Genomic DNA, 72,089 nt, shown 5'->3' on the forward strand with positions numbered 1-72,089 from the left:
TCTTGTCACAAGCAGTCAAAATGAATAGTACAAATCACATACAAGCTTAAGGTTTTATTTAGTGAATTACTATTTTCAACAAGTTTTCCAGGAGATTCCTGTGAAGAGTTCGGTTGAGCAGATCAATTTATTTCGCGTAGGGCATCAGACACAATTGGTGTTGCTCAGTTCAAAGTAAGCCAGTATGGCAAAAGGAACTGGGTTCAGGAAGGGGAGCAGAAGCTTTGTATAGTTGACTTTCTCATGGGACATCCAACAAAGTAGTCAAGAGCAGATGGTTGAGGGAGGGTTTTGAAAAACAACATTGAGAAATGAAATTCTGGATATAAAGCACATAATGCAACGGGCATTGTATGTGGTTTGTACCTATGAATGTTACTTTTCTAAAGCTAGTAAATACTCCTTTTAAATTTGAGGTTATTGGTTACAGCAAACAAAATGTCCCCAAGTTAAGGGACTATGTTGCATAATTAAAGCAAAATTAAGTGGCACAGGACTCCATTGATAATAGGTGTTTTTGGTTTTTTCGTAGTTGGTTCTTGACAAAAATACTTAGCCATGAATTTTTAAAATTACTGTTTGTAATTTTTTCCAATATAAGTGCAATAATTTTTTGATGTACTAGGTAGGAAGAACATCCCAATATTTTGATAAATACATATAGTTTTCCATAAAATGGCCATCTGGAATGCATTAATCAGCTTACATGAGTGTTAAATAGAAGCAATATTTCACAGTGAGTTTACAGCAAAACAAAACCTAGATCCATCCCATCCTTTTTTTCATTTAAGCATAATAATAATATTACTGTTTTGTAGTGTTCGTAGTGCCCTCATCACTTCTCTTCTCGGGGTTCATCATCAATTACACATACAAGAGAATAAAAGTCTGATTCTCATTCCAGAAACTCAAACTTCATTCAAACTACACTTTTTGAACAAGTTTTTTGAATATTTTTGACCACTACCTCATTTTTATCCAGGTGTGTACTTTCTCATTTCCAGGAGTACCCCAAACCAGAACTGACAAGAGAATACAGGAAAAGCTTTGTGGCATTGCATCATATTTGATCAGGAAGAGAATATGGCACAGGTAGTATGTTCTCAGTCTCTGTAAATCATTCAGTGCAGAAATAGCTGCTGATTCTGTGTGTGGCACACTCAGGCTGCTTGTGAAATCTGCGGAAACAGACAGGCCAGAAAAATCTCACCTAATTATAAAGAGCCATTGCTCTGTGAAGAGGGTAGTTAGGGATGGACAAATGCTTAAATAGCTTGGAAAGGCAGAGAAAATCTGCTCAGAGTTCTTAACTATTGGGCTCTTCTCTTTTTATCATTTAAGAGCACATTAATTTTTTTTTTTTTTTTTTTAATAGGACTTTCCCCTTTGGATAATTTCCATTCTGTAAACTGAGAACAATCATATTTGTTTATTTGTGGGCAGGCATACTATAAATAATAACTGTTTAAGGTCAGTGTCCTTCCAGCAAAGTCCATACAAAAATATTGCAAAAATCTTTTACATAATATTTATTTGTTTGTTTTAAAAAGTCTCTATGATCTATTTCCTCCCTTTCTGCTGAATACACATTTCATTAAATCTACTCTTACTGTTTTCTTCAGCAGTTTTTATACAATGAACTGGAATGTCATCTATATATTTTAACTAATAAACCTGGTTTTCTAACACTTGTTGAAGCTTCAATATTCTACTAATGCTTAAGGGCCCATATCTGAAATTATTTCTATAGTGAAGACTGATAAGGAGTGTTTAGAACTCTAATGGAATAGCCTATTGTTCTTATCAGAAAAAAATAAGCCAGTATTTTAGATGAGATAAATGAATGTAGTTCTACCAAAGTCAGTTAAAGTACATGAATTTTGTAGCTATGACCGAGGGTAAGATCCAAGTACCAGAGTACAAAACCAAACACAGCTATCAATCAAGAGTGTGACTGAAAGATAATTCTGCTTTGAGGTATAAACAATCTCTATTGCTCTATCAGATCTCACTTACCCTTCAGATTGCTATACGTCATCTGAAAAGAGAAATAAATATTTAACTCTGACAAATTTTATCAGAGATATGGATCTCATGTAAGGCAAAAAAAACCAAACTCACACAAGCAAAATCAAAAAAACCAAAACCAGTTGCAAATGAAATTGTTCCAAGACTGGAGACATTTATTTTCATTTGCTTTATCTGTATATATATACACATATGTACCAGAGAATTTGAAATTTCTGTCATGGGAATGTTTTGAAGACTGACAAAACTATATTTTGGACTGTAAAATGTTATTAAATTAATTTTTCATCAACATTTTTCTTGCTAGTTGTCACTCTATGTTATTAGTCATCATCATGATCTGAACAATTTTTTTTGCCTTTAGCAGTTAAGCTTTAAATTAGCTGTCAGGACACACCACCATGATGCCATATGGTTATCACTGGTGGCTGGGGTCCTTGGTGGTTCTTTACAAAGTTTGAGTTTGTTTGAGAGCTCATTGGTGGCAGAAGTTAAAACTGAGGTGGCATTGTCTTCCCTGAGTTTCCTTCCTGATATCTAGAGTTTGACACTATCAAAAAGAAATGCCATCTGCTCCCTGAATCTTCCATTCTTTTTTGATGCCAGTCATCCTCTGCTTCCAGCAGCATTTCCTGCCCATTTGCCCTTCATCCTTATCTTCTCTATCTTGCAGCTTTTGATTCCTTGGACACCTCATTTGTGCCACAACACCCATCCTTGTTTGCTCCTTCAGGGATCACACTGCTTATGTGCTTATGTGGCACATTTATAAATGATGCTGCCATCACAGAGGTACAAAGTGCACAGTGTGGTTTGTTCCATTTCCACAGTAGGTTTTGTCGCCATCATATTTTCTGAAAAATCCTTTGCCCAGGATTCTTTGCCCAGGATTTCTTCTCCTGGGAAGCTGAGAAACCTCAGAGGAAAAAAAGAAAACAATTATTATCTGATTTGCTTCTCCCGTGTTTTGCTTCTTTGGAATGTGGTTTGGACATTGCTTACCAACAGGTCATTGTTTTATTGGAATCATGTGAATTGTTTTAATGAGCAATCACTGTCAAGCTGTGTTGGACTCTGAGGAGAGAGTCATGAGTTTCCATTATTTAGCCTTCTGTCTGCATCCTTTCTCTATTCTTTAGTATAATTTTAGTATAATATTCTTTAATATAATATGATATCATAAAATAATAAATTAGCCTTCTAAGAACATGGAGTCAGATTCATAATTTCTTCCCTATGATGGGGGACCCAGAAAATACCACAACATTAATATTCAGACTCAGAGCAAGCTGTCCTGATGAGTATATTTATAATTTACTGCTGTTTCTTTTGGATATATATATAATGGAAAGAGGTACAATACATTAAGACACCATACTGAAGAATTTTTGGAATTCTTTTAGGTTTATTTGAAATTATTTTCTGCAGCTTTGTCCAATGATAACAGTAATGTGAAAGAAGTTCTAGAAGCATGCTTCATTTTTTCTCTCTTTTGAACTCACCAATAAAAAGTTTTCAAGCACTTGTACACATTGATGAACTCCCAGTTTCAAAATTCAGAGCACATCCAGTTATAAGGTGCTTTATATTCAGCCAGTGCTATTCAAGAAGTGTATTTTAAATCAGTCGTATCTTATCAAGGCAATTTATATTGCCCTCCTACAAGTGTGGAAATGATTTACAGAAAGTGTCTTTACCTCATAAAATAGCTAAATGAGTTTTCTGCTTCAGAAGTGCTTAAATCATGCTACTTCCTCCATTTATGAAACAATTTATGTTTTCAGACACACAAACATAATGGCATCAAAATCTGTTAATTGTGGTATCTCTTTTTGCATGCTCTTTATTTATATCCCTGTTTGGTTTAATCTTTTTTATTGTCTTTCAAAACTCTTTTTCACATTATAGCTGTATTTATTGTAGGGAGTCCTATCTACATCACTCTTACTGTTAATTACTTGTGAATTGCATGGTTTGCTATGCCTTTCAAGACTTTCCTTCCTAATGAGTGACCTTTCAGACAGAAACATTAGTGCAAATTGTAGCATATTTTTAAGCAATGTTTGCGGCAGCAGTTTTAAATTGTTATTTTGAAAAATAACTGGCTCGATACTTTTTTTTCCTTGAGTAGTAATTAGAAGATTGTAGCCTTGATGGGATACAGCCAAGAACAAAATCTGGTGGTTTCTTTTCTTGCAAATATTAATCAAATACATTATTTAACCCAGAATAAAGACAAGGATGGAAGAAATAAAGTAAATTTCCTCCCTTCCTTTCCTCTGAAGGTGGAAAACTAGAGCAGAATTTCCTAAGTTACTTTTCTAAGGCCATGTGTCCCTCCTGAGACCCACTTTGACTTTAAATGCTTTACCTATAATATAAGCTTGCAGACTTTACCGGGAAAAACTTGTGGCCTCACCAAAAAGAGGAAACTCTTTGCAGCTCTAGAATACAACTCTCAAGCACAGTGCTGTTTAACTCTCCTGTTCACTTTTCTGCGCATTGATGCTCAGAATGCCCATGTAAAAGCAAGAATCAAATAAAATATTTTAAGCCATCTGTCTTTATCTATGTCATTTATTGAACAATGTTTAGAAAAGCAGTGACTTATAAGATTTCTTAAACTTACTAGATAAACTCTGTGCATGTAGGCAGCACAAGCATCTGCATGAACTCCATTATCTCAGTGGTAAGGAAAAAGCAAAATGTTCCCTGCAAGGCGTCTGTATTAAATGATCCTAGGGCTTAAAAATATTATTTGGCAATGTTTAAATACTGTAATCATAATGCAGTAAAGGAGGGACATAAATGTTTTTGTGGCTTACAGATTAAAATTTGCTACTTCTGACTGAAGTCTTGCTTGTCAGTACTCTTCCATGTATTTTTAAAACTATGACAAATATCACTATAATTTTATCACTATTGGTCTTATTTTCCTGCTGGTTTAGGACATACAAGGTAAGGGGAAAAGTAACTTTTACTAACTCATAGAGTATGATATTGTATTTTAAGCAAGTAAAATTATGCACCCTTACATTAACACAGAAAATATAAGTTCGATAACAACCAGCAGAGAGAATTGAGGAGCATTGGATGAAATCACCTCAACCAACAATAAGTATGATACACAACAGTCAAAACAACCCAAGAGTGCAATTTAAAGAATGCTTAAAAGCATATTCTTGTGCTACCCAGTCTAAAACATAAAACATAGGTTACTAAGCTGTCTTTGTAGCATTAATTTTAATAAGCAAATCCAGGTTTCACAGAAACTGCTTTATTTAACCTTTGAGACTGAAGCAGGATAGGTTCAGAACATCCATGCCAGAAATGCAAGAGTTTGACAGGTTCAGGAATATTCTTTCAAAACCCTTGGGAGTTCTAGTGAACTGAATGCTACATGAAACTTGCTTGGTGTCCATGATATGAGACCAGCTCTTGATTTATGTTGCAACTAGGAGAAAGAACTCTTGGGACAATGCATGGTAAAGGGAGAGAGGATGTTTTTGTAGGGAAATATTTGTGGTTTTCCTTGAATGCTAGTTTACAACATATACATTTGCAGATACCTAACAAAACATGTCCTGTCCAGGCTGTCCTGTTTGGAGGACAACTGTTGTTTAGATAGTCCAAAATGAGGGAAAGACTATCTTTTTTTAACTGATGTTGTCAACTTTGGGAGTCTATGGAAAAAAATTAAGGACATGCTAGTAGATATCAAAATGTTCTGCACTTCCAAAATATGTGCACAATTGTGGATTACCAGCGATTTAAAAAGTAACTGGACCCTTCCACAAAATGTACTAAAAAAATATTGGGAATCCCTGCAAATGCACGTGTAAGCTAAGGCATTGCACTTTTCAAGGCTGCTGAATGTGTGATGCTCCTCCAACTTTGTCACTTGTTTCATACAAACCAGACCTGACTGGGAGTTTTGACAATTAATATTTTGCACCAGTCCTAGATTATGAAATTTTCAAAAGAGCCGTCATTCCAGGAGTCACACAAGGAGACTTCAATCCCTTGCATTAGGGACTTTCATGTCTGAAAGGAAGACTGGGACTTCACTCTTTGCATTTGTAGCAGACATTAAATGGTTAAGTTGAGCAAATCGTAGCTAAACTTTTCAAAACGATTTGATGTTTTGTCAATATTGATTCAGTCTTCTCAGTGTCAGTGAAGTAAAAAATAATAAAGTTCTCTTGCTGCAGGGACGTGAAAAAAAGATGTTTGATTGATTCTTCCATTATCCAAAGACAGTTATTATGGAGCAGGGAATAAAAATGGCAATTATATTCTTACTTTATAGAGGAAAAAGAAGGGAAAAGAAACTGTTCTAAGATTTACAGAGTTGACATATGAGAGTTGAAATATGCCAGAAACAGGAACTGCAATGATTGGTCTCACAGCCTTGTTTATAGAAGCACAGGCATTCAGCCATAATATTTGTATTCACCAATTGAAACTAATATGAAGTGATGTTCAGCTATATTGAAAAAACAAGCGTATCCAAAACCAGAATGAACATTAGGAAATGGTATAGTAGTGTGCCTATTAGTGTGCAAAGTAGATTTAAAGAGATAAAAAAGCCTGCAGACACTTTTTAATGTTTTCTTTTTGCTTAGATTAAATTTAATCACAATAAAATGTTTCCCAAACACTCAAACATATTATAAGGCACTTCTTATTTTTATACCTGCAGATGATAGTTGCTCAGAGAGTGCTTTTTCTTCTTCAACATTTTCCCTTCTTTTCACATACTTATCATTCAGAGGTAGAAAGCATGCTTGTGCAAAACTTATTTTTAAGTCTGTGAGAAAAAAAGCTGCTCTGAATGTTCTTAAACTCTGATATTATACTTAAGAAAAATAACTTTCATTGCATCAAATGGAATTTTATTTTGAGGAAAAATATTATGTTTTTCACTCTAGACATAAATGCCACAATAATATATATATAACTTTAATTTAGAAAACCCCTCCCTTTCCAACTCTACAAAAAAAACCCAAAAACAATTAAAAGTGCTAATTTTTTTCTCTCTCTTCTTTTAAAGACAGCCTCTAGATATGCAGTGGAAAATGAAAATAAGAATGTGTTATCTGTTCTTTTTTCTTGAGACAAAGCAAAATAATTTTGTCAAATTGTCCTTTGATTCTATTAAAACATCACCTACGGCTGCAATTTTACCAAGAAGGTTGTCTATTTTGTCATTTCAATGACAGAATTAATTAATTTTTATTTGCTTATCCTTCTTTTTGTTGGTCTAATTGTATTTGTGTATAAATACAATGTTGAAAATGACTTCTTAATATAGGTCTGCTGATTACCCAATCTATGTCAATAAAGGATGAATTACATAAATTGCTCTTTATTTCTCAAGTGATATAGTTGAAAACAATACAATCTTAGGTATTTCTCAAGCTGAAGGGCAAGTTAGAGAAGAAAAACTGCTTCTTATTAATGATTTTTTAGTTGGCATCTGCTTTCACAAATGGCATCTGCCTTTGTTCTACAGTGCAATTGCTACTCTTGTGGGGAGCTCTTTGCTAGTTTTGGTAATTTATAATGTCTGCTGTTATAATTTGCAGTAAATATATTTTTTCCCTGGCAGGTAGGAGAATCTCTGTCCTCTGGTAAAACCTCTCCTTTCCTCCATGCTCAAAAAAGAAAATTGCTGCAAGCCTCTGAATGAGTTTTTGGCCAGCAGGCCAAGAATATGTGTCCGTGCTTTAGTGTCAGCAAATGCTGCCCTTGCCAGGCAAACAATGCACCCTGGCCTTTGGCTCCACTTCCCTCTGCAGGCTGGAGAGGTCACAGACGTGTGGACAATGTCAGCTGGCCCAAAGCCATAGAGCACACACCTCAGACTGGAAATGCATAGCCAAATGTTATCCCAAAGTGTCTCTCCTTGACCTTGCACACAGCACTTCCAAAAGAAAAATTAACTTCATAGCACTACCTGAGCCTTTGCCATGATTGCAGAAAGTAAATTCCTCTTTAAATGGTGGCTGTCTTTGTCTTTTTCCTCACAGAAATACACTTCCCTGAGGAGGTCTTCACTTCCTTTGGGTGGTTGAGCTGTTTGCTGACCTTCTTTAGAAGAGGCTGTGACCAATCCTTTCTGACTGGTGCTGCTGCAGTGGCAGATAGACACTTAACCTCTTTTTCTGGTGAAACACTTAATAGGACACTGCACAATTTTACAAGAGCATTGCAACTACACTGGGAAGAATGAGGAGAAATGGGGAGCAGCTTAAAAAGTCAAAAGGTTTTTGTTTCAGACAGCTCATGACAGCAGTTGTCATGTGTGCTACACCTTTCACCAGGGCCTTATCAAGAGTCTAATACTATAAATATTTCTGCATTGTGGCCATTCATTCATTACATTTTATCAAGTTGAAAGTGTCATGTCCTTTTACATCACAGAAGGAAACTAAAAGCGAAGATAGACATCAGCCAATAATATACCAATAGAAAGGGATAAACAACTAGTCCCACAAATTATTCTTTCAAGGAAATGCAGTGTGATTGTCATTTTTCAATAGACAACATAGTCTAATGTCTTCTTCAGAAGGAACTCCTGGGTCAGGTTGCCCTGCTGTGTCTGCTTCCCTCTTCTCTTCTTATCTCTTGTCTTTTGGCTGAAGCAGTCTTTCTAAGCATAGGCCCTTCAAGAGAGCATGCAGTCAGACTAAATAGCAAGCTACAGACTTAACTCTAAGATGTTCATCCTACCTAAATCAAAATGGATTTCTACTTAGGAAAGCTTCTACTCTGCTTCAATTCCCTGGAGTTCTGCCATTAGTCACAAGAATGAAGAGATCATGAAGAGGAGTGCCTACCCCTCCTCTTCCCCTCACAAGGAATTTGTAACTGCAGTGAGGTCTCCCTTCAGTCTCCTCTTGTCCAGGCTGAACAGACCAAGGGACCTCAACTGCTCCTCATATGGCTTCCCCTCCTGAACCTTCACCATCCTTTGACTCTATTTTGAATGCTCTCTAATATCTTTATACCTTTTTTCTATGTTGTGGCACCCAGAACTGCCCCCAGCGCTCGAGGTGAGGCTGCCCCAGTGCAGAGCAGAGCAGGACAATCCCCTCCCTTGCCCAGCTGGTGATGCTGCGCCTGATGCCCCCAGGACAAGGATGTCCCTCCTGGCTGCAGGGCACTGCTGACTCATATTCATGTTGGCAAGTAAAGGCCCTATTTCAGATGTAGGAAGGAGATTAGTGGCTATTAAAGTCTTCCCTGTAACAGAGGAGAGTGATATGACAAAATGTGGGCAGCAAAATCCCTCCAAGTCTTTCAGCAACATGTGCATAAAGGGCTCTATCCCTCTTTCATCCATGCAGCTGGAGCAAGTTGTCCTCTTTTATTAACAAGCAGAAACTACCAATGAAGAGCAAGAGATTATTACATCCTGTTGTGGTTTTTTGGGGTTTTTTTTAGGTAGCTACCTCATATACTTTATATACGCCCGCTGAAAACTTTCCCATGTATCTCCTAGTCACTGTTACATCTAAAGTAAATCTAAGTGCAAATTAGTATTTCAAAAGTGTTCTTCATTAATTTTAAAAAACAAAATTTTGCTTTTAAAAAAATCATCAATATAGTCAAGGACTTGAACTTTTTTTAAAGTAAACAATCCTTTAAATTAAATCATGTAAATGAATTTTTCAGAATTTTTAATGTTTAAATGCAAATAGGATTTCCTGAGAAACTCTGATAGTAGTTCTACTATTTTTTTCCTAACTAGTTTGATGGAGAATTTATCTTCTTATGCTATTTGCAGCAGTGCAAATTTTCTATGAATTCTGCGAGAAAATGTGAGGTCTTCCTTATTTTCATGCCTGGAATAGCATCTAAGGTGAACATATTCCTGAATGTTTTCTCTCTTCTGTGCATTAGCATACTCAATTCTCATGGTCTGAGCATAACTCTCAGTGATCTCACCTGCCAGAATGTGACACAAGGAATCAGGATGAGTGACAGATGACCAAAATGCTGAACAGCTGCTGTTGATGTCAGTTTTTGCTCTCTTATGTGTTTTAATGATATATAACTAGAAAATAAAATTTCTCACTGTATACGTTTAGTGAAATCTAAATTAAAAAAATGTCCCAGAATAACAAGCAAATAGAATCACAATTCACAGAGACTTTTTACATAGATTTCATCAGAGTCTGATCCTGAATCTATGCCATTAATGTGCAGGTTTTTTGTGACTAGTACTGCAGAAGGTGTTATTTATTTTTGTGGAATTTTTATTAGAAGGGGGTGGTGTGTGGAGAATGGGCCAAGGTGCTTGACAGAGAGCAATACAGGTTTCAAATAGGAAGGCACAGCTCTGTAGGAGGACATTTGGAAGCTTTGTGTTTGTGAAATTCAGAGCAACTGCAGGGGGAGGAGTTCAGATCACAGAACATAAAGCAAGACAAGAAGAAAATGAGCTTTTTGTGGTTTATGACTGTCACCATTGCTGAATGCCTGCTTAATTTTAGGCACTTCTAAATAAAAAAAAAAGGGTAATAAAAATCATCATGTTTCTAGTATTAGCAAGTGAAAAAAAAATGAGCCTGTGGCTTGTGCTGGGATGTTTTCACCTAAAATCACTTGTCACTAAGCAAAAACATATTTTGATAGGTAATGGGGAAAGCAGCAGTATATATTTTATATTTGTCTTTTCAGTAAGCAATTTCTAAACAGGTTGCTGAAGTAAGATGCCATGACAGTTTCTCTTCAAGTGGAAATTTCTGCACTGTAACTAAATGCTAGCAATAACAAAATACAAAACTTGGGCCAAAAAATTTAATAAATACATTTACAATTAATTATGATAAAATATTAGATTGCAAACCCAGGAAGGTTGGTATTTCTTTCTTCTGGTACTTTATAAGATTGTGATATTCTATGCACTGTTACTTTACTAGTTCCATAGCAAAGTTTAGAGGTTTACATTTTAGAGTTCAGCAAAACTCTTTTAAGGAGAGAAAAATTACCTTGACATTTTCATAGGATGTTGTAAAACAGCAAAGCAGCAACCTTTATCTCTTATATATTTTTTTTTCAAAAGCTGTCTATTGGCAATACTGAAGAAAAACACAGAGGCGTGATACTAAGAAAAAAAGCCAAACCTGCATTAACAGGAAACAGTGCCTGATGAGATGCATATATTTGTCTACTAAGAGCTATGCCAGTTGTCCTCTGACCTCTGAGTCTTTAGACAGTTGGACAATTCATCACAGAGATTTCTGCTTTTCTTACTTTTTATTCTTATTTTCTTAACGTTCCACTTATGTCTTCCCAACCACAGTCACTAAGGGTGATATATAACTGTTTCATATATCCCAGGGGAATTTTTTCATATCCCCTCCATAAGAGGAAGAGGAGGTGCAGACACTGTAGTGCAGACACTTCCCTCTGGTGATCAGTGACAGGACCTGAGAGAATGGCCCAAAGCTGTGTCAGGGGAGGCTTGGGTTGGATATCAGGAAAAGATTCTTCACCCAGAGGGTGGCTGGGCACTGGAACAGGTTCCCCAGGGCAGTGGTCACAGCATCAAACCTGACAGAGTTCACAAAGCATTTGGACAATGATCTCAGGCACATGGTGGAATTGTTGGCATGTCCTGTGCAGGGCCAGGAGCTGGATTCTGGTGGGTCCCTTCCAGCTCAGGATGTTTTATAATTCAATGTTTACAATTATGATTTTGTTGTCACAGAATCACAGAATTAACTAGGTTGGAAAAGAGCTTTGAGATGATCAGTGACAGCATGTTTCCCATTACCCTGAGAGATTAGTCACTGTAGAATGCTAAAACCTTAAAACTTAGGAAAAAAATACATGGTTCATTCTTCTATTGTTTGCTATATAGTGTCCCTTAGGAAGTTCAGTGTTGTTAAAAAGTGCTAAGAGAAAGAAACAGGAAAATTCTGTTTCATGTCTATGGCACTACATATATAGTCATGTCAAATTTAGAAACACAAGTGTGTTTGTGGCTTTGTGACAACTCTTTTCTATGTATTTCAGAAAGACAAAAATGTCTCAGGCTATGGAAAAACATGGGGCCCTTGTGGGGTTCATTTTGATATTTTTGTAGGTTGCTTTGTGAGGCAGATGGAGCTGGTGCAAGGAATTAAAGGAGTCAAGGGGACATCTGCCTGTCATTAGAGCAGCAGAGAGTCATGGAACTGATTGAATGCTACATTGTCACCAGGACATAGCCATGAGAAGTGCTGAGAGCTGCAGCAATGAATCCAGCACAAACATTCATTTCCAGAACAGAGCTGTAGGTCACACAAGAAAATAAGGATGAGAAATTTGCATAGCCTTGTCTCTAATTAAAGCTTCACTGAGCTAGTAGGTTAAGAATTGCAGATTGAAGACACACACTACCTTTGTCCTTTCTGTCTCAAATTAGGTAATGGCCACTGACCTTAGCAAATCATCTAATGTAGACACAGACACAGGTGCCATTTTTCATTATTCCTGTGCATTAAATGACAGACACAAATCAGCCATAATCACTGCTGAAGGCACAGCTATCTTTAAGTTTAGCCTTGGATTAAGCAATATTCTACCTTGCTCAATGTGAGCTGGAGCAGACCCAAGTCAGACTCATTGACATTAATCAAGAGCTCTACGGGGTATGCACACACAACACTGTCCTGCTTGTGCCTTTCTCAAATGCATCTTTCTTACCAATTTTGTTGCCCTGGGAGAGTCCTAAAACCTATGCAAATGATCAGCAGAGCTTTTCTTGAGCTTGGAGTTCTTGTGAGATCCAATAGTGAAGTTAAGGGTATCCACATGCCATCTGCCTGGCTCTGAAAGGGCAGCAGCTGATGTCAGCCAGTGCTGCTGCCAGGTCTCCCGTGCCAAAAGGAAGGAAACTTCTTCCAAAGTTCCCTTCCACCTCTGCCATGCAAGGATTGCTGAGGCCAGAGCCAGCAGTGTGCAGACAACTGTGTGTGGACTTGGAAGCAATCCTGCAGTGCCAGTCCTCCCTCCTGGTTCAAACAAACTGTGGTGGGACAGCTGGTGTTAAAGAGAACTTGGACCTTCAGTGGTTGATAAAACTTACTGTATGCCTGGGTAGCCAGGGCCAAAGCTCTGCCTTGAGATTTATTGGGCATTCCTGTGCCCATTTCTTGTCAAGGTGATGAAGGGCTGTGATGAAGTCCTGTCATACTCACAGAGTGGACACAGCCACACTTCCAGCCAGAGCAAACCTCAGGACTGATGATATTTGCATAGGGGGACAGGATGCAATCTGGATGGGAAATAAAAAAAATAATGTATCATGTTATTCCACTTGCACATGTGGAATATATATATTCTCTTATATATGTAAGAGATATATTCTCTTCTCATGAATATATTGTACCTGGAAAAGAACACTTCTACTCTTTACTTAGGGTAAGTCTCCCCAGTGGATACAATTTTTTGCTTCTTGAGCTTTGGGGTTATTTTAAAAAAATCATGAATTGAAAAATATGAACATGTTTTAAATATTTATGGTGTATAAATATACTTTCCAGGTGGGAAAAGAGAAAACTTTGGGAAATTAAGTGGTACCTGCAGCTTAAATAGTCTCCCTGGCTTTCTTTTATACCTTACAGAAAGAGATGGACCCTCTGGGGAGAATATAAAATCCTGTTCCTATGGTGAAATGCTGCTTGAGGTGCCTATCTCCCCTCAGGGATCCTAGTGAGGGCTGGTTTCTTCAAAGCACATCTCTTTCTGTGATGACCTGAAAGCATTAATTTCCAGGTGAAATGCAGTGATGTGTGGAAGCCATGCTGGCAAATTCCCCTGCACCATTAGATTTCACAGCTGTGTCAGGGCAGGAGCAGCAGACAGAAAACCTAAAGCGCCCACACATCTCAAACTGTGCATCTGTCAAGGCCTTCTGAGATGGGATGCACCAGGGTGAGGGTTGACTTGTATTGATCTCTCTCTCTCTATCCTGTTCCTTGTCACAACAGAATATTTTGGAGTGGGAGAGTAGCTGGTTATTAATATGAAATGATTTCTTTAACTTGTCAGTACAATCATTTACAACCCACAAAAAAATATTTCATGCCAAAGAAAATGATCTGTTTCATCCTCTTTCTTTTTTGCTACTATGATTTCTTTTGTTTAAGAAGTCAGCATAATCTGAAGCAGAATATTTCAGCATGAAAGTTCTGAAACTTGCCTTGATGTTCTCCTCACCTTTCTACAGCTACCTGAAAGGTGGGGGTCAGCCTCTTGTGCCAGGCAACAGTGACAGGACAAGGGGACACAGCCTCAAGCTGCACAAGGGGATGTTCAGGTTGGACACCAGGAAGAATTTCTTCACAGAAAATGTGGTTAGGATCTGGATGGGCTGCCAAGGGATGTGGTGGAGTCCCCATCCCTGGAGGTGATCAAGAAACAACTGGATGTGGCAGTTACTGCCATGGTATAGGTGACAATGCTGATCTAATGTTGGACTTGATGAACTTGGAGGTCTTTTCCAACCTTAATGATTCTGTGATTCATGTAAATTACTCAATGAATTTGACAAAAAAATTTTAAGCTGCTGAAGCTACCTTGTCAGTCAGGAAAAAGAATAGATGAAGAATTATGTGTCTAGCTAGCATTTTTCAGTCCTTATTTAGAGACATTTGTCATACCATTCATGTTTGTAAAGCAGCACTTCCCTCCATGCCAGGAGAAAGCAATATTGCTGCATTTATCTGTCTAATACAGAGATAAACAAGAAACGTCACTTTGTTTTTGGAAGATACTACCAAAAGCAATGAAAAATGACAAGCTATAAATTGCCTTATTAGCTTCCTGTGCTGAGCCAGGCTGGGATCTCACTGCTTGCCAGGAAAAAAGGCACCAAGCTCACCTGGTCCCCATGTCCCCAGCTGCCTGGGAGAGAGAATGAACCAGAGGGGCTTCTGGTTCCCTTTCAGAGGGATGCAGCCCTGCCTGCCTGTCCCAGACACTGCCAGCCAGCCTGCAGGACCCACAGCTTTTCAGGCAGGGGCTCAGAGGTTGTTTTCAATTGAAAGTGCTTTCATTTCTATTTTGGTTCATCGTTGTGGGAATGGGAAAAATTCATGGGTGCAAAAGACCAGTTCGTGCCATATTTACTGCTTTTACAATGACAAAAAGTACTGAGAAACCACAAAGCTATTATTTGTTCTGATCTAATATCCTGAGAACTACAATAAATGGATTTTTTTTTTCCTACTCAGTGAGGATGACATTTTGAGCTTTAAACATTTTTTTATGTCAGAAAGACTTGAGATCAGACCTTAAGATAATTGTATTATGATTGCTTTCTGGTTTTGTTACCCTTTCTCTTCTTTTTCTGGCATGATTTGGGAATAAGTTGGTTTAAAACCAACAGTAGAAACTGACTATACTTAGAAAAGCATCACAGCCTGAAGATGCATTATTTCCTGAACTGTTAGAACTAGAAAAGTCCATTTTAATTCCACAAGTAAGCTTGTAATTTCAGTTTCCAGGTAACATAAAACATTAACCATTCACTCCAGTGTTTGTGAGGTATCAGCTATTACAATACACATAAGAAAATCTTGTAAGGTAGGGGGGTTTGTAGGACAGTACAAATGATTTCAGGATCACTGTGGTTTTGCAAACAATTCTCCCAGACTACTGATCGGACAGAGGGAAAGCATGTTCTTGTGTAATTAACCACTCCAGAGCCCCACAGATATGTGAACACAGACACAGACACTCTCACTCTCTCCTGGGATGGACCCTGACTCCTTCCACTGCTCTGTAGCTCTCCAAGGACCCACAGCAAAGTGCTGACTGACTGTGTACACAATCCAGCTACATGCTGGCTTTTCCTGATGCCTGCCCTTAATTCCCTTTTCAGACAAGGTAACCATGCTAATTCTGCACACGCTTTTTCCCCAGAGACACACAGGAGCTCAGCTATCTCATGATGCCTCTTGCTGTGTCTACAGCAAGAATAGCAGAGGAGAGTCAAGCAGATGTTTTTCAGTCCTTGAAAATCTCTATGTAGTATAAAAGTGATTTTTCAACATAAGAGTGAAGTGTCTTTGTAAATTTTTTTTTTTACATATGAATTTTAGGCATCTTTTAAGTTTGCGAGTGGTTGTGTGTGATTTTGTTTTTGTGGGTTTTTTTGTTGGCTTGGTTGGTTTTTTGTTGTTTTGTTTTGTTTTAATAAAGGAGAGTTTTTATTTTTCTGACTATGAAATAGTTTCGAAACCAAAATCTTTCATTTTAAATTGTACACTTCACAGCCTTTGGGGTGATCTCTTTGCGCCCTTCAGGAACCTGGAGGCAGCCTGCAAGAAAAGTGGAGAGGAACTATTTACAAGGGCCTGGAGTGACAGGATGAGGGGGAGCAGCTTCAAACTGACAGAGAGTAGATTTAAATTAGATTCTAGAAAAACATTCTTTACTGTGAGGATGGTGAGACCCTGGCAGAGGTTGTCCAAAGAAGCTGTGGTTGCCCCATCATCCTTGGAAATGTTCAAGACTAGGTTGGATGGGGCTCTGAGCAACCTGGTCTAGTGGTAAGTGCTGCCCACAGGAGGGGCATTGGGGCAAAATAATCTTCAAGATTCCTTCCAACTCAGGTCATAAAAAAATCCCAACCAATCAGAAAAAAATTCCAGAAAAAACCTTGTATAGATACATGATTTTGTATTTTCATGTCTATGCAGTAAAGAAAATTTTTTATGATGCCACTTTGTGAAAGATAGTTTGAAATGTTTAATCTGCTTAATATCTATTCCCTGGGTTATGTCCATGGCACCAGCTAAGGTGGACAAATTCATAATCTAATACAGTTGTCTCCATGCCCATAAAAATAGGAAAAAAATATGATTAAAAATAGGCAAAATGGTGCAGCTACTTCTGAGATATCTTAACTTTTCCATAAATTTAATTCCTAAAACACAACAAAAGGAATTAACCAGAAATTTACGATGTTCAAAAGTCACCTATCAGAATTGTTTATTGTTATATCTGTCGTTGGTTTACCTCCTATCTGGCTGATATAAGTAAAATGAAAAACAGTTTTTAATCTAATATTCAAGGAAAGTAGCATGGAATTCTCTAGTCTGTACCTGCAGAACTTAAGTGATGGTTTTGATTGCACTTGTGATTAGTACAGCAAATGCAATCTCTGATTTTGAAGTAGCTATGCACTTCTTTTTGACCTTACCTGAAATAACAGCAAGGCAGACCTTGAAATATTTCAGAAGTGAAAGAAAAGAGCAGTAAAGGAAAAAGAAAACTGAACTAATTTTGTGTCTAGCTATAAAACTATCAGAAATAAACTGGTGGTTTAGCTCATGGATGGCTTTGGACACAATTGACTAAATGAGACTGATTTGGTGGGAAATTTATTAAAAGTCTTTAAATATCAAGCAATGCATTACAAGATGCAGGCTTGGTCTGGAACTTTAGTTTCTTTAATAATATTGCAAACTTCCTGCAAAAGGTGTCTATGATGAACACCTGCTTAAAATAGGAGAATATCAGAAGCCTGTGTTTCTCTAAACCTGCTTTGTGGAGAACAGCCTAACAGTGCTAAAGAAGGAAAGAGTCAACTGGTTTTTAGGAAGGAAAAAGTCAGCTGTGCTGTTTCATGTTATGGCTGAATACAACTTTAAAAAAGATAGGAATCTGCTACTGTGGGGAAAAGGAAAGACTCATCTCATTTCTCCTCTTTCTCTGTTTCTCAAGCCATGCGACGCCTTCCATGTTCACGTTCCATGTTTGGTGACTATTTGTCTAGGGAGACATAAACAGGGCTGGGGGAGAAGAATGTATCCACAAGGAAAGCCAAACCCAGCAGCTCTGCTGAAAACCAGCTCTGTCTGGGTTTGGGGGCAGGCCAAAGCCTCCAGACTCATTTGCTGAGGCCAGGATTGCACAGTCTCTCCTCAGCTGAGGGGGGGAGGGTTTTGGCTCTGTGATGCAAAACCTCTGGTACAGAGTGGGTGAACACCCATCACCAGGGGCTAAAAGCCAAATAAAGGAGTAGACCCTGCAGAGTCCTCTCTTACACAAAGTCCTGCCAGGTCCCATTCACCCTGAACATGCACATGAGAGGCAGCTGTCATGTCTTACAAGGTGTCATAAACCACCAAAGACTCCAAAGAACCACCCCGTACTCATTCCTAAGGCCTTTCACCAGAGGACTGCATGTGATCCACAGGTATTGCAACAGATCCAGAGTCTGTTGCAGAAAACACTGTAAAACTTGCCTGCCGCCCATGGGAGGTACCTGGGCATTCCCACAGATACCTGGATGTACTATCCCACTGAGCTCTGGGTTACACAGGACCCTCCAAGAATGCCAGAAGAAAGGGACCAGCCAGAGGCTGTCAGGACCCAGAGAGCCTCTCTGCCACTCCCTTTTTCTCCCTGCCCCCTTCTCGTTCTCCTATTTCTTTCTCTCTCTCTCTCTCTCTCTCTCTCTCTCCCCCTCACACCTCCTGTTAAATAAAATCCATACTATTGACTTCGGTATATGGCCTTGTTTGCACCTTAATTCAGGCACAGGCACCTCTCTGTGGATCACAACATGGTGGCATCCTGGGACAGTACTCCCAGCGGAGGACATCACTATGGGACAGTACCAGAAGAGGTCCTAGAATGACCTCTTGACAGCCAGTTGGAAGCATATTATCAATTATTTTTGATTATCAGTTATTTTTGATGCAGTTACATGAACACAAATGGGTGGAGGGCAGCACCTTGTAAGAGATTGAGACCAGCCCTCCACTTCAGGCACCTCTTTGGCTGCAGCACAGACACATTTCTTGTTCTATCATCTTTTAAGCCGTTCCCTTCTGAACAGCTAGATAAGGACAAAAGGAGAGACAGTTTCTTGGCTCTTAAGTTCTGTATTTCAGGGATTCACCTGAGCAAGAGAAGGCTGGAGTACAGCTCTCCACTGTCAGTAAATACAGACAAACATCATCCAGACAAGAGACTGGAAGAGACCTGTCTCAGAAGAACCACAGGCTGGGAAGTCACCAGTCATGAGCATCAGTGAGGGATCAAGTGCACAGCTGAAAGAGGAAGAGAAATGGGCTTTTGCACAGGGGTTCTGCTTTTCAGGTGTCTGCCTTGACCACAATGTCACTTGCAAGACTTTGCAAGTGTCCACCTTTCTTACACATCTTCATCCTTCAAAAACCAGAGGGCACGAGTACAATGTCCAGCTCTGGACTCAAAATCACCAAGCACTTGAGTTTTTTGCTGAGATTCTGCAATGCCTCATTTACTGTCATTTAAATATATGCAGGAATTGGTTTCTTTGTAACATTCTAAACAGATAAAAAATTCTTTATCTTTACCTTAGAAACAGAATTACTGAGATTTATATAAAAACATAATAAACATAACAAAGCTATCTGTCTGAAGGGGTAATTTAAACTCCACTTAGTCTTCAATAAAAACAAAATAGCACACTATAACCATTTACTGCATGTACTTTAAGCACAATTAACAGTTTGAGTGTTCTGAAGAGCTTCTAAAATTTCATTTTACAGAGGAACAGTGATCTTTTCAATATTTTTGGGCCACTGCAAGAGATTAAATGATACTTTTATGAGCATTTATGAAAGCAGTTTCAGTTATTAAGAGCAAAACCACAAACTGTTGCTTCTTTTTTTCAGCTAAATATGCTGATCTAAGTACAGAAACCTTTTAGCTAAGCTATATATATATTTAAGTATATATAAAAATATACATCCAATTAAAATGTGCTTTGTGTTGATTATGGAGACCAAAATTTGAACTATGTAAAAATCGAACAATGACAGTGGGTTTACAATAAAGCAGAATATATTCAGAGTTTATAAACTTAGACTTTTGGGTGTTCTGTTGAGATGTTTTTAATACCTTTTCCCTTAACAGAAAATATTTAATGGGTCAGCAATAGAACAAGTTAGAAAACTGGAAGGGATTCATTCCTATTTTCTGAAATTAGACCATAAACCCCCTGTTCAAGCACATATGGGTAATATCAGAGAAAAAAAAAGTGAAACTACAGTAACAAGGCAGACAAATAGCAGCTAAATGCCTTCTATACCTCTTGCCTCAGTAGGCTCATAAAATCACCTTTATAAAAATATGTCATTTCAAAGAAAATAAAAAGACAAGCATCTTTTGTAACATCAGCAATAACATTGGTTCTGTTTCTGTAACTTTCAAAAGAGGAATTTAGTTATCTCTTTCCAAGGATGAAAAAGGCAAAGTTAAAAGCAGTTAACAGCTTTCCTGGTTTTCCTTTAATTTTGGAATTTTTGGACTTTAAAAAAATTATTCTAAGAAGCAATAGCATAGCTATGTACAGATCTCTGTTGTTTTAGGGTTTTTTAAAATAATAAATCCATTTCTTTTCTGAACCAAGTGGTCCTACAGACAGTTTTATATCCTAAGAATTAAATCTGTGATGGCCACAAGGAAGATGTTGTGCCAGACTGGGAAAGCTCCTGTTTACATGAGGCTGGGAAAAACAATCTGTTGGATTCCAGAAGGGACAGGAAAGTCCTGGAAGCCTTGGAAAATGCTGTGTGGGTGAGTGGAACTAGAAACTGTGATTCTCCTAGGTGTTCTTCTGAAAGAACTGAGTAGCACAAAGGCTCAGCTTCTTGCTCTCTATTCTCCATGCCCAAAGGTCCAGAAGCTGAACAACCTCTGTTTCTAATACAGTTCCATCCTTCATACTGAAATAAATAGGCATTTCAATCACAAGCTATTCCATGTTAATTGGAGAAGAGTCTACTAAAATAACACAGTATTCACATACAGTTTTAAAAAAATTTAAAAGTTGTAACCATGGATAATAATGACTCTTCTACTACATGGCAGATGTTTGTGTAAACAGCATTCTTTGGCAATAAATTGCATATTTAAGAGTTCCATTTCCTGTGGTCTCTGTGAGGCAGTATATTGGCTTCAAACACACCAATAAAACTGACCAATACCCAAGGAAAAAACCTGAAACCACTGGTTTCTTCCAGCTCTTGCCAGTGATCCATAAATAACAATACAAGCTCCGATCTGACATCTGCAAGATTACTGTATTATCTTCTGAGTAGTCTTTGTATCAGTGAATCATTCACTAGTTTAAATTCTCCTTATTTCCTAATTTTTAGGCAGTGTAGAGGCAAAAACAAATTTAAAGGCAAAATGTGATGTAACTGAAATGTTTGTGCTCTGATGCCACGTAGATTGTGCCTTTCCAAGTATGTTTTACCTTTCCAATTTTTTTTTTAATTAATATTACCATTATAGGAATGTGTGCATATTTCTCTAACCAAAAGGTATTTGCTGCAGCTCTGTGATGGTAGATGTTAGATTTCTTTGATGGTCTCTGTTAGTAAAGGTAATACCAAGCTCTGACCATGATTTCCTTCTTCCCTGTGGTTCTCACTTAGCACAATTTCCTCCTCACTCAGCACAGCAGTCAGGGCAACACCTTCAAGAAGGAAAACTAAAAAAAATAAAACCCACAGTAAAGCACTGCCATCACATTAATATTTCTTGCATAACACTGTCTTCTGAGGAACTTGGAAAGAAATCTTCATTAATTTAATGGAGAGGGGTAATGTATTTTAATTATTTTGGAGCAATGGCAGGCAAATCTCCCCTAGATCCTCCAAAGTGGAGTCAAACTTTGAGCTTTAGATGAGAGAATCTCTGCAGGCTGTACTTTAGGGTCACAAAACCCACAAAACCAGACATATGCGCAGGTTTGGCTGAGATGGAGTTAATTTTCCCACCTCAGCCCTCACGGTGCTGAGCAGAGAGAAAGGTGTTGAGAGCCCAGCAATGTTTGGGGACTGCTGGGCAGGGGTCCCACAGCACCAAGGCTGTCCCAACCAGCACCCACCAGCCCCACAAGGCCACTAGGGTGGGTCTGGGCGGGAGCCTGGGAGGGGACACAGCCAGGACAGCTGACCCAGGCAGACAAAAGGGGAATTCCATTCCGTACAGCATCTTCTCAGCAATAAAAGCGAAGGCAGAGGTCAGAGGCACTCTGGTTTTTTTGACATTTGTCTTCTGGAGCAACCTCTGCTGTACTGAAGCCCTGGTTCCTGGGGCATGGCAGACACTGGCTGTTGATGGGAAGTTGAGAAATAAGAACTTTTTTTCTTTTGCTTCAGCGCCCATAATCTGTGCTTTTGCTTTTGCTTTATTAAACTGCCTTTATCTTGACCCATGAGATTTTTTTATATTTACTTTCTCCACAGGCCCTGTCCTGCTGAGGAAAGGGATATTATATAGATGCCCCTAGAGCAGGAGATCTAGGGATAGAGCACCTTGCATGCACCTCAGGTCAATCCACCATAATGCAAAAAAAGGGTTTTGAACAAACCCTGAGCCCTGAGATGCTGAAACCCACCGAACACGAACTGCAACACTGAGAAGGTAAAGCTACAAAGCAACTGTTAAAGAAATAATTGTTGTCAGAAGCTCTTTCCACTGGCATGTTTTTCTTCTTCTCACAGCTCTCTAATTCTTTGCAAGAACAAGAACAAATACTGCTCCTGGGAGACTCAGAGTTGTATAAGGCTTGAGAGCTACACTGCTTTTAGCATTGACATAGTGTGTATTTGAGAACTTAATCCTTCTTGTGGATATGTTGAGACGTTACCTAACATTGCCATAGGCTTCTCAGAATTGTTTTTGATAAGAAAAAAAAGAGCAGAGAATCATGGAAAATCTGCTTTTCTTGAAAGCAGATCAAAGAAGAAATATCAGTGTAGGAAATTTAAGAGAAAACACAGAGCAGCAGTTGAGACAGACCGAATTGGAAAGTGACAAGCAAGGGTGAATTGGCAAGGAATCATTTGAATACATAAAGCTTTAATCACACAATTAGTGACTGAAAACTAAGGCAAAAAGGAAAATCAGTGCCAAGCTTGCTGTGATGGCGATGAGACTGATCACAAGGCACACAGGAAAGGAGCTGTGACAACAGTGGAAAGATAATGGTTTCCATTCCTTAATAAACAATAGTTCCTCCTATTGCCCTTATCTCACTTCTTACAAAATATGGAGTGGGCATAATTCTCATTCTTGTATTAAAAATCAATCTTTGTTTTGAAGGTGAAGAAATACATGAGAGAAATATGATGAAATACAAAACCAGGCAAGCACATGCCAATTCTTCTTGCTTTGAGAGGTAAATCAGTGCACAGATGACTTGTACTCAACCCTGTCTTATCAAATGGATCTATTAGGGGACTTGGCTCCACATGCATTTACTCTGTGATTGTTGTAGCATGTATGCTCTTATATAATCACAATTTTTATAATTACTATTGCAGTGAGTCTCAATATTTTCCTGGTAAAAGCCACTTAAGGTAGAGTTCTGATTACTTTTCTATGAGGGACCTGTACTTGAGAGAGAAGAAACCAGGAGTTTCCATTGTTATGCTTGTCACATTTAATAGATAGAGTGACAAAACACACCTCTGATGTCCTGGTGACTGTGATCTTGAATTAAATAAGATATTTGACTACAGGCCTATAAGGACTATACCTGCTGCAACTGTCTTGGAAAATAGATGCTGTAGGCTGTATAGAAGTCTTCTTTTACAGCTCCCATAAGATCAAAAACATTGGATCTCCTCCCACACTTTGGAGAATGGGCAGCACTTGGAAGGTACAGTCTGTTTACTCTGTTTAGCTTTTACAGCTCTCTTGTCTTCCAGATAGATGCTGCTTAAACTGCCTAAAAAATGACATTGTTGACTTTTCCATGGCACAGCAACCTCCTGTGTCATAGGATAATTAAACAAAAGAAGATTCTAGAGCTGGTACAAGGGGAATAATCCAGTATTCATGCTGGGACTTACTGAAGTATTTAATGTGTACTCTCAAAGCCATTCCCATTTCTTCACTACCTGTATAGATCTAGAGAGTGGCATGGGCACCTGCATATATAAATATTTATATGTGCATTTCTATTTGTATGTTACTGGGTAAATGACTGATGTTTTGAATTATAAATCTTTCAGGTCTAAACTTGAATTTTTTGTATTGCATGATTTACTGGTTTTGTCCTGCAGCTGTTAGAATACTTCACAAGTTACTGCAAAGGCATACTTTCTTCAAAGTATTTAATACTCTTTGGTATTATTCATAGAGTCATGATATTGATTTGAATTCAGGATCACAGTACCACTAACGTAGTTTGACTTGGTATGGTTTGGTTTTGTTTTGTTTTATTTTTGGTGGGTGGATCAAAGAAACTTGATACAGGAGCTTTCAAAGGGCATATTTTAGCTCTCAGAAGCAATTGTGCTTTTATCAATTAGCATCTTTGAGATTCTCAAACATTTAATCTTACTAAATTTTGTGTATTTGGGGGTTGGTTTTTTGTTTGTTTGTTTGCTTTTTAATTTGAATTATTTTGTCTTCTGGTTTGGGTTTATGTAGGATTGTGATATTTTGGGGGAGAGAGAAGAAACGTGTCTATATAATCTGATTACAAAACACGGATGTTTGAAATGTAGTTAATTCCTCATTTAAGGATGAGTAGACTTAGGATTTTTTTCTCATGATGATTTAGACTGCCAATTTCTTACCTTCATTTCTCAGCAAATAAGTGGATGGTCATGAACAGGTGAGTTACCTCTGTGTTTACAGTCAACCTCTCAGTTCTCTCAGAAGGAAAATCAAGGCTCAGTATTTTTCTTTCACTGACTGATATATTTCAGCAGCATGTCTTTTTCAATATTGCATCTGAGAACAAATCAATACTACAGACTTCTTGCATGTACAATCTCCAGGAACTTTCCACATAAATATCAAATTCTACCCATAAAAAACTGAGTAATGACTTTTCCTGTGCAGTTCAGAGTTTGTTTTATAAACATCTAAACTATTTTCTCCTCACTTCATACTATTAAGCAAAAGCTATTCTTTCATATGAAATATTTTCCTCTCTTAGAAGTTTCATTAATCTCAATGCTGTTCAGGACTATTGGATATCTGAAAAATGAAAAGCTCATCTGTAATGTAAATGTAACAACTGATAAGTTAAATATTCTAGCAAATAAATAATTCAGAATATTTACTGGGAGTTTAAAATAGCTAAATAAAATGCATCCAGAAGAACACATCTAAAGGCTGAAAAAAATGAGAAAAAAACCATTAAAACTGTAGGGATAGAAAAATACACCTAGAGAAAGTTCTTGTACAACAGTAAACTGCAATGCAAATCAAATCGTCTCAATAAATGGATTGTGTGTGAGCATGAAATCCCACCAGAATTCAAATATGTTCATCTTTATCCTCAGGCCTCTGATTTCTATTACCATTCCTTTTTTTTTTTTTTTTTTTCTTTTGCACCCATATCTTTCAATATCAAGTGTTCATTCTTCTCTCACAACATTTTTTATCTTCTTTTTTTATAAGTAGCCTTATGAGTGTTATCAATAATATATTGTGTGGTTTTATCCTACCATGGAAAATGTAACAAGACTAATTCATTATTCCACAAATAAAGACTTGCCCAGCTGAAAAGACACACATCAGTAGAGCAGAATATCAAAAGATATTGTCAGAACAGACGTTCCTTTGAGAAAAAAAAAAGTGTTAAAAGTATATGCAGAAACTATAAAGGTCATGAATTTGCAGAAATATAAGATGGCGGAGATTTAACAGAGATACATGGACAAAACCAAACAGAGACCTGAAATCTTCACAGCCAGACACTGGAAAAAAAAAGCAAGTGACACAAATTCATTTAATAATCATCTTGCTTCTGGTATAAAGTTTATTGCAATGAAATAACAAAACCACATTGATTTAGGAAGGACTGACAGACATCAAATACACAATGTGACACCAGCCAGGTGATCACTAAGGCAAACTGACCGTCTCCACAATTTTAGCATCTAATCCATCAATCTTCCTAACCTTCAGTCATTTAGGAAAATGTATTTCAGTACATGAAATACATTTGAAAATATATTGAAGTGGGATTTTTTATGTTATTACAAATTTCATAGATTATTTAAAGTAATAATTGAGAAATCTCATGTTTTCATGTTCAGTTTATTTTGTTGTACTGTCTGACTTCTTTGGAGCTTAGCATGCATTACAGGTAGATTTAATTTGTCTTTACTTATAACCATTCCTAAAATTATTTTATACATGTATCTTTCATTATAAGGTATTATGTCAGAAAGGATGTCCTTATCTCTAATGGCTAAATGAGATTATTGACCCATCAGAGACCCCTGAGAATCAGAAGTGCTCGAATGGTATTATTTCTATTTTCTCACAGAAAAAAAAGTTATTTTGTCAAGCCCTTTTGGCAAGTAAAAATGGCTATTTCTGTGTGTTTCAGACCTAGTATAACCATTAGTGAATCCTTACACTACCAACTGGTACCAACAACATCACTAGGTCACTTCTTGATTCGTATGCTTGTAATAATGTTGATACAAATTGTTATAAAATTTATTTTGGATTCATTAAAATAAAAGGTGTAAATAATCATCAATTCTGTGATTACTGATCTTTGAGATAATATTGACCAATCTACTCCAGCTGCTTGTATTGTCTAGTGAAAAATGAAAAAATTAGGGTTTTTTCCTAGGGGAACACTTTACGCAAAACAATAAAAAAGTTTTTTCTGAAATAAAGCAGCTTAAGAAAAGTATACCATTAAATTTTGGATCTTATTTAATGTTTGTAAAACAGTTCTAAACTGTACTTTGACCAGTGATTCACAGAGAAGACAGGCACAGTTATTTCTAGGTAGGAGATGTGAACCCTAATTCAGCTGCTTATTAACTGTCAGGAAAGACCCATCCCACAAAAACACCATTCATGTTCTAGTAAAACATCCCTAGATTTCTTTGTTTGTGTTGTTAGGCTTTCCTAGCTCATTAGAAGGCATCTTAGGCAGAAGGTTAAGAGTTGTGGAAGAAGGAGAGTCAAACACTAACCTCTAGAAGTAATTGCCTGCAGCTGCATTCCCACTGAGATTTCGAGGGAAAGGTGTTGCCAGTAGGTGGATATGAATGCTGCAAATTAAAACTCAGTTTTAGGGCTTATTAGTGGAAAAATACCTTCCACAATTTTGTTTGCTTTTTTGTTTTGTTTTGTTTTGTTTGTGGGGAGCTTTTTTGGTTTTTGTTTTTTCCTTTTCTTAAGTTACAAAATTTCTTCTAGAACTCCAAACAGTGTGAAACTGATGGATATTTCTCTAGCATGGGTGAAATGAATTGAGCTGCTGACAAGGAAATAAGTGCTTAGAGTGGTCTTCAGTCTACTTTAGGAAATCATGCTACACACAAATGTTAGTCATATAATTAATTGTGTTATGTGCCCAGAAACTATGTGAAGGAGTGGATGCAAGAATTTTATAAAACAGAATGGAGAAAAGTTATTATAAGCAGGAAGAACAAATGATTGAGAATTACGAAAATTATGACTAGGAGATCACTAGATGAGCACTTTTTAATTCTTTTATCAAATTAATTATGTTAATACATTTTGTGTTTAAAAATTCTTGCAGATAGAGATGAAGTTCAGTTCTGGAGGAATGTGAGGGACCAATATGGATTTTATCTGTACTCCCCAAAAGGCTGAGGGCATATATTTTTAATGGATAGTGAATTCTTGTCATCAGATGACCTTGTATCACAAGTATTATTATCTCTTAATATTTCTTCCTGTGTCTTGTCCTTAACTGTCTTTTTGATTGAATTATAGCAAGCCTTCTGAAAATGCATGTATGAAAAAAGTGTTATGACTGCTCTCAGTAAACTCCTACCCAGCTGAAAAATTCATGTCCTGCAGAAAGTTCTCTGATGCTAAAAAAAGGGAACAATCTCATAGGGCTGTCTTTTATTCAGTCATGAAATATAGAAGGGTTTGCTCTCTTCAGCAACCTATTTCCATGAAATTTGTGAGAATGGTGTTCTCCATCAGATCTGTGTGACAAAGAGTACTGATAACTTCAGAAATTAAAAAGGAATGAAAGACAAGGGCATGTATATATATATATATATATAAAATTCATTACATGTACACCTCCTTAGAGAAACACATTAAGATGTCTTTCAAGTAAAAAAATAAAAGGAAAAAGGCACAATTTTTTTTTCCTGCAGAGGTTAAATTGTACTTACACTACATTGGAATCTGAATTTCCTGCATTCCTTAGATTTGCTTTTGTTTAAACCATGAAGGAAAATGGAAGTATCTACTTCCTTATGAGGAGAGTTACCTAAATCCTTTTGGGTTCAGAATTGGTTAAACAATTTGCCTTAAAACTTTTAACCCAAATAATGTGAATGTGAAATTGCTATTTCAGGCTTTTCAGTGCAGTTTGATCCTCTGTGGCTCAAATCACCTGTAAATGGCATTTCCCCATGGTGGGATATTGGTCCAGTCGTACTTTAGTCAGCTGATGGCCTTAATTACAGGATCTGTAATTCACTACATGGTTAGATAGGAAAAGCAATTATATAGATTTTTTTTGTGTGTGTCAGTCAGTGGGATTATAATATATAGCACTGTAAATGCTATAAAAAACTTAATTCTTCACTGAGGTGAGAAAAAAATAACATTAAACTTTACATTATCTCAGCTGAAGCTATTACGTGTGACTGCTTTGTGTATTTTTATTACCTTTGTTGACCAGGGAACAAGAGCAAAGAATAATTTTGATATAGCCAGTGAAATTTTCTCAAGGCAGAAAAAAAACAGATTCCATTTAAGCAACTGTGGTACTACTTGAGGAAAGAAAAAAAAAAAAAAAACAAAAAACAAGCAAACAATTTACGTAAAGAATATATATTTATATTCCCTTCCTCTAAGTATGCATTTTAATATACTGAAACAGAAAGTCCATTTAGTTTTATTTTATGAACAGAACACTCTTATACTTCATCAGACAATTAATTTCCATACTCCAATATCTTCTTGAAATGTTTGGGCAGAAAAAAGATGATTAACAAGGACACTTAAAATGTTTGCAGGATAATTTAGGGGAACTCATACCATAATTGCTGTCCTTTGATGACTGAGTTCAATATCCTTTATTTCAGTATAATTCCTCTTCTCTTGGTTTTAGGAATTCTCTTGCCACAAGACAATCATGTACACTGAATTCCACAGCCTGATATCCAAATAGATGTATTTTGTGCTATTAGATTTACCGTATATATCTTTTCTTTTGTTTCCTTTAATCTTTCATTAAAAAAATAAAGTATATTAAAGAACATAAAGATTTTATAAAACTTATTTTTTTAGGGAGCAATAATTAGTAAACTGTAGGAAAGTATATTGTCTCAGTATGGAAATTAACACCTATATTTTAATATGACATTTGAAAAATAATTAGGATATTATATTATGGGTTAAAAGCAGAACCTGACTGTGAAAAGTGAGATAGAGATTATGTTTCAAAAACAGAATGAAGGTATAGATACAGCCAATATATATAATCTTGGTAATTCAAGTGAAATGGTGTTGACATTTTGGTTTTTTTCCCCACCTAAATTGACACATATGAAATTTTCTTTTAATAAATGAATAGATAATTCAAAGATGAGAAATCATTGAATTAGTCTGTTTTCTGCAAGAGAATTTAGTCTAAAATACATTTTTATGAGTAGCTTAGTAGTTGCTTTTCGTGAAGTTCCTGTCATAGCGCAAGGTGTTTATTTCCTGTTAAGCCATTGTTAATCTATTCCCAGCTGGACTAATATTGGACATTTTCCAGATCTGGGTGATGCCTGCCTGAGAAGTGTACACACCTAATAAGTAGTAGGTCAGAAGGCAATCCACCCTGGATTCAGGTCTCCATTCTCTTACAATCTTGTCATGATTACTTTTCCTAATGAACCAAATAAAAGGTTTTTGCTACTGCACTCCTCCATGAAACCATTTTTTTGCATAATAGAGTGTGATTCCCACAACTTTAAATCTGTTCAAAACTGCAAATTCTTAAGAAAAATGAGTTCTGCTCCATACCAAAAAAGCACTTATGAAAATGCTGTAGGTAACATCTCAAAACAATGAATTAAAACTTGGTTTTTCATAGCATATTTTGATATCATTCCATGCCCCACACCCAACTTAGGCCAGATGGTGAAGGGATTTGCTTGGCTAAGTTGGGTTGAAAGGTGCTATCAACAATTTGCTATCAAGCTCTTTATTATCTTATATTGTCTGCCTTTCCTGTGAGTGTTATTCTATTGCTCATTTGGTTTGTAGTCTTGGTAATAGCTTGTTAGTACTTTTATTACTGTTTCAATAATTGTTTGATGTTCTTTCTTATTGATGTGAATTAGCTGTGTTTAATTCATGTCATAATTTATATCAGAAAGGTCTGGGCTGCATATTTTTTCCTCCTGAGGGTTCCCAGTGGTGTGTTTTGTTTTCTGTTCCACTTTTGTCAGTTCAGACAAAACAAAACCTATTTCCACTAATGAAGACACTTGAATTTGTAATCTGGCTGGAGGATGGGTCATGCCTTTCTTGATAGTGGAGTGTGAGCAGTGCACCTGTGGGTAAATTTCTCAGGCACAAAAATGGTGTCTATTGTAGCTACCACTCCATAATCATAGAATCCTAGAATGATTTAGCTTGGAAGGGACTTTAAAAATCATCTCATTACAACCCCTCTTCCATGGGCAGGGACACTTTCCACGAGACCAGGTTGCTCAGAGCTCCATCCAAACTGGCCTGGAATCCTTTCAATGTTGGAGCTGCAAAGCTTCTCTGGACAACATGTTCCAGTGCCTCACCACCCTCACAGTGAAGAATGATTCATAATATCCAATCTAACCCTACACCCTTTCAGTGTGGAGCCATTTCCCCCTGTCCTGGCACTCCAGGCCTTTGCAAATAGTCCTTCTCCATCTTTCCTGTAGGGTCCTTTCAGGCACTGGGAGCCCACAGTCAGGTCACCCTGGAGCCCTCCCTGCTCCAGTCTGAGCAATCCCAGTTCTCTCAGCCTTTCCTCCCAGCAGAGCTGCTCCATCCCTCTGATCACCTTGGTGCCTCCTCTGGCCTGGCTCCAGCAGCTCCCTGTCCTCTCTGTGATCATTTTGATTGGCAGCTGCTGTACATCTGTGGCAAGCACAAAGAGCTGAGACCTTCTCCATAGGGTCACATGCCATCCAGAACAATGCTACATCTCCAAGCAGATCCTGCTGGTTTTGCTTGCCTGGTTCCTCTGAGCTCCACCCTGCGCCTGACAGAACAGTGGAGTGATTCATCCACCTGTGTCCTCTTCCCAGACACCACCAGGGCTGGACAGAGGGAAGGGCTGTGGCACTGGAAGGGTGGACAAAGAGCAGGGCCACTCTGGTGACCAAGGACAGAGGAGTTCTTCTGTCCAGCCTCAGCAGCTGACTTGGAAAAGGGTCTCTGGTCTCAGTGATTTGCAGTCCCTTGTTCACTCATTGCTGCTCTCTGCTCTCTCCCCTGGCAGGGGATATCATGTGCACAGAGGCTGCGTTTGAGGCCACGCATTAATTCCCTTTGGTGGAGTATGTCAGCTTCTATAGATATTTATCTTTGTAAGACTTTCAGGCAATCCAGACATTTAATATTTCCCCTGGAAGTTCACTGTATTATACTCTTATCCAGAAGATGGTGTGTGGGTATTACTCTTAATTAAAGAAATATTTTAATTTTTCAGTTCCTAGGTATCTGAAAATGTTTCTTTATAATATAAGAATGTGTTTGCCTGGTTAAATAAGAATTTATTGTTCCAAAACTCTCTTTTCACCACTAGAGTGTATATTTTCTTCTAATCTGCATGTTAACAAATGTACATTTGTGAATGGAACATATGGATATAGAATATTATTGGCTCTAGATTTTTAGCAGATATGTCAATGATCATCATTTGTGCTCCTATCTAGTTTAGTCTCAATATAGTTTAACAAAACATTAGAAAATACTCCTGTGATTCTAGTATTAGCATAGTTGAAACTGGAGTTTCTCAGTCCCCTGAAGGCTATGGGAAGAATAAGTTGATTTCAATACTATCTCATATTAAAAATTTTCCCTTTTAAAAGGTTATGAGATACTCTCAAGTCTTCCAAAAATATGTATCTTTGTGAGAAACAATTTTAATATATGCATATATTTAATTTTACACATTTAATGAAAAAATATATTCATTCTTTTAGTTCTCATGTTTTGGGTTTTCATCCTTTATATTTCATTCTTGCCACTTGAATAAAAATGTGGTTTCTGCACCTTTTTCAAGTTCATAAATATTTAAAATTTGAATTTTTCTATTTTTTGCCTTTTCCTGTGATACCATTTTAAAAACAGCTCATTGCACAGGAAGTGGCAGCTGGATAAAATTGAAGAGGGAAATTGATGCAATTCTGATATCATGTTTTAATTAAAAGTTAAACAGGAAATATTATGACTGAAAATATATATTTGTATTACTGTATTTATAAAGTATGGACAGTTTTTTGAAATGTTTCAACTAATTTTGTTAATAACTCTTTTTTTTTTTCTAGACATCTGAATCTGAACTTTGGCATAGATTTGCCAAAAACTCATAATAATGGTTTTCCATTAAAAGATTAGATTTTTAAAAAATTTTTTGTACGAATATTTGAAAAAAAGATTAAATATATATTGACTAAATTCTCATTACTTCTGTCTTTGTAAAACTTTTTTGACTCACTTTTTAAATTTTTTTTGATGAAAAACAAGATAAACTGATTTAAAAATATTTCATAACAATGAGTATATTTACTATTATTTGTTACATATAATGCTCAAAATCACTTGCGGGATCTTGGCAGGTTTATTAGCTTGTTCTTACTGCTAATTCTCTTCTTACTCAATTTGATATAAGAATACAAGTGACAGGAGTAATTGACAGGATTCTTGTGTGTTAGTCTTCCCTAGGACACTGTGCCAAGTACCAACTCCTGTGTAATATTTATGGAAAAGAATTCTGGCTGCATTGGAATGTCAGTATGTAACTTTAGATTAGTTTCTTTTTCTCCTCCTCTTTGAATCACAGTGATCACTGCAGGTTGCTGATCACTTTTGCTTTCACATCTATCCATTCTTGTTTACTTGTTATAACTCCAAAACTTCTGTTTAGCTCCTTAAAAATTAGCCTCCATACTTGATGGTCTTTTTTAGCAGAAGCTCTGTGATTTGTCACTGCCAATGAAAGGATTTTTAGAATGGATTCATACAAATCCTTTGAAATTCTTCTTTGTTTCTTATGTCACAACTCAAATTTTCCCAAATGTTCAAAATTATACACTGGTATTTCCTCCTCAGCTAGTAATGCTGGGCTTTAACTCACCAAGTTTATGAGCTACTGAGCTTGTACATCCACCATGTTTCTGTCAAGTCTCCTACATAAATTTCCCCTGTTAGTCACAGCTTCCAAATTCTCCTTGTTTGTCCTTCAAGCTTCTGTGTGTAGCATGCAGGTATTTTATTATACTTCATATATGCCTGAAAGCTCTCTGGGGCTGATGTATTGGCATCATTTTGAAGTATTTGAAAGTTCTTCATACTTGTCTTCTGCTAAAAAGCTTTTCTCCTTTCTATTCCTTATCATGCTGAAGGATATTATTTATTTAATATACGTAATTGATCTAGCCACTAAATCGGTTGCCTAAAACTGTCAATTCATCTGCATTTATTCAGATCAACTGTTAATTCTCATCACTGCTTAAAGACTGCAGAACACAAATGTGTATCATGCTTAAAGAAAGATGGAGAGAAGAGTAAGAGAGATTGAGAGGAATTTGGGAAGATTGAAGTTGCTGCCCTCACATTTTATGAAACATTCCCTTGTCTTATTCCTATTATAACTTGTGTATTATATGAAAAACAGTAGAGGGATTGGGACTTACCTCAGTTATATTTATGCCAAAAAAGCCCTCCCAACATAACAGAGAGAGTTTGAATTCTGGTGTCCCAGAACACCTGAGGCTACAACCACCATTTACAGATGGCAGGGCCAGGTATTGCCCCTTTCCAGCCAGGCTGGGGCTGGGAGTGAGCTGGCCCTTGCCTTCTTCATTTTCAAGCCACAGAGACACAGACTTGACATTAATAAACTGGGTATTGCACAGCACCAGTAAAAATTTTGCAGAGCGTAAAAATAAATATTCTATTATCAAAAAGCAGAAGTTTCCTTCAATTTGGATTGCAATATGAAGGGGAAAAGCTAGGGTCTGATCTAATTAGTTTTTCAATAAAAATTAATTGAAAATTAAATAAGCAAAAATAACCAATGGACCACATAAAATCAGTTATATAAAGAAATGTGGAGAAAATACTGGTGACAATTATAAGCTGAAATCTATGGTCAGAAATTTCAAAAGTAGAAGCCTCCTTCTTTCAGCTAATTGTGCACAGACTTTGCAGTTACATGTGCAAAATCTTTGCTGTAGGAATGACAGCTATCATTCACTAAGGCTGTAACCTTGCAAATGCAGCCATGTGACAAACCCCCATTGAAGCCAGGCATCTGCTTATCCCACGTTAGTGGAGAGTAGATCTGGAACTCCAGATTGTTCTGTTTTGTCTTAGGGGAAAAAGGGAAAAATAATTAAAATTATTGTTCAAGAGAATGCAAATAAGGCTGGCTCATAAAATGAGCACAAGGGCATTTGTTAAAATTACCAGGCAAACAATTTAAAATTAATAAATGGAAATGTTTTTAATGCCATGAATAATTAGACTGTGAAATTTACTGTTAAATTATATTATTGATGCAAATAGCTGAGCAGGAATAAGAAGAGATTTATAAACTGCAGATGAATAAAAACTGCACAGGCAATAAAAACAGAATAGGCAGAAAAATATTAGGTGTTATTGGCTGCCATAGTGCATGTGAGAATGCAATGCTCATCAGCTGTGGTCATGAAAAAAGGAAAATGAACTTCCCTGTATCTCTATTTTCCTTTGTCACTGAACATCAGGCAAGATTTGTGTGCCATTGAGCATCTATTTTCTCTACCTTGGTGGATACTTTTAGCTAATAAATTTTGATTTATAATACTCTTGAAAGTCCCATGCTGTAACTCAGCAAAATTTCAAACTCTCATTTGAAATTTTGAAATGCTAAAATGCTACTTTGAAAACTCTAAACATCCATATTAAAACATTTCCCTAGTAGCTGTGATCAATTGGACAGAAATAGCCAGAAATATCAGCAAAACCAGGGATATACAAGTACTGCAATACCCAGATTGCCAGATGCTTTAAAAAGGAACAAAAAATGCCATCAAGCCACATGATCCATAGAAGCTTTCCAAAACAATTTTGCTGAGATTCACGAAGAGAGGTTTGCAGTCCTGCCTATATATCATTTTGATGTTTTCTAAAAGACCAACAAAGCGATAAAGTTAAAATAAAGTACTTTTATTTCTCCGAGTAAATTTTATCAGAGAGAAACATGAAATCACTTTGATTTCGTAAACAGCGTTCTTTACGAATTTTCTGCTTCTGAATATTAATTATCTGATAAGCCCTACAGTTATCACAGGATTTTTTTTTTTTTGTCTGGCTCTGTGGAACTTAGATTACCAAAGGATACAGCCATGCATTTTCACAAAGAAGGAACTGAGGAAAGAGTGTTAGTATTTCTGAAAAACTTGCAAAGTAAGGTTAGTGCTATTTCAACTGGGAATATATCTCTTCTTTGCCTAAGGGACTTGCTGTCTTTTATGAGGCTTGCATAGTCTAACACTGATTTTTAAAGAGAGAGAAGAATAGAAAACATCTGTGAGTGACTAGCTTGAGGTAACTAGGAGGATGATGGAGTGACAAAGCAATAAAAACATACCTGTTTCTCATTCTGTTGGAAAAAACTTATCACATCTTAGTGCTATGGACCATTTTAGGAAATCCTTCATGCATTTAATTTGAACTTGTGGATGCATTTACTCATGAACTTCTTTCTGGGAAATGAATGATATAATGAAAAGAATTCCACAAAACCAAACTTTATTATGAATATGTAGATAATTCTTGTCCTTGGTTGGGGTGAATTTAAGAGTAGGTTAACCCTTACTGCAAAATGCACAGAATGAAACATTTCTCCTCATAGTACCCACTGCACTGATGAAACAAACAGGAAGAGTCAGCTTTCATCTCTGATTTCAGGGGACTTCACATGCATGGACCCACCCTGGTCAAAACTAGCGAACTTGTACCACTGGTCATTCTAATGCTTCCCCCACTCCTCACCCTGCTGATTCATGGACCTGGTTAAGGACAGGAGATGGACCCAGCTGAGAAGTCTGCTGTGATTAATGCTGCTGCTGTACAAGGGGCAGATGGCACAGCACCCACTGGCTTGATAGATTTATCAACTCTGCCTCTGAAAGAGGGGGCTTGCCATATTCCTTTTGCACCCTTGAGGTTAAAAGGATGCCTGCTTTGCTGGGGGTTGAGGCACTGCGCCCACTGAATTGAAAATTAAAGAATCAGCTACTTGTTTGGGCAAAAGCAAGAATTACTGGCATGATTCCACAGACCTTACTTTAATTAAAAAAAACTCAATAAAAAATAAAAAGAGAGGAAGTGATTCCATCCCATTCCATCTATAAGAATAATGAACAGTCTTTCCAACAGAGAAGTTAAATGTTCTTCATCTTTCTCTGGAAGGTGTTGTGACAACTGTTTCTGTATTAACCTATTTGGTTGTTTAGTGCTGAACTGGGAAAAGACCTGGTTGGGAACAAACTGTGTCAAAATTTGAATTGTTTCAGTAAAATAGAATTAAATAGAGAAATTTTCTCTTTTTCTTCATAATGATATTATTTTTTCTGTTATAAACACGTATCCTTGTACTTCCCTTTCACAGGAAGGAAAAGTGTAGGCTCATTTTCTCAAGAAGGGACCTAAGGTAGAATACATGCAATATTCAGCTGGCTGATAAAAGAGAACTATTACAACCTTTTCTCTCTATGTTATTTTCCAATTTCTTCTCTTTATCAGCTCAAGTATTTGACCTTTTTATGAAATCCTTAATAGATTCAGAATGAGCCAAACTTCCTTTTTCATGAAATTTCCTATTTGTAACACAATAGAATGCCTATATTTAGCTTTAGTTGCAATGATGAGGAAAGCAGCAGTGAATGAGAGCTAACACAAACACTGACTGGAACCATGGTCAAGGGCTGTATAACACAAGTCAAAATGATTCCTCAATTCTTCTGGTGTCACCTGAAGCTGGATTTTCAAAGCTGACATAACTTCTCTCCTACCTGATGCAATTACAGGAAAATAGTACAGTAATCACACTTAAAGGTTGGGTTTCTCTGTCAAAAGTGTGCACATTCTTTTCATCGTAGGTATGATCCTCATTAGGGCAAAGAAAAAGCCCTCAAAACATGTAAATTTTGTTAATATCACCTACTGCTCTGAGATTTTTGCGTCTCCTCCTGGTCTTCCCATTTTAACACTAACTCCTTGGTTTCTGAGTACCCACCAACAAGTTTAACAGAGATTTAAGTAGTCACAGTGTTTTGCAGCTAGTGAGACTGACGAAAATTCTAGGGAATTGAGAAACTCATGTGGTTGTTATCTCCAGCAAGTATAAAAGGATGAGAATGTACAGCAAATTTTCAGATGGTCTTAATCAGTAGTGATAGTGTTGGGAATCTGCTCTTTTGGCTGCAGCTGAAGGAAAGGTGGACTTCCCAAAACAGCAGGAATTGTACATAACACCCACATGGACTTCAGGTGTTCCACAGGGAAATTAATGAAAACTAATTAGTTGGATTTCCCTGGCTGGTGTTTGAATGGCTGACTTAATTCCTAAATTTATTGTTTCCCACTGTCAATACTGCTCTGGGAGGAGCAGAATTACCCAGACTGTAAAGAGCCGCCTTGGCTTTGAAGCTGTAGAAAAGCAGGTCACAGGGAGTAAAATATCTATGCCATTTTTAAACTGAAGTTTAATACAATACTTTTGGCATATGCACATCTTTTAGTTATTACATTTTTAAGGGTAGGAGTGAAAATGCAAAGCCTGATCCACATAAAAGAGAAGAGGGATACTCAGCTGAGTACCTGTACCATGTTTTTGCCTCAGTTGAAACATCTGTTGTTGAGGATTTAAGGAAATATTTGTGCCACTTCATTCTTCTTCTCTTAAAACAAATGCATTGTTTCCTCTTAAACTTTTTTACCAATAACGTTTTAAGACTGTTGAGGGGCTCGTCTAGAAATAACTGTGTCAGGTACATTTTACTGAACATATTGCTGCCATTTATCAAGTATTCTTGTCTAATACTTGTTTCATTTGAATCCTTTCTGCCTTCATGCAAATAATAGATCATCTAGCAATCCTGGCTGGAAATCTATAACATGGGGAAGAGGGAAGAGATGTGTTTTGCTCTGCCTATGCCCATGTTGTTTAATTTATTCAACTCCATCTCAGTTTGTATTATTAAGAGGGAAAGGATTACATGTGGAAAAATTCAAACTTCATCCTTTGCATTTCTACCAGAAAGCACAGTACACTTACAAGAAGCATAAAATAAGTATTTAATAACCTTTTTCATATTTTATTTAATTTTTATCCTGTAAATTATATTTACTTTTTTATTAAGTTCTAACATGTTTTTTACATGTTAGTTTCAGCAGATTAAACCTCCCCACTAAGATTTTAAAGAACAGTATATATCCTTATCTAATGTGTAACTTACCATCAATTTCTGCTAAATCTCTACCTGCCAGAAATCAGAGGGGGAAATCTGCCCCACTAATTTAATTAAGTCAAATTCATATGTGAAAGTCTCTGATGTGAAGACAATGTCAACATTCAAATAGTCAGATAATAAAATTAGGAACATTTTCCCTCTCCTGCTTACACTGCACCTTCAAAAGTCACAACTTTTAGAGGCATTGCACTTGTTTGAATCTGTTAAGTGAGTCTGGAATTTGGATACCAGCAACACAAGCTTTCAGCAAAAATGCTGAAGTCAGCTGATATCCTACATTTCTATTGCTTTCCTTTTCTTTTCTTCTTTTCCTCTTGGCTTCTTTTCTTTTATATACTGTAGAGTTTTGCTGATCAAGATGGTTGTTCAATTATCCAAAATTCCTGCTCAGAAGAACTTTTTAGTCTTAATTATGTTGTTAATTAGTGTCTTCTCCCTGAAGATATGGTTGATGTGCTTGGCCTGGTTCAGAGAGGGAGGTACTGCCCAAATTAAGCCCTGACCCTCACCACACCTCACAGCCCTTGGTACAGGGATGGCCTACAAAGCAAATCAACAGGAAACAATGAAAACACTCCATATGTGATTTTTTTTTTTTTTAGAAGGACATAGAGAATGGTTTGTGTTGGAAGGGACATTAAAGATCATCTTGTTCCAACCCCCTGCCATGGGCAGGGACACCTTCCACTAGAGCAGGTTGCTCAGAGCTCCATCCAAACTGGCCTTGAACACCTCGAGGGATGGGATATCTGCAGTTTCTCAAGGAAACCTGTTCCAGTGCCTCACCACTCTCACAGTAAAGAATTTTTCCTAATATCTGGTCGAAACCTCATCTCTGTCAGTTTGAAGCCATTCCCCCTTGTACTGTCACTCCATGCTCTGTAAACAGTCTCGCTCCATCCTTCCTGTAGGCTCTACATCCTTTATGGTGGTTTTCCTGTGATTTCCTGTTATATTTTTGTTCATAATGTATCTCTGCATCTCCAAGGATCTCTTCTCTTCTATCACATTTTAGTTCTGTCTGCTGCCAACCTCACTAAGCACCAGCCACTGATCTTGAAAACTACTGTGTGTAATCAGATCTTAGGGGAATGCTTCATCTGTGAGTGGATTTCCCAGTTCAGTACATCCTAATTAACCAGCAAAAGCTAATCATAGAGAAGTTGACCTTGTTAAAATTAGTTTTATTTGCTGAATTCCATTAGGTCAACCTTTTTGTCTTTTAACTTAAAAGCACACAGTGCGAGAATTGATTATATTTTATTTCTGTGGTGAAAGAAAGTTTTTCCTCCTGAGGTATTTGATCATGAAGTTGGAGTCTTAAGACTAGCCCCGAGTACTTGATATATCAATTGGATTGTCTGCCACAGCATTTTACTTCTTGACAGATTCTTTTAGAAATAGCATTTGCTGTTAAATGATTTGTTAGATTTTTCTTCCCTTCCAGGACTGTCCTTTTTACCTTTCTTTTATTTCCCACATGTACAGCTAAAAATGCTGAACTTTCAAATACAGATGGCAGTAACAAGACTTGTACGTGTCATATGTTCTGCTTATTTCAATAAATTCCTGTCATCTTGTAAATTTTAATTTTTCAAATGCTTGCTATCTAATATAATTATCCATGTTGATTTTTAGTGGCTTCTTTAAAGAGACAAGTAGAACTATTTCATTTCATCTTGATTCATTTTTCTAGTAGAACAAAATTGTACTAACTAAAATATTCATCTTCATTGCCAAGACCTGTTCTATAGCAACCATATTTGTCTTCAATTCCATTAAAAGGATCAAAGCATTTACTCTTAAATAGTATCTTCACACTATAACAAGAATAGTTTCTTTCTTGCAGTTCTCATTCATTACAGCTGTTATGAACAATAAGTTTGTCCTTCCATTTTCTAGGCTGCACAAAAAATGTTCCTCTGCTTTCTGTAAAATAAAATTTTAATAGATTAGTAAATACTTTGTAGGAAAGATTCATTTTGTTATTCCAGAAAACCTTAATAACAGAAGACATAGAGCTATAGATATTTTACTCAATTGTGCTTTACTAATTAGGTTAAACTGCTTTTTCTCCTTAATTCATCATATGAACATCCTTCTTTCCCAAGGAAATCTAATAACTCTTGAATGCTGTAATCAATGAATGCTTGATCAATGAATTCCCACTCTGATGCACAGAGTTAATAGAGCCCATCATCACAATGTTCAATTGACATGTCTAAGGAAATATTAGGTCAAGATTGTATCTTCCAATAGTTAAAAAGTGCTTCTTTGTCTAAATGAGATTTTTAAAATAAGAGGAAGATGTATTTGCAGCTTGCAACATAAGATATTTCACTGAACTTTCAGTGTATTTCAGCTGAATTGTATTCTACTAGATAAGGGGTGTCTAAGTGGAAGAGACTGGTAACTAGCACAAAATAAATCTTTAATGGGATAAGTGTGCACTTTTTCACTTGAGTGCATCAAGTCATGTTGCAGAGTGATGGACTTTTAGTTATGCAGTGCCTTAAATAAAAAGCTTTCATAGATGCTTTTAATTTGCAAAATTTATTTTAAAAAGGTTTTTTAGAAACAATAATAATAATCTACTTAAATTTGTCCAGTTTTTTATCCAACTGGTAGGGGGTGAGGGCAAAACAAAACAACAAAAACATATAGGATATTTTAGTCAAAAAATGACTTTTCCTTGAGAAATGGTGACCAGTTCCACATCTAGTTCCAGGGAAGTTTTGGGGAGAAATTCTGTGGCAAAATTCAGCAACTTGGTCTCTTCACCTGTAGATTGTACAGAACGCAGATACTCTAGATGTCCGAGTAATCCACGAAAATGAAATGGATACTTAAGTTATTCCAAATTTCCTCTGTAACTTGTAAGTTTTCCTCCTAAATCAACCAGAAAATAGAAATAAACTCACTTGCAGAGGTAGGAATTATATAATAATTGAATCTATGTTATGCAGAACAAGCCCAATTGAAAAACATTATTATGTACAGCAGAGCATGCAATTTCCCAGCACACAGAGCATGACCAATCTGGCCTTTGAAGTGGAGCACCAGATGTATCAGCTGTAATTTGCCAACATCAGAGCACAACACCAGCCCTCGCAACACTGCACACTTTGCTACGTTTGGGTTTTATTTCATCTTGGGCTTCGTGTGGGGAAGATCTAAAAAGATTGTTTCATGGAAACAAAAGTGAGGCCTTTTTTTTCCAAAGGTGTTCTTGAAAGAAGAAAAGGAAGTAACAATGTTATAGAGAATATACGACTTATTTCATTTTAATTAGTAAATACAGTTTATGAAACATTGTAAACCACTGAATTCTGACTCTTTCAAAATAATTGCAGCCTTTGGCCAAATCTCTGTTACTGCAAGATTAAATTTAGAGTCCTGGGATTTTTTTTTGTCGTTGTAAGTTTTTTCTGAAAAATTGAAACTTTTAAAAAATAATCAAACTCAGACTGACAAGATAAACATTAAGGTCCTTCCACCTTCTTTCTTATTGTCTGTCCAAATCACACACATGAAAATTCCTCATCATTGCTAAAAATGTACCATATGCAGGAAAAAAATAAAGTATAAAAAAATTGCAGAGCTCAGAAGCTCTTCTGACTTGAAGAAATATTTTCATTTTATACATTAGTTCTCACAAAACCAAGCATTTCCCAAAACAACCACTTTCACAGCTCAAGAGAACTGCATATTTTTATCAAATTCCCCGCTGCCTGTTTTGCTACAGTTATGAATATTTTAAGTATGTTTCTGATAGTTTAGTTGAAGAAATATTCCTTCCATACAATAAGTAGGATGCACAATAAAACTATGTTTATTTCAGTCCAAGGAAGCAGCCAGATTTCTCCACTCTGTGGAGATGGAGACTGCAATATAACATGATGTTAAGCTAATGATGGGGAAGGTAAGCATCCTCATGGCGGAGTTTGAAAATACTGCCAAGTCCTTAATGTTCAGAAAATGCCTGAAAACTTGCATCTGCTCCCATGGGAAGCTGCTATAGCAGTGAATTCTATCCACAGAATATTTAACATTTTTCATGGCTCTTTGATGGCATCTGTTCCCTGAGGTGGCTTACATAAGGTATCGTATTTCTAACTGGAAGCCAAATTAAGATCAGACATACAGTAATTGCTCTTTGCTGATGTTTTCAGTAATTCATCATGGATGGCATAATAGTTTACTCTGCTTATATCTCTGAGAACCTAAATGAAAAACGCTCCTTTTCTGAGAGTCAGGAGTTTATGTCAAGCCTAAAGGATTTTTTTATTCTAAATATTGCAGTTTCCTGACCTGAAAATTTGCATTTTGTATAAAAATACCAAAAAAAAAAAATGGGGAGAAGGGTGCCACATACCAGCTGAATGAACAGATGGGTAGGAGGAAATTTTTAGAGTCATCATCTGGCTTTGTACAGAGAAGGGAAAGTTTGTCATTTCTCAGAAAAACAGTTGACACTAGGTCTGAAGTCTCCCAGATGAAAAGCTTCAAGCCTTTGGATGGATGCTGGCTACTTTGGCTTCTCATTGCTTTTGTGGAGTTACTTTTAATAGAGGAAAAGCTTGAATAGTTTTCTATTATTTATATATTTATTGCTGTGCTCAGTAAGACCAGCTCTCTATGTTGTCCATATTTACAGCAAACCTTCTTAGGCTAACACAAGAGAGTAATAAGTCGTTTTTTTTTTTCTCACATTGCTGCATTCTGGATTATGACATGTATATGAAGAAATACAGGAGTTTTGTGTTCATAAAAATGTAAACCAAATAAAGCAACAAATACGACACTGACACAAAAGAGTGCTTATGTGAGCCAGTGGCTCTAAAGTACTTTAGCATCACATTAATTGGGGAATATGGGGGAAAGGTTTATTTGCTGGTCGTTTTGGGCTTTTTGTTTACCTGCTGTGAACCCACACAAAAACATGGCATTGTAGTCATAATCAGTAAAGTAAATTTGATTTAACAATTTGAGATCTTCTATCAAGCTTATACCACCTGGATGAGTTTAGGACTTTTTTCCCCTAAATTATTACATCCAGTTGGCTCATTAATTTGCTTTATAAATTCTTTTTTTTTTTCTGAAGAATGCTTGTGAGATGCCCTCAGCAAGATTGTTGGTCCTTTTTAGTCAAAAACAAGACAGATGACACTTTCCCTGAGAGGACCTACACCATGTTGTGCATAGCTCATAGCAATGTAACTCACAAATGTCTTGACATGTGTGTGGTTACACATTTCTACTACTAGTGTCCAAAATATTCCAGCTAGTTTCCACTAAAGCACAGTAATGGTGTATGCTAACCATAACAGTTAATGGCAGATGCCACATTGGCTCTGTTTCACTCTTTGTTCTCTATCTTTATATTTTGCCATTGCTGCTCTGGCCAACTTGAAACCTAAACTGTATTTGCCAAAAGTTATGCATTTTCATTTATGTTGTTGTTCATAGATTTGATAAATTCAGCTTTTGGTACATGAAAGCTTTGAAAATAAAGCTACATCCAATGCTGGAGCCCCTTTCTGGTTCTTTGGTTTATTTTAATTTTAGATTTTGTTGTCTTTATTTAAATAATTCAAGTATGGCTATGGGTAGCAATTACTACACTGCTTTGTTTTGACACAAGCCTTGTTTCAGAGAATGGCTGGTACAACAACATGGTCTACTCATTCAGATAAACAAGGTCACCATAACATTGCACACCAGATGGCATCAGCTTCTGTCTCTCACATCCAGGCACTGCCATTAGACTTTTCAGTACTCAGGATGGGAATCATAGAATGGTTTGAGCTGAAGGGGACCTTAAAAATCATCTCATTCTCACTCTCTTGCCGTGGGCAGGGAACCTTTCTCTAGACCAGGCTGCTCAGACCTCCATCAAACTTGGTCTTGAACACTTCCAGCCATGGGGCAGCCACAACTTCTCTGGGCATCCTGTGCCTTATCATCCCCACAGTAAATAATTTCTTCTTTATCCCTAACATAAATGCTCCTCTTTCAGTCTGAAACCATTCCTCCTTGTCCTATCACCACAGTTCCTGACAAGGAGTCCCTCTCCAGGTTACCTGTAGCCCCTTCAGGACTGGAAGTGCTCTGAGGTCTTCATGCAACCTTCTCTTCTCCAGGCTGATCAACCTCCAATTTTTCAGCCTATCCTTGCATTGGAGGTGAAATACCCTTCAGCATTTTACCTGGTCAGAAATAAACACCCATGGATCATTCCCTGGAGAATCAGATCTTTTTAATTAAGGAATTCTAGAAGCAGGTCGCTTTGCTACTCTCATGAACAGAAATAGGAATCCTTTGTTTCCAATTCCTGAAAATTAAACTCTAACAATGGTAACCCAATCTGAGCCAAGGGGAAAGGAAACACCCATAGAAAAATTATTGTGATCAAACCTCAAAAAAACTAGAGTTCTATGAACAATTTCCTAATTTGCAAGGTGCCTAAGCTTGTGAAAAATAAAGCATGGTTAAATCATTATTTAAAACCTGGGCAGGTAATTTGTCTCATGCTAGATGAGGAAACTAGGTTGGCAGAGAAGTGTGATGTTTTCTTTGATTCTGTTTCTTATTTAGTTCCCCAAAAGCTGATTATACAGAAAAATCTGTTTTCCCAAGAAATGAGAACTGAACAGTATTTCTGTAAATGTATGGAAGGCTCCTTTGCATAACTGCTAGAAAAAAATCCTTGACCAGATCAAATGGGCTTCACCTTCTGAGAAGTTTCTTATGAAGATATAGATAAGCGTTCATCTTGACAATATTTTCTTGCTCCTTAGCGTGGAAAATACATTACTACAGTAAAATAATATTTATTATAATAGATGCATGAGGTGTATTTGTATATATAAACCACATTTATGTTTATATGGGACAGTTTAGTTGCGCATCTGCAGTGTAATATTAGCTGTCTTCAGAAAAGGAAGCAATTCTTACAGATTAACACATATTTCTCCATAGCAGGCAATATATGCCTTTTTTTTTTTTTTTACCTTCTTTTTTGCACTTTTGCTACCCAAATTACCTTTTAAGAAAATATATCTACTGATATATAAAGAAAATATAAAATATGTAATATTTTAGCATAAAATAGGCTTTAATTATTCTGGATAAATATTTATCTGCTCATTTTTACATCAATGTTTTGACAAAACCTTATGAAACATTTTAATAACTTTTCTATTGGATATTAATGTCATATTTTTCCTTTTTTTTTTTCCTAATTTTTGGTTGTTGTTGTTTTTAGGTTTTTTTCTCTTTGCTAAATTTCCCAGTTCCAAAATAACCTTGTGTGAGACAGAACTTCTACATATTTTGCTCTTCCCAAATATGTTTAATTTGAAACAATATGCATCATTATTCAATTTTAGTATTAAATAAGCCTATAAATGGGGTTTAAAAGGCTACAGAAGAGTTAAACTTAATGTTGTGGGTTTTTTAATCTACACATTGTGTCTGCCTCATTGACTTCTCAGTGTGTTTGCTAATGAACTACATGGCATTGTGGCAGATCCTGAGGCAGAAGCTGGGAGGAGTAACAATCTTATGAATAAATGTTATTAAAATCATTACATGACATGCTATCCTGCCATGATGTTAATCTGTTTGGGGATACAGTTAAGATGTGGTGGCAAGGGAATTAAGTTTTTAGCAAATGCTGTAAAAAATGAAATTTGGACAGAACAGCTGTCAGAAAGAAATTGATTTGTCACCATTCAACACACTAAAAATTTGATCCCCTATTTATATTAAAAAGAGGGTGGAAGAAATTAAAAATGACAATCTGAATGCCTGCATGTTTTATAGCTTGTTTCAGTATCTGAATTATTCTTTGAAATACAAAATACATTTTAAAAGACTGAAAGCATTAAGACGCTAAAATGCCATTTTATTATCATTGTTATTATCATTTTGTGTCTGAAGCCAAAAAGCTCTGTTTGGTGCATGTGGTATTAGCTGAAGATTTCTGTCATTTGGTCGGAACGGCCAAACACAAATAGGTCTCTCAGCATGTTGCAAACAGACTCTCCCACCTCCTCCAAGGGTATCTCTACTTAGGCAAGTGTTTCTAGTTTATTAAAAATTAATGGCAAAGGGAGATGAGTGCTTGAGTCCGTTTGCTCAGCTGTTGGTTTGCTGAGTGAAGTCTGGGTAAAAATCTTGCAGTTTTTCCTCTAAAACCTTTTACTCAGTGAAGGCCACTGATGATAGAGGGAATCAGAGTAATAGGAAAAGCACTTGGCTGTTTATTTGAGGTGAAATTTCTATTATTACCTAGGATAAGATTTAGTTCTGCAAAGAATTTTTTTCCATAGCTTTACAGTCTCTGCAGAAAAACAGGTATTTCTGAGGCATAGTGTTATTTTCATATTTGCTCTTGGGTAAGATAAATAATTTTAAGTATTTATTGGTTTTGATTGTTTCAGTCCAGGAGATGGCAACTTGGGAACTATTCAATTATATCAAAATACAAGTGCTTAGTTCACCTGGAGATGTTATTTCTTCTGTAAAAACAGGGAGATGCAACATCTGTTTTACAAAGTGTATTTCCTTATGAAAATAGATACAGCCTTACAAAACAGAATGGGGAATGCATGCCAAAGGAATTTCCCCACCATGTCCTAGATTTACATCCGCCTGTTGAAGCAAATTCAGAGGAGCATGCCAAGATATTCAGAGGGATGGAGCACCTCTCCTATGAGGAAAGGCTGAGAGGATTGGGAATGTTTAGCCTGGAGAAGAGAAGGTTTTGGGGTGACCTGATTGTGACTTCCAGCGCAGAGGAGCCCACAGGAAACATGGAGAGAGACAATTTACAGTGACATGGAGTGATAGCACAAGAAGGAATGGCTTCAAACGGAGCAAGAGTAGGTTTAGATTGGATCAAAGGAAGGAATTCTTCCCTGTGAGGGTGGTGATGGTCTGTTACACACAAAGTTATCACCCTTTCACACACAGCCAATATCTACAGTGATGAATCCCTTTGTGCTTTGAAACCTTCTTGGAAAACTCTACAATAAGCTACATTTACATGTGCTCACAGTACTGTTTTAAGAAGAGGTAAACAGCATAGTCTTAATTAACTTAGGTTTTGACTGCAGTTCTGATAACAGTAAAAATGCTGCAACTTGAGAAATTTTAAGTGTGACATAACATGCATGTGTTTCTTTTGTGGCCACTGCATTAGGTTGTTGGAACAACTTAAGTTTGAATCTAGTTTTATTGTTTGTGCATTTTTCCCTAGAGGAAAGTCAGAGCTTGACTCTAAATGTTTATCAAGACTCTAGGCAGGGTTTGTTGCTCTGTCAATACATGAGTTTCTTATTTAATTCAATTTTGTTCATTATAGTATTTTATGTATATCATGTCAGATAATTAAGAAAGTTTTAGTCTCCAGAAGAGAATAAATATCTATATACTTAAATTTTCTTTTTTTTCAATAGAGTCATAGTTCTATTTCAACTTAATTGAATCTTAATTTACAACATCTAAGCATTAAGTAATTCACACCCTTCAAGTTCAATGTGGTACTTGACATGTTGTAGCAGACTACCTATGCTTCTAATATCTGGAGGAAATATCTCAGGCATAATTCATTGAAAAGTGCTGAGCAAAACTTTGTTAAAAAAAAAAGATAAACTCATCTGTTATCTCTTTGTGTTTTGCAAATCCAAATATATTTTGCACTGCTGGTAGCTTACTTGGATCCATACTGAAAAGATATTGTCAGGGTGGGGCAGCTCAGTTTGGTGGCAATTCAGAAAACAAATTATGCTACTATAAGTCAAAAGCAAAATATAGAAGAAGAATATGGTCTTGCTGTTACCAAAGTGCTGTTACTGACACTGTTGCCGAGAAAAAGATGAAATAAAACTTGTGTCTTGTCAGTGCAGTTGAAAGATATCATTATCAAATTACCTATCAGCCTGTTTCATTAAAAATTCCTGTAACCTTTTCTTGAACAAAATAATTCTTTTGGTGACATCTTCATTATTTGCAGCCTCAGCTGACACTTTTGGGCTGCCTTGTCCCTGCCCCGAGCGCACTCAGCTGCTGCTGACACACACTGCCCGAAATGCTGCTGCTCCTCTTACGCACTTTCCTTCCTTCTCCAGGGAAGCTGCGGCGTCCTGCCTAAACCCTCGCTGAGATGTGAGGACCAGACTGCCACCACGAGGAAAAATAAGGCTCTGCTGAGTCCCAGGGGAAGACCAGCAGAGTTTTTACCGCTGTAACAATGCATGATAACATGGGACAGGAGTTTGAGTGTGGAAGAAAAAGCCACTTTTTCCTAATTGTCACTTGCTTTGTCCAATGGCATTTTTGGACCCTCTTGCCTCCTCTGCCAGGGCCCTGAGGATATGGCCAGCCCTGCCTGCCTCTGCTCATCAACACCAGTCAAACTACAGAACTCCAAGTGACAGACCAGTATTTAAATCACAAAAGTACTATGCACAATTTTAAAAACTGCATTTCCTGTGTAACCATTAGCACATGCACTTTAATTACAGAGAGAGAGAAATATTAGTATTTCTGCCAAATTTATGTCTTAGTGAATGTGTCTGCTGCACAACAGAGCCAGCTGGAGTTTGTGCAGAGGTTCCAAAGCAAGAGCAGAGGATGAGACCAGCTCTCCTGTCTTCAGATGGTTTCATCACCTCCACGAGTAGGAGGGACTGGACATGGACATAACCTCTCATCAGGAACCATGCTCAAGCAACACATCTCCTATTTCCTAAGGAATATGAAAACATATTTCTAGGAGGGAGGACAGGACACGGCATCCAGTGGCGCAGCGTATATTGTAATACAATCAGGAAATCAATCAGGAAGGATCACCAATGCAATCTATGAAGCAAAAAGCAAACAAATGAAAAAAACATCCAGTGTAGATGAGTTATTAGAATGGGAAATACTTCTTATAGTCAACAAGGAAAAAAACACAGAAAAATAATGAAAATATTACAAAACATATAAACTGATTTTTTTTTACTATATATTTTTTATTCTTTGCTGAGTGTACCTGAGACTTCATCTACATGAATTTCAGAAAATTGTCATGTTTGTCTTTAACACATGTTCTATTTTATGGATTCTTTCAGGGTTTTATACCCCTTTTCGTCCCACTTTCACTTTACCATGATACAATATGAGAGTAGCAGGGTGGGAAACCTACCGTGGGTAGGACTCTGGATGCAGACCTTCAACATTCAACCTAGTAAAGCTAAGTATAACACATTTTTTTATCTATTAGTGATTTTTTCCTACTACAGTCTCCTCCACCTCTGCGATTAGGATTCTTGAACAACATGATGTGAAAATGGTTTCTGTGAGCAATGCAGAATGCAAAAAAATGAAAGTCTCAGAGAGTGTGCTGTAATCACTGCTTGCAATAGGCTTTATTTGCATAAATTTGTCTCCTGTCATATTTTCATTAAGTTTATGATGGCTTTTAAACAATAATTTAATCTTAATGCAATGCACCCAGGCTTTAATTTAAAGAAGCCATCTCCTGCTCTTCCCATGTTTAACGCTGATGATGAGATAACTGTCTTTACAAATGAATTACCACTGGACCATGACCAACAGGATCTGAGCTGAATCCATTAATTTGTAGTTCATCTTCAAAACCAAGTCTGTCATTAACCTTTTTGTCCTCCATCCCTTCGCCTAAATAATTTGCTGCATTCTTTATCAAACATGAAGTGCAACAACTTGTACATTTGCAGTCAAGACACTGAGAAATTTTTCACTAAGAGCTTTCATTGCAGAAAGCTTGAAATATCTTGACACTTTCACTGAGAGCTTCAATTAAATTTTGATCAGTAATGTTACCCTGAATGTGGAAATTTCTGGTTTAAATGAGAGACACAGACGGTCAGATTTCAGAATAGCACATGACAGAGGAGAGGGCAGAATGTTTCCTTTAAAAGCTTGGGTCACAGAGTCCTTCTGGTCGTTTCCAGATACATAAATTTACATTTCTTTGGTATTCGTCTTTTTGTCTGCCTGTTCATCACACGCCCAGTTCCCTGCTGCTTCCAACCCATTTCTGTGGTTGTTTATTATCTCTCTTATCAGTAGATAGTGAATGGGGTGGGAATGGTAAAAAAACAATGAAAGGAAAATGAAATGGCCTTGGATAAAATATATAGTGGAGGGGGGGAGCCAAAACAGATAAGGAAAGAGAAATGGAAAAAGGAAAAATTAGCAAATTTAGTCAGTAGGACAGAGGGACAATTAAAGATCTCTCTGAAATAGCTAGAATAAAGAAATACAAATTAATGTTGTCATTTCCTTGTCAGTAGTTTTGTAAATCCTATCTGTATTAAAATAATTTATTTCAGAGCAGTATTCATACTTCTATATTAGTAGATCAATAATAATCAGACAATTATATTTATGAAACCATGTTGTGCCTGTAAGCAATTATGATTGTCGTTATCACTCAGATGACTTGGCGACAGTTATATAATAATTTCTTGTTAACAAATATTTCATTATTTGATGTTCCATACAAACTTGACCCAAATCCTCAGATGTAGTTTTTTGCCAATAGTCCAATTATCAATGTAAACACTCAGTGCACTGATCTGTTCTTCGTTGTCAACATGGATAAAATCTTGCCCCCCCAAAAAGGTGGTAGGTCTGTACGTGGATGGGCAAGAGGCTGGCTGAGCTCTAGCAGCAGCAGCTGCCAGGCTTTTCCTCTACTTTCTTTGACTTTGGGTTTGCTGGTCTTTGATAAGCCTTAATCATTGTCTGCAATGTGCCCCTGTTGAAGAGAGCAGGAAATTCAGAGGAAAATGTGTCCCATGAAAGCAGGAGCTGTAGTCCAGTGGCATGTGTTTAACCATGCATTCATCTGATCCTTCTTGGAAATTTCACAGCTTATAGTTTTTCCTCCAGGGATCATTATAAGATCTTCTCCCCTTTAGTGCTATGCCTGGCTGATGTCTCTAAAGAAAAGGCCTTCATTTATATTGTATTTTTGTGCTGGGGAAAATCCATGTATGTTAAAGCAGATGTCTTTTATAAAAAAAGTCACTTATGCAGCCAGTTGCAAATCCTTGGGACCAGTTGATACCAGACAGAGACATAGCAGCAGGGGCAGAAAGGGCCTGAGAGCATTCCCAGGAAACAGCTTCACTCTAACACATGTGAAAACTGTCTTGGTAGGGATATAGAATCACAAGATCATAGAATTGTTAAGGTTGGAAAAGACACTGAAAATCCTCAAGTCCAGCTGTTAATGTATCACGACCACCATGTTCACCGCATGAGCATGTTCTCAAGTGCCATATCCACATCTTTTTTTGAACACATCCAGGAATGGAGACTTCACCACTTCTCCAGGCAGCCGGTTCCAATGCTTAACAACCCTTTTGACAAAAAAAAATTATTCTTAACATCCAGTCTAAGCCTTCCCTGGCACAATTTGAGGCCATTTCCTCATGCTCTCAGACTTTTTACTTGGGAGAAGAAACTGACCCTCACCTGGTTCCACCCTCCTCTTGGGGAATTATGGTGAGTGATAGGATTCCCCCTGAACCTCCTTTCTCCAGGCTAAGCGCCCCCAGCTACCTCAGCTGCTCCTCATCAGACTTGTGTTCTTCCCTTCCCCAGCTCTGTTCCCTACTCTGGACACACTCCAGCCCCTCAATGTGCTTCTAGCAGTGAGGAGTCCAAAAAATGAACACAGGGTTTGAGGTTTGGCCTCACCAGTGCTCAGCAGAGCAGATGGTCACTGCCCTGGTCCTGCTGGGCACAAGCTGACATCTGCAACTCCACATTGCCCAGATCTCTGTTATCTCCTGACCTTTTCCCTGTCACTGTGGGAGGGAGCATATACCTGATGATGAAAAATTGGTGTGCCCTGGGGCATTGCTTACATCCTTTTGTCTTTCACTATTGCTGAGATTTAGAATCTAAAATAAATTAAACAAATAAATAAATTATTAGCTCTAAAATCAGCCTGTTTTTTTTTTTTTTTAGTTTGCACATCATGGCTTATATACAATTCTCTCTTTCTTTCCAGGTTCATAAAACTTTGATTTCTCATAAAAATTGAAATACCAAAATCTGAATCCAAAAATACACTGCATCCTTTAAAGGTATTATTAGAATGGAATTTAAATCTTTATTTCAGTCCTTAAACTTACCCTCTATTTTAGTTCTTCACTCTCTTTACAAAATAGTTCATTGCTCTTGTACCTTAGGGCCTTTGCTGTGAGGATAAATAATTTCAAAACAGCTCCAATATGTGTTTGTTTATTTGTTTGCTTGTTGTTTACTTTAGAGGAGCTAAATAACCATAAGGATTATCATTAACAGAGGACATTTTACACTGAGGACATTTTACACTGCAAGATGTCTTTAATACTTATTACAGAAGTTAATTTAGTGATATTATTTCTTTTGTGAATGAGCTGGGTTTACTTTTTTCCAAATGAAAAATATGCTGCAGGTATTACAAATTCTAAATGTAGGATTGACAATTCTTCTTATCAGTATAAAATGTAAGATCTGTAAAGTACAGTCAAAGGCTATGAGCTATCAGTGAAACTCTCAGTGCTTTCTATGTTCTTATTCATCATATTAATTTGTAATATAAGGCATCACTGAACTTCTTTCTTTCTTGCATATGCTCATACTAACCTAGAAAAAAAAGAACTTTTTGACCGCTAGGTTTTTTGGGTTTTTGTTAATGTTAATATTAAATTACCTCTTTTGACTTAATAGTTTTGGTAAACTATCTCTAAGCATAAATTCCCCGTTGATCCACAATAGATAAATCAGGTAACACATTTTTTTGTTTCTCCTTTTAAAATTTTGCCTTTTTGATGTCACATATTTTCCCTAAAAATTTAAGTGGAACTGTAAATATATGATACATCCCATCGTTGAACAGCTACAACAGTTGGCTCCATAATTATATCTTTAGAAGGTAAAAAAATAGGAATCATAAAAAGAAATTCACTTTAAAATCTTAATTGTAGGTTATTCATGTTAAGTGTTTATGTTGCTTCTTACCATAAGGGTACTTGGAATATGTATTTGTGCTCTTATCTGTGCATAAAGCAAAATAATTTACAAATTTCTTTTCAAGTGTTACATTTGCTGTGAGCAACACTCATGTTGTTCACATTTTTATGAATGTTATTATGAATTAGTTTTTGACAGGTGTGACATAAGAAAATATAATGTGAACTTACTGGTAAATTTAACTTTCAGTTTATCCTGTTCATATTCATATTGTTGACATAGTTTAAAGAAATATACTTTTCTAGGAAGAGAGCTACAAGATTCTTCCTAATCTTTTTTATTAGGTTTCCTTGGGGAATCCATGATAATATGATTTTTTTTTCTATCTATTAGTAAAAAAAAGTTAGTGATTTTTAATTAATTACCCTTATTAGAATGAGAATATCATCCTAGAATTCAGTTAAATACAGCAGGATTACACTAAATCCATGCATGGGAATAATTTCAGAAGAAGAATCAAGGTAGGATGTTATTCAATAATAACTACACAGATTCATTAATCTATTTTAATTAAGAAATAAGCAAAATTTAGTATATGGGACTTCAGGAACTACCAACAAGCTTGAGTCCTTTTACAAAATTGACCAAAGTTTCCAGTAGGACCAAAAATAATCAACAACTTATTTATTAAATCTGTTGGCAATGCCAAAGTATTTCTGCAAGTGCCAGCTTTAAATTGGCATGGTTCCTCATGTAGGTACGACCTTTCTCTGAAACATAAAATAACACAATATTTTCTGTAGTGTACACAACAATATAAATAAATCAATGAACATGAATGTCCTTGACATAAATCACAAAATCTTTCCCAAGCCTGCAGTTCTAACATAGAGAAATTGTACTTCAAAAGAAAAAAAGGAACATGCAGTATAATAGATAAGAGACTACTCATACTGATTACTCTAACTGATAAACCATTCAAATCAAATCAGGCTCATCAAGTGCTCCTCACTGGAAAAGAGAATAAAAATAATATTCTCTTTATATTTGAAATATACAACTTTGGACAAAAAAATTTATCAGTAATATGTAACCTTCAAACAACGGAAAAAGATTAGAGGAGATAGAAAAGCAACTAATGATCATATTCAAACAAAAAACCCAAATCAAATCAAAACAAACAAACAAAATACCTCAAAATAAACAAACAAAACCAAAAATTCAAACCAAAACAAAAAACCAATCAACCTATCAAAAAAAGCCCCAAAGTACTTGTGAATATGGGACAGTGAGAGGTATTCCATTAACAGAAGCGATCATTTTGGCAGGAGAGTGTAACATCTTAGGTGCTCTCAGCAAGGATTGAAGCATTCCTTCCATGTGATTCTCAGGTCTTTCTCTTGGAGTTTAGCAGTCAAAAAAAAAGTAAAATCACTTTCCTTTTTTGTCACCTTAGTTTTTTAAGATTTTCTAAGCCTTCTGATATTGACATTCTTGTGGTGAACTTTCTCAGACACTTTCTGTAAATAACTGATTGTTTTGTCTTCTTTTATGGAGGAGGAGAAAGTTGATAGACTGTTGGTTTGACCAGTGTCATTGGAGAGGTGTCACTATCACCCTCCAATCCACTGTCACTTTTGGAAAACTATAAATGTTGGAGTCAAGAAAACAAACTTCCTCTTTCTTCCTTCACCTTGAGAAGGTAGTGCGCTTGTGTTCTTTCGTGTCTTATAGTGACATTTTTTGTTTTGATAAATGATCAATACTCTACAGTGACAACTAGAAATTCCTGAACAACTTGAAAATAAAATTAAGCTACCAGAATACAATTCACAATGTTATGTGAAGATTTTATATGACTTGCTAAGAGACTGGGCCTTAGGACTTGGCATAGCATGATGTTATCTTCCTCTCCAGAAAATACTAAGGAAATTTTTGCTATCCTGTACCGTGTCCTTGAATGTCTTTTATTTCACCAGCACCTATGGTTCCTGATCACCTTATCTTTACACTTACAGGTAAAATTTACAATAAAAAGTGTGTTTTGGATACAAACCCAGAGCAGTTTTGTCCTCTCCATTGCATAGTACTGACAATTGATCAATATTACAGAATATAAATTAGGATGATCCTAGTGTTGCCTTCTGGACTTTTTAATCTCTGAAACTCAGGGAATTCTGTTCAGAGATAAGCATACTCTCCTAACCAAGAAACCTCCACAAAACAAGCCTTAGCAAACTAATGTGTTGTTGCTACACTGTTCCAAGTAATTATTCATGGAAGTAACTCTCAAGTTCTTTCATATTGTGGACAATTTTTTGTCCATTCATAACTGTTTTCCGTTTGGGTCTCCTTCTTCCAGATTTTGTTTAAGCAGAATACAGTGCTCCATTCTCTTACAGACAATGGCATTAGGACCTTGAAATTAGAAGAGATTCAATAAAAATTTAGTTTCACACAGGCATTTGAGCTACTTGATTATGTTTTAATAGAATAGCAACATATTTACTGACTCCATTTTCATTGAATGTGGTCTATCTGCATCCTTTTTTCCCAGGTTATTTTTCTTTGTCTGTGTTTACGATCCTTTTAATTTTGCTGTTAATTGCAAGTTTGAACACAGGTGCATCATGATAAAAGTCATAATGAAGTTGGATAAAATGCAATCACAGAAGTCCAGGGAATTTATTTTTTTACTTGTTTAGCCAGTTTAATTATACAAGGTCTTCTGGAAGGCTTAAATAGGGGACAGAATTTGACAGCAGACTTCATCAGTAGTGTCACTAGTTGAATAGTTGCAGTGTTTGTAAGGTTTTGTGGCTGTGTAACAGTGTAGTACAGACTGATGGCTGAAAGCTGAAGTTACTCACTACATGATGTGAGTCAGGTCCTCAGTTTGCAGCAGAAATCTTCCCTATTGAGAGGAAAATGAAAGTTTTTGAAAGGTCCTAACAATCTTACTGTCATGTAGATGGAATTTAATAAATTATGTTGCTTTAGACATTGAAACGTTATATCAACATTTGTTACGGTTCTTAGGAAAGAATAAGTCCCACTGAATTTTTAATAGCTAAGCTTTGACAAAACATGGGGTGAATATTTTTGAATCTATTACTACCAAAAGGTGCTGTCTAAGCAAGGCATGCTTATTTTTTGTGTTGACAATTAATAATACCCAACAAAACCAAGAATTATCTGTGAATTTTCCATGATCACCACCTGAATCCATAATCAGAAAAGATAGCTCTGGCGAAGTCCTGATAGCAATCATATTGCATGTTTCTTTCAGCATTTTTTGATAACATTATTTTTTGCCCTTATGGCTTCTTGTGGGGAATTTAATTTCAGGTGGTATTGTAGGGACAAAATAATAGTACAATAATGGACTTTTTTGGTTGGGTCACATTTTCTCCATATTTTTATAACATATTGCCGATGGTCTGAAAGATTAACCCTAATGACCAAAACTGCTGAAATGTAGGTAACACATAATTGCTTCCACAGGCTGCAGCATATCATATCTGGTCACAATTTTTTCTGTTAAACCCAGAGCAGAACAGAGTGTTCCAGCTGATTCTTTCCCTGCATCTAAAGCCCTATAAGTCTTTTATGCTTCACAGGACAAACTGTAACTGGAAGTCAGTTGTATCTCATGGTGTTAAGAATATTTGGGTTTGGATGCTGCACATGTTATTAGCTCCGTCCCACTTTTGCATGGTCTTTTGGGTAAAAATCAAAAGCCAGACAGCCCACAAGAATTTCTATATCTTTCCACCAAACTGTGATCTGCAGTGATATCCCTGAGAGAGTATGGCTAGTGCCATGCAAAGTGTCAGGCCCTACATTTTGGATACATCGGGATCCCTGTCACTAATATTACTACAGGTCTTATTTTCATATAGAGTTAATCAGGTGGACCTCATTCCCTTCAAGGTCAGATCATATGCAAGAACTAAAAGGTTCTAACATTTTAACCTTAGTCTTCTTTAATTAAATAGTGATATTTAAGGGTCAGTGAGCTGAGTTCTACTGAATTAACCCTTGGCAATGAAGTAAGACCAGAATCAATGTCAAACAGATGAATAGGTTTCATTGAAGTGGTTTCTTTTCTGCCTGGGACCTTCTGTGATATGTATATGACATTTTATCACTACACTAATTCATGCTTGTTGTACTTTTTAAGTTTATACTCAAGAAGTAGCAAATGTATTGGAATTATTTTCCAAATAGTTCCTACATTATTACCTTAATGGGCTGCTGACATTTTATTCCTTATAGGCAAAATGGCAACCATCTTTTATGAAGAAACTGGAAGATAAACCTACTTTTTCTCATTCCTTGCAAATGCTGCAAAGATATCCTTCTTGTTAAGTATAATCATTAATATTAAAAGTCAGCTAGGTACATAAATATCTTAGACTTTAATCCATCTACAATAATTAAAATTTTATAAAATTGCTCTCTGTGTCTTTCTCAATTGATTACCTGTGACTTTAAGCCGCTCCAGAACTTTCATTAAGTATATCACTTTCGATATGGAATATCTCACAAATGTGTTCAGCATATAATATCATACAAAAACTCTGGGAACAGTTGCATTTAGCAGCTATTATACCCACATGTTTAATCTGAGCCAAGTTCCTTCAGGCACAGCTTAACTACCCCTTCTGCTCATATAGAAGCATCTGTGCGAGGAATCTGTGAGAGTATTTCATTGTGTGCTCTGCCAGTGGTAGTTCCTCAGAACTCTGCAACAACTTGCACTGTGGGCATCTGAAGTGATGTCTCTGCATATTTATGAATTCAGGTTTTTGGGGACAGTCTGTTATTCACAGTACACAACACAGGACTGTTGAATGTGTATTTTATATAGAGCACAGGAAATATGGCATTTTAGTTATTATGCTATCTATAAGTTTGGTTCTTACTCTTTCTTAATTTCTTCTAAATATCTAGATATCTAAATATCTAATGTAAAAAAATGTACATTTTTTCCTATATCATATTAATTCTATCCCATTGTGTTATGTTCTTTTGAAGAGAAAACAAAACTGGGAATAGACCATGTTTGGGAGAAATTGGGTGAAGAAGATACACATTCTGTAGGATATTTCTGTTTTTCCTGCCTACAATCCTCTCATGCAGAAATTGGCATTCATGAGTTATATCAATGTTCATTATTTATACAATTCCCAAAATGAGTTCATTCTTCTGAAAACTGTGCCACTTACTATGCATTTCACATGATTGAAGCCAAGTAACCAGAAATAGCATCTTATTGTCCTTACTTTGAGAGGTAGTTATAGATGTGAAACTTGTAGGATTTTCACTTGAAGCCCATTTAAATAAGTTCTTAATCTGTGAGTTCTAAATCTCCTCTTCTCTGAACCCATTTGATTTTACTGTTATGTATTTTCACATGTTTTGATATTTTTGCCAATGATACAGCAATATCAAATCAGACTGTCTGGTTAATTCCTACTGTTTCAAAAAGTATCTTAAAGAAAGGAAAATACTGCAATTTCCCATGATTGGAAGAGCATAAATATTTTAGTGCCCAAAGCTTCAAAGCTATGCAAGGGGTTTCTCTGGATGTAGCTTGCTTCTTTGATATCAACACTGCCAAGTACACAAATAGAGATATCAGAGAGTTGTGAAATCACACAGCTACAAGACGCAAACACTTGTTTAAGAACACATACTTATTCTAATTGTTCAAGTAATTTACAGTCATTTCCTTTGTTTCTTCTAAGTGCTTATGTAACATGAGAAAATTTGCTCCCAGAATAGCAAAATAAGGGGAAGAAATTTTGTTTCATCATAAGACCAAGGGCCAAATATCTACCTCTACACATCTCAACACACATTTATAGTTAACATATGAATTCAGATTCCTATTTTTAAGCAGTGAAAATTGAATATACCAGCTATTAGCAGTATTTGGAACACAGAAACAGCTATTCTAGTAACAGTGGTAAATGCTGCAGAATTTAAATATCTCACTCTGCACTGCAGATATTCTTGCAGTTTTCTTCCATGAAAGACCATTGTCTCCACCCTGTTTTGGTTGTGTGATAAAGCATGAAAATGTTTGCAGAGAAAACTTCCAATTACGTCAGGATTATTAGGGTAGAGTCTTCCTGAAAATCTTTTCGTTATTAAGTATATATTTACCTTGGAATGAAGGGACATTGTACAGGACTGAACAGATATTGGAGCAGAGTGGGGAAACAGGCAAAAAAAAAAAAAACCTAGCAAGCTGTCAGTGTAGCACCTTTCATAAGCACACCTATAAATACACTTTAAAATGGTCATAAATCATGTTTTGCCATTGGAGAACAAAAAGAGGAAATTATAGTTTTCCCACTGACAAAAATGGGGACAGAGGGAGGGGAGACTCATGGCTCTAAAGTCACCTCTACTCTTATTTTCCATTCTAATCTAGTCTGCTTTTCATTTTGCAGCTGAGCGATTGATTCAGTTAGGCATTAGTTTTCCTGGCTTGCTTGATATCAAAGACTTTAAGCATTTGCAGCCAAAGAGTGGATTCTTTGTCTGAGCAATCAAGGGCTGTATCAAGGGCTGCAGTGCCTGTGAGGAGGGAGGGCAGCAAACCCCCCCAGTAACAAGGAAAACTTAGACACCAAAAAATTGCTCCTACACAGCACAGAAACAAGAAGCTACAATGATCTTGCTAATAGCTCCTTTTCTGCCCTCTTGACCTCAGATGATTTTGATGTTAAGAAAGACTACCCTGAAACAGCCTCACAATCTCACAGCCTTTCTGCTCACAGAGGGGATGCTGTGTTGCACTGCAGTAAAACCTCTCTAGCAACAGTGATTGTGGGACTTGGCCCTTAACACCGACACATTGAGCTCTGCTATTGTCAGCACTTATGATCAGTGATGAAACAAGAATTTTAAAAATTAGGAAAAAAAAAAGCGTTTCTGCTACCAGCAACATTTGCCAGGTCAAATGCTTGGATCTAAAGATGTGCTTCCAAATCTTTTTGAGGGTAGGCTGGTTTTGACTGGAGTAAAGTTCATTTTCCTCATGGTACCTTGTGTGGGGCTGTATTTTGGATTTGTGCTGCAAACAGTGTTGATAACACAGGGATTTTTCTTTATAACTGAGCTTTGATCAGAGAGTCAAGGCCTTTTCTGCTACCAGAGAGTGGCCTGGGGCGGCGCAGGGAATTGGAAGGGGGCACAGCGAGGACAGGTGACCCCAACTGACCAAAGGGCTATTCCATTACATATGTCATCAAGCTCAACATATAAAGTGGGATGAAGAAGGAAAGGATGGCATTTTGGAGGGAGGGAATTTGTCTTCCCAAATCACCATTATGTGTGATGGAGCCCTGCTCTCCTGGGGATGGCAGAACACCTGCCTGCCTGTGGGAAGCAGTGAGTTAATTCCTTGTTTTGCTTTGTGTCATGATCCAGTTATCAAAGTTATTAGAAATGCCTCTGCCCAAATTAATGTTCAAACAAGACCGTATGCCAAAGTCAATAGTATGGATTTTATTTGATGGTAAATATGAGGGGGAGAGGGAGATAGAAAGAGGGAGGGAGGGGGGGAGGGAGGGAGGGAGGGAGGGAGGAAGGAGGGAGGAAGGAAGGAAGGAGGAGGAGAAGAGGGGAGGGAGGAAGGAAGGAAGGAAGGAAGGAAGGAAGGAAGGAAGGAAGGAAGGAAGGAAGGAAGGAAGGAAGGAAGGAAGGAAGGAAGGAAGGAAGGAAGGAAGGAAGGAAGGAAGGAAGGAATAGAAAAGGGTGGCGGGGCAGGGGGGACAGAAAGAGAATGACAGATAATGACATAATAATGATGACAATAATAAGAAAAATAGCACCACTCTGTGGATCCCAACAATGTTCTGTTGATCCTCTCCATCTGGTCTTGTTGGCAGTGAAGGTCTCCCGTAAAGCAGGGAATCTGATGGGTTAATACACACTCAGGATGGGTAGGAAAACCCAGACACCTCCCTGGGGCAGGGGGGAGTTTGCCATTGTCTCTTACAACAGACTCTGAGTTTTTTGCATCCCGTGCAGTCTTGTGGTGCAATGCTTCAGGAATTACTCTGGGGGGCACTTTTTGGGGCCTTTGATGAATTATGACACCCTCTCAGGTGCCTCTCATGTCAATGTCCCGTGGATGTCACCTGTGGGGTTGGGGGTTCCACAGCTGGGCTGGTTTGCGTAAGCAAGGATGGGTGTTCATTGCCTCTGACCAGAGGTTGCACCCAAAACCTCTCCCTCCAAGCTTCAGAGGGGAGTAATCCTGGCCTCTACATGCTTGGGGTGGTTTCCCCCACCCCAAACTGAGCCAGGGAAAAATATCTACTGCATTTGGCTTTGCTGTGGACACATTCCTCTCCCTCAGCCTTGCATTTCTTCCTGGGCCTGAGGTGATTGAAGAATGGGTTTTCCCTTTATCTAATCTCAGCAGTCTAAAGTTCTTCAAGGAGGTTTCTGTGGTTGTAGCTTCTTTATACATTTTTTGCTATAATGGGCAAAATTTCATAACTATATTTAAGGTATGAACCATTTCAGTGCCTGACACTTTGCTTGACTGCACAGCTTTGAATTTCCCTATTAAACTGTCTTTAACTCAAACCACAAGTTTTCCCACTTTGACTCTTCCAATTCTGCCTCCCATCCCACTATGTGGGACTGAGCCATTGACTGCAGTGTTCAGTTGCCAGCCAGAGAGACAACCATGACAAAGGGACAAGATCTGGGTAGTTCTACTATTTAGTTCCAAAACGCAGTTTTCAGAGAAAAATGGGTGTGTAGGCTAAATACCAAGGACAGCAGCTCTGACATGCCCCAAACTGATTGATGAAAGATCAAGGTATCTTTTTTGTGCTAAGGCAGCCCTGAGAAAGTTGTTTTAATTATAGGATCATAGGGGTTGGAAAAGACATCCAAGGTCATCAAGTCCAACCTCTACTGTGTCAGCTAAACTACAGAACAAACTTGGTGTCATCAGTGAGCTTACTGGGGGGAGCACTCTATCCCCTCATCCAGGTTGTCAATAAACATATTAAGCAGGACAGGACCCAGTATTGAACCCTGAAGAACCTCACTAGTGACCAGCCACCAACTGGATGGGTCACCATTCACCACCAAGAGATACAGGCAGAAATTATTTAAGTCTCTTTTTCATTAAAACATTCCAAGAGCCACATAAAGCTTGAGAGAAAAAGTATATACACATAAAAAAACCAACAAAACCAAGAATCTCTTGACCATAAACAGGTCTTTAGAAATTAAATTAAAACTTACGATTTTCATGTCACTGAAACATCAAAAATGGTACAGAATGAAGAAATAACTGTATGTTTATAAAGGTCTGCAAAGAATGCAGTGATGAAATGCTTAATCTGAGTTTAAAATACACTTAGAATTAAAAAAAAAATCAGTCCAAGGCACGTATAATCCTTTCAACTTAAGGACCAACATTATCCAGGACACATGAAGACATTCTCAAAAGTAGCCAACATTGGCATAAAAAAACCCAGAGGATTTGGTGAAGACTTGAATGAAGGAAAGGGATTAATTAAAATATTGTAACAAGAATCTGACAAGCTTCCACTCAAAAAAAATCATGTGTCATCTCTACACATGGCAGCAAAATTTTAACTCCCACAGCTGAGGAAACTGTGTCAAGGCTTTCCTATTGATATGGAGAGTCACTAAAGTGAGAGCTGGGTTCACCTTGCTGTTGAAAAACCCTGTGACTTACAGCCATTAATACACGTCTTTCTGTGTATTAATATGATATCCTATAGAAACATTTTAAAACCTCACATCTGGGCAAAGAAGTACAACCAACCTAGTGATTGTGCTTAGTTTTTCTCCTTCCTAAAAAATTCCTTCATTTAATGCTAAAGAAAAATATTCCATGACTGATTGAATGGCTTTCAGCCATTTTGATTCCTCTGCATTCTCTGTGCCTTCTATGAAGGGATAATTTTCAGACACAGGAAAACTATAGACATGAATGTATAATTTAGGAACAGGACCAACTGAGCATGAGTCTAGGAATGAATCCCTTAGACAAAGAGAATTCATTTTCCTTGTTCTCATAGCTCTCATATTGCACACACAGAGAAATATATATATACTGCCATGGGGATGTTTGTTATTCGTCTGGGGGAATATACCTGTCTGAGAGCATCTGTTCAGAAGGATTTATGACTCCTGGTGATATTAACAAAGAAAGATCACAAAAAATCAGAAAAAGCTTTTATACTTCCAACCAATTTAACGCAACATGAGCATTTTACATTGCAGAATACACCCAGTAATTTTAAGCCATTTTCATTTTCATTGTGTATCAGTAGCAATCTTACCAAGAGTAATACCTGGAGTTAAGTTGCAGAATTTGCAACTAATGCATCAGATGTGATTTCAGTGTGTGTCTAAGTTTTGGGGTATGGGGAAATATAAAGCTTGCCCAGAGCAGAAGGTGATCAGACTTCAGTGATAAGTAACAGAAAAGTTTGATAGAATCACCTTAGACTCAGTAGTCTCACATGGGCACAGCAGCCGCATGAAACTTGGACATAAGAGATGGGGGAAAAGAAAATTTGAAAATAAAGAAAAATTTTGAAGAAGGGAAAATTGTAAAAATACAATATTGTTAAAGATCGAATTAGTAAGGAGGAGGGACATTATATCGAATAATATATTATGTGTATCTCTCAGATGATCTGGGGCTGTACTCACCAGATAAAAGATGTAAGAAGCTTAGAAAGAAATAATGCTGTGTCCTCTACTCGTGCAGGGTCACCTTACAGATCTCTTGACTTTCATGATAATCTGCAGCAGGCCTGTTATGCTAATTCCAATTATTCACATACCCATTTCAGCCCGCTCCAAATGATAACAAGTCTGGCAAAACAGTGCTTTATGACACTGGCTTGCAGATTAATCAATAGCTGAGCAGAGACTCACATACTTTTAGAACCTGTGCTAACACAAATAGATTTGCAAAACCAGAGGAATCCCACTGCCTCTGACTGGCTTTGTAAGGCTTGCACTGAGCATCTGAAAGCTTATTGACAGAGAGGTGAGAGCAGTAGTGCCAGTTATCCTGCTCCTAGATGAAAAGGGAAGCACATTAATGAGCTCCTTTTTCTTTTGGCATGATACTTTATTACAGAAAGTAATGCACACTCCCAGACACTAGCCAAGAGGGGATACACAACCCACTTCCCCAGCTGCACCTACTGCTGAAAGGAGCTTTAAAACTCTAATGTGCCCCGACACTTCCGAGTATCCTGGGAGAGCAGAACTGGCTTTCTCCCCTAATCCAGCCTGTTAGCAGGTGCTGCAGATCCAGAGGCAGATGTTAATTGATTCACACTGACAGCTTTGGCATATTCTGCTCATTAGCCTACCCTGAATGTAACTGCAGCCAAGAGTAACTCCCCGAGCAGAGGAATTGAGGGTTAAGTAGTCCTGGTGTGCTAATGAGACTTCGCCTTAGGAGGTAGATAAGCTTGTGCCCGTTTTCTGTTTTGACTTAACTGGAGACAGACCAAAGTATGAGGAATATGCAGGTATGGGTGATGTCCAACCCTGGGTGTCTTTTCGGTTATTCTTCCATGTACAAAACCCTCAATTTTTAGCTGTTTGCTTGTCCTAGTTTTGGTTTATCTGTTACAGTGAAAGTGTCTTGGATTAGAGCTATTTTTTACTGTGAAACGTTGTGATTAATATTGACCCTATCCTCCAGTATTTGCAATGAGGAGAGTTTCAGAATGGGTGCTTACTCCCTGTTTGATGGAATTAAGTCTCTGCTGATTTCTTTTCCCTAGCCAGTATCACTAAAAAAGTAAATAGTGAAATAAGAGATAAAAAAATCTTGTCCCATGAGATGCCAAATAACTTGGTTGTTATTGAAAAGACTGAGATTCCCTTTGTGCTGGGATCTAAGTTAGGAAAAGATCCCTTTTTTTTTTTTTTTTTTTCTGATATGAAAGTAAAGAAGGAAATAGGAAAGTATGAATATCAGTAGTCTTCTTTTAAATGTCAGTCTTAAAATACTTGTGGTATGCAGAGGTTTGTTTTTTCTTAGACCAAATATGATTTGAAGCTCTTTTTCTATTATAATGAATGAGAAAAAAAACACTCAAGTTTTATGGCTCTGTATTTTGTTTTATAAAGCAGACTTCTTATGAAGCTGAAAGGATTTTTATTAAGTTATGTTGTATAATTTCTAGGCTTATAAACTAATATTTCCCCAAGATACACAAATAAACCCTGTGTTGAGACCTAAGGAAAGGAGCAGCCTAAAAACAGGCAGGACTCCATGCCTCTGAATGAAGACATTCACAAATTACAATCTTCTTGGCTAGTGACAGTGTAGATATTAAATGTTATGAAAATGAAATTAGTGATTCTTAAGAAATACCTCAAACTCCATTGTTTCATTTTGAAACACTGGGGAAGCAGGTTGGTTACTTTTGGAGGTAAGTAGGGAGGAAATGTGATGTTTTCACATTAAACAAGTGTTACAAAAAATAGGGACATTTTTGAAATACTAACTGGAAATTTGATAAAAATGGGAGTAGAAAGCAAAGTGTTCTCTTTTCTGTCTCAGTATTGGCACTGCATACTGATCTTGTACTGCCTTGATTCTCTCCACCTCTAAAACCTCTGCAGTGTCAGCTGCATTAAGCACTTGCAGTTTTTTTACTGTTTACTTCAGACCCCAAACTTTACACTAATTTTCTGGGTTAGTAGATGATGACCAGCTACATCACCACCCTCCAAATCCATAGCAACAAATGTTTGTCTGTCTTTGTGTTTGGGGAAGGGGGTGAGGAGAGATGTTTGGCTGCTTAAGAAATCTTATACCATTGTCCAACAGAGATAAGTTTTTAATCCACTACAGGGAGGAAAAGGAGCATTTATGTGATAGAGGATATACTGGCATGGTGAGAGAGGGAGATAAAGTGTTGAAAGAGCTGCCTGAAGGGCCTTTTGTGCTTCCAAGTCACCCAGACCTAAAGAAACATTTGAGGAGTCTCTGCCCCTTAATTAATGCAACAGCATGTGATAATTTAGCCTCTGAGAAGCCTCAGTTTGAATTTTTTTAGTTCTGTTTTTTTTTTTTTTTTTAACTCTGACAGACAAGCCAAGAGGATTTGCTTTTGGTGCTTAGGAGGAAGTGAGGAGGAATGGCTTGGGGAAGCTCTGAATACTTAAACAGATTTGAGCTATGTCAGAGTTACAACTGATAGCTTATTTCATCTAATGTGCTGTTTGACTTGTGCAAGAAATGTTAGCAGGAGTTCTTATGGTTTATATATTTGTGATATCGCAGTTTGAACTACAAATAATTCAAATGTAGAAATCTTCTTAAAGATCAGCTAGTTGGCTCTTCTGGATGAATCCACACAGAGTAATAAGTGCTACCTCAAAACTGATAGCTTCCAGTGTCTTACTAGATATGTATTTTAGACACATCAGTTGTGTCCACTCAAATAACTTTGAGTAAATAAATTCTCCATGTCTCTCTATGACTCTGACTTGTTTAATTTATATTGGGAAAGAATTTTAGTTAGAAGTTTCAGTATATGAAGAAACAGGTTGCCACAGTCAACACATCTCTCCCTCTTAACTCATAGTTCCAGGACATTTCTTAGCTTAATGGTAGTTTCTAATACTTACAACTTCAGGCAGCCAAAAGTCAGTAGCTGAATGGGCTCTGCTGCAGGTAGACACTCATTACAGCTTCCTTTTGTGACCTGCCTGGGTGCTGTTCTTATTCTGTAAGCCATTTCATTACATTAGAGGTAAAAAATAATTTTAAAATAGGAGAAGTTGTCCTTAGTGTGTGCAATGACAGATCATGCACTTAAAGGAGCGTTTGGGTCTTGTCATTATTTTATTTGGGAAATTAACAAAAATTAATGTCTGTGATATATATTTTCACCATAAACAGACTAGAAATGTATTTTTCTTTTTTTTTTTTGTTCTTTTTATGCTCCTACTCCTTGTATTTCAAATTTTGCTGCTGTCAGATATACTGCATTGCCACAGACTTAGTTAATGGTACTGGGTAGCATTATCTACTGTGGAATTACTGACTTCTTGTTAGCATTTCCAACTAGGAAATGACCTGTCACTGGGCTGATGCAAGTAGTTATTGCTCTGTGTTGTCATTCTAAGCCCTATTGTACCATTTAGGTGCACCCTTCTGGTTTGTCTGACCATTTCTTGACAAATAAAGACAAAAACTGTGATCTAATGCAGTGGCAATAGGCTTTGTGGGATAGTCAGTAACAATCCTCCGTGTCATGCATGACAGATGACTTTGGTTGCCATAGTGATAGCAGCACCATTTGTCTCTAAAAGGTGGCAGCTCTTTTCCCCCAAGCCCTTTAAATGTTTGATTGAAAGACTCTGACACAACTATTTGATATTGATCAGTGAGTGACTGAATGCCCATTGCCAGCAATGGCATTGTATCATTCACCAGAATGTGCCTTAACGAACAGACTCAGGCACTTTCATTTTTCCCAACCTCCTTATCAGTTTTACTTCTTTTTTTTTTCCCTCTTTTTTTTTTTTTTTTTTTTTTTTGTTTTATTTTTGTTCCCTTTAATAATAAATGACCATAGCTTTAGTAACTCAGCAGAACTATGGTGCTACACTTTTCTTGTTTTAAGAGTACTGATGGGGGCTGGCCAATAGGGTCATCCTGTGATGGTTGAAATAATCCTTCAAGAAGACAAAAATATTTCTTTGTGGTACCTCACATTGTGCACTGCTTCCCCTCTGTCCCATGTCTCTTGTTCAAGGGTACCACCTGTTGACATTCTTGGAAAAGGTTTTTAACCCTTGTTGCAGTCTTTTTGCCCTATCCTCTGCAAGAAAATATTTCATTCCCACTCAGATTTCTCTTCGCCAACAAATGTGTCTCTTTTCCAGTACCTCCCAGGACAATGATTAATCTGTCAAAAATGCTCAGTTGAGATTCCAGCAAGTGAAAGAGACAGGATCTGTTGTGCAGCATTCCTCAGGAGTTTACAAGGATTCTGTTGGACTGAAAATGTACCTTCTCCTAAATATTTCCATTTCTTTCTAGATCATCCTTCAGCAGCTGTTTCTGTGGTTGGTGATACCAGTCCACCATAGGATCCAAGGTTTTCCCACTGCATGGGATTTCTTTCTTCTCAAGCATTTCAAAGCAAAGCTATTATTTTTTTTTCAAAGGGTCTGAGAAACCCAGTGGCTTGGGTTTGATGGGGTCTGCCACCTACTTCTTTTTGTGAGTAATTTAGTGGAGATGTATAGTTCATATAAGATGGTAGTTTATGTTACAAAATAGTGAAAGGAAACTCATCTAGCTAAGGAGAAATATTGTCTGAAAACTTAAGGATGATACTTAAGAAACAAATCACAATTTTCTTTTCTTTAACCGTAACAAGTCCTGTTCTTTCATTGATGAGACACTTCATACCACAGAATTTTATACCCACCCCACCTTTTATTCCCACATGGCTGAAATTGTAGGGTTGATTTATATTAGGAGGTGGGGTTTTGTCCTTGTTTGATCTGGAGATCATTCCTGGCTTGCTGCAGGAAATCTTATAGAGGTTTTCATCAGTGTTTATAGCTGCAACATCAGTGGAACCTTTATTCACTTCTTCTTAAGTGTGTCCTAAGCTCTTCACAAGCAGTTTCCAGGGGCTGAATTGCCCATGATAAAACATGAGGAATAATAGAGGCACTGGGCAGCTGAAGCTTGGAGTGAGTGGTGTTTACTTGGATCTGTGGCATCTTCTGCCTGAGCTGATCTGAGCTTTTTCTGCTATTGTCATAGGAAAAGAGGAGAACAACACACAGCACTACTTAATGCATTTCAAAATATGATAATCATTTACAGAAAACTGCTACAGAACTTCCTTTTAAATAGTAACAGGGATTCATAAAGGTGTTCTTTAGTTGTTACTGGGTTATTTTGCTGTTTTTCCCCCTTGGCCTTTGCAAACTAAAAAAACTGCACATGGTTACTTTCTTGAGTCTTTTAGATGGATTTGTTTTGTTGTTTTTGTTTTCAGAAAGTTTGTTATTTATAATACATGACACAGAGGAGTTCATGCCGCTTTCTGGCCTTGAAGTACTACTGAATAATAATGTTTAATAAAAGAGGTTGTCTAGACTCCTTTTCTCTGTCCTTGGTGAAATCTCTCTCACAAGTGTTCACGATTTCTCTTTTCAGTGACTCATTACAGTTTTTAGAATTGGTATGAGTAGAATAAGCTTGGTCACCCCGCTCAAAAGTTGTAAAGAACTGTCAGGGTTCTATGAACAGTCTGATATTTACTGCTTTTAATAAGTTTGTGGCTACTCTCTTGTCCCTCTTTTTTTCTTTTTTTTTTTTCCCCTCAAAAACTCAAAATAGAAGAAAAAAACTGACTTTGGACCTTCTGTTGGTATAAACTTTTTAAAGCTTAAAGTTTAAAGATTTTTCAATTTTCATGTCTGGAGACATAGACAGATATTTACAATATCATTTGTCTAGTAAGGGAATTTAAGCTTGCTAAGAAATCTTGAAGTGATTTCATGATTTGTACATTTTAAAAAGAATTTAAACTCCCAATTTAATTGTGAGTAATATTAAGTGAGCAGTCTTCAAGGTGGCCTGCTTTTAAAACTTTAGAAAATGTCAACTCAAAGTACAAAATTTAGTTTTGCTTTTGTTTTGTTTTGTCAGGTACAGAGAGAATGGTTTCTTAAAAACTCACTTTTCTATCTAACATGAATGTATGGCATTATTGTGTTTATAAGGTATGTTCTTTATAGCACCCTCATGGGGCTGGGACACATTACCATTTCTGCTGAAAAGGGGAGCAGGAATCAGTCTGAAAAGGCTGCTGGTTTCATTATATTAGAATTAACAAGTGAACCAGGTAAGGGCATAGAAATGCAAGGACAGAGAGAGTCATGGTAGACTTAAAATGTGATCCTTTTGTTCAGAAATAAAATAGATATAAATGGTTTTGACCTGATTGGGTTCTTTTAATTTTTTTTAAAGATTTCTAGTTAAATTCATGATCTCAGCAGTCACAGGAGACTTACTCTAATTTTGTCCAATAGACCAATATGGACACAGCTTTAGGTATTTGTGAAGTGTCTAGATTGGAAATCTGGCTTGGAAAGCTGGCACTTTTGCAACTCAGACTAGTGCCACATGTGATAACAGAATCATTTAGGTTGGGAAAGATGTCCAAGATAGAATTCAACCTTTTCTCTATCACCACCGTGTCAACCAGACTATGGCACCAAGTGCCACATCCAATTGTTTCTTGAACCCTTCCAGGAATGGTGATTCCAACACCTCCCTGGGCAGCCTGTCACAAACTTTGAAAACTGTCTCCATGAAGAAATCCTTTCCAATGTCCAGCTTGACCTTCCCTTGGCACAATTAGAGACCATTTCCCTTTGTCCTGTCACTGGTTACCTGGGAGCAGAGCCTGCCCCCTCACCTGGCTCCACCCTCCTCTCAGGGAGATGAAGAGAATAAAGTCACCCCAAGCCTCCTTTTCTCCAGACTCAGCATCCTCAGCTGCTGCTCTCTCATCAGACTTGTGCTCCAGACCCTTCCCCAGCTCTTTTCCTCCAGGTCTTTCTTGCAGTGAGGCACCCAAAACTGGGCACAGGATTTGAGGTGTGATCTCACCAGTGGCCAACATAGCAGGATTTTCCCTTCCCTGGTCTTGGTGCCACGTTATTGCTGATACAGGCCAGGTGCCAATGGCCACCTTGGCACAGACTGGCTCACGCTCAGCCTGGCTGAGCATCTGTTAGTGTCCCTATATGATTAGAATACCTTTTCCTTCTTTAAAAACAATATTTATATTTACTTTTGGTGCTGCTTCTAATTTGATATCAACAACATCTGGTGGTGATAACTTTTTGAGAAAACAATGAGATAAGAAATAAGAGGTTCCCAGAGCTTAGATGAACAAAAAGATGTCTTGGCATCATTTGCATGGCATTCCTGTTTCAGATTTATCTTGCATATATGTGTCACATTTTCTAAATGTCAGACTGAAAAGATCACAGAAGAAATACTATAATTTCTTTTACTTCTAATTTCCACTCAGTGATTTCCAGAACTTTAAAAACATTATCATGTGTGGTCTGTGGCCTTGCACTAAAGGATTGAATACAAACTCAGAAAAAGAATGGGCTTAATATTCTGCTGTTTTAGCTTCAATATAATATGAAATACTTAATTTCTGGAAGACTAAGTGTTTGACTTGTTCTACAGTTTTGGTGAGGTTTTTTTTTGTATAGTTTTGTACTTATTTCAGA

Source organism: Camarhynchus parvulus, chromosome 1 (assembly GCF_901933205.1).
Source record: "Camarhynchus parvulus chromosome 1, STF_HiC, whole genome shotgun sequence".
NCBI lineage: Eukaryota > Metazoa > Chordata > Aves > Passeriformes > Thraupidae > Camarhynchus > Camarhynchus parvulus.